Source organism: Chiroxiphia lanceolata, chromosome 24 (assembly GCF_009829145.1).
Source record: "Chiroxiphia lanceolata isolate bChiLan1 chromosome 24, bChiLan1.pri, whole genome shotgun sequence".
NCBI lineage: Eukaryota > Metazoa > Chordata > Aves > Passeriformes > Pipridae > Chiroxiphia > Chiroxiphia lanceolata.
In genome coordinates, this window is record NC_045660.1 from 5,434,297 (window position 1) to 5,492,874 (window position 58,578).

General features: G+C 66.3%; 3 protein-coding genes across 8 annotated transcripts in view; all 3 read left to right on the forward strand.

Moving 5' to 3' along the window:
* The first annotated feature begins 814 nt into the window (after positions 1 to 814).
* On the forward strand, positions 815 to 28,956 carry ADGRB2 (adhesion G protein-coupled receptor B2). 6 transcript variants are annotated; one of them, XM_032710200.1, is made up of 32 exons: positions 815 to 895; positions 7,914 to 8,718; positions 12,582 to 12,665; positions 13,730 to 13,894; positions 14,966 to 15,130; positions 16,194 to 16,358; positions 17,094 to 17,258; positions 17,337 to 17,438; positions 17,752 to 17,858; positions 18,517 to 18,711; positions 18,804 to 18,872; positions 18,976 to 19,084; positions 19,157 to 19,303; positions 20,016 to 20,091; positions 20,166 to 20,268; positions 20,749 to 20,792; positions 22,164 to 22,290; positions 22,843 to 22,946; positions 23,229 to 23,331; positions 23,578 to 23,728; positions 23,973 to 24,042; positions 24,137 to 24,203; positions 24,318 to 24,403; positions 24,982 to 25,080; positions 25,848 to 26,019; positions 26,091 to 26,186; positions 26,355 to 26,394; positions 26,545 to 27,203; positions 27,495 to 27,530; positions 27,831 to 27,935; positions 28,089 to 28,142; positions 28,262 to 28,956. In XM_032710200.1, the coding sequence occupies exons 2-32, from the start codon at positions 7,929 to 7,931 to the stop codon at positions 28,454 to 28,456; spliced, it is 4,650 nt and encodes a 1,549-aa protein (XP_032566091.1). In that variant the 5' UTR covers positions 815 to 895; positions 7,914 to 7,928; the 3' UTR covers positions 28,457 to 28,956. The 6 variants fall into 6 exon arrangements, with proteins under 6 accessions (XP_032566091.1, XP_032566086.1, XP_032566087.1 ...); XM_032710195.1 differs by lacking the exon at positions 14,966 to 15,130; XM_032710196.1 differs by lacking the exon at positions 14,966 to 15,130 and having other exon boundaries at positions 17,097 to 17,258.
* Positions 28,957 to 33,822: 4,866 nt separating this feature from the next.
* On the forward strand, positions 33,823 to 54,416 carry COL16A1 (collagen type XVI alpha 1 chain). The gene is made up of 70 exons (XM_032710314.1): positions 33,823 to 33,898; positions 35,805 to 35,867; positions 35,992 to 36,109; positions 37,534 to 37,657; positions 37,744 to 38,019; positions 38,109 to 38,189; positions 38,452 to 38,583; positions 38,994 to 39,047; positions 39,891 to 39,926; positions 40,357 to 40,383; positions 40,542 to 40,604; positions 40,770 to 40,811; positions 40,890 to 40,934; positions 41,164 to 41,199; positions 41,363 to 41,425; positions 41,554 to 41,598; positions 41,683 to 41,778; positions 41,881 to 41,919; positions 42,178 to 42,222; positions 42,491 to 42,526; positions 42,652 to 42,768; positions 42,860 to 42,895; positions 42,999 to 43,034; positions 43,112 to 43,201; positions 43,304 to 43,351; positions 43,484 to 43,519; positions 43,645 to 43,698; positions 43,861 to 43,977; positions 44,053 to 44,088; positions 44,195 to 44,302; positions 44,389 to 44,511; positions 44,584 to 44,637; positions 44,705 to 44,746; positions 44,830 to 44,865; positions 45,079 to 45,132; positions 45,200 to 45,268; positions 45,384 to 45,428; positions 45,562 to 45,588; positions 45,689 to 45,754; positions 45,882 to 45,935; positions 46,014 to 46,067; positions 46,148 to 46,201; positions 46,468 to 46,512; positions 46,599 to 46,715; positions 47,125 to 47,160; positions 47,386 to 47,466; positions 47,610 to 47,654; positions 47,944 to 47,988; positions 49,149 to 49,202; positions 49,310 to 49,363; positions 49,705 to 49,758; positions 49,887 to 49,931; positions 50,035 to 50,088; positions 50,180 to 50,215; positions 50,485 to 50,547; positions 50,653 to 50,724; positions 50,948 to 51,001; positions 51,094 to 51,138; positions 51,353 to 51,397; positions 51,500 to 51,553; positions 51,690 to 51,743; positions 51,878 to 51,928; positions 52,073 to 52,162; positions 52,280 to 52,315; positions 52,433 to 52,477; positions 52,829 to 53,017; positions 53,122 to 53,188; positions 53,278 to 53,454; positions 53,870 to 53,947; positions 54,048 to 54,416. Exons 1-70 carry the CDS (start codon positions 33,823 to 33,825, stop codon positions 54,248 to 54,250), a joined length of 4,842 nt encoding a protein of 1,613 aa, XP_032566205.1. The 3' UTR covers positions 54,251 to 54,416.
* An 874-nt stretch (positions 54,417 to 55,290) lies between these two features.
* Positions 55,291 to 58,578, forward strand: part of PEF1 (penta-EF-hand domain containing 1) — a 3,963-nt gene continuing 675 nt past the window's right edge. The window contains exons 1-5 of the mRNA XM_032710193.1: positions 55,291 to 55,336; positions 55,668 to 55,890; positions 56,513 to 56,668; positions 57,172 to 57,315; positions 58,120 to 58,578. The exon at positions 58,120 to 58,578 is cut by the window's right edge and continues 675 nt beyond it. Coding sequence (XP_032566084.1) covers positions 55,319 to 55,336; positions 55,668 to 55,890; positions 56,513 to 56,668; positions 57,172 to 57,315; positions 58,120 to 58,349 — 771 coding nt within the window. The 5' untranslated portion in view covers positions 55,291 to 55,318 and the 3' untranslated portion in view covers positions 58,350 to 58,578. The remainder of the gene's footprint in view (positions 55,337 to 55,667; positions 55,891 to 56,512; positions 56,669 to 57,171; positions 57,316 to 58,119) is intronic.

Sequence of the window (58,578 nt, forward strand, 5' to 3'; positions counted from 1 at the left end):
GGGGTGCCCCACAAAGACCCGGGGTGCCCCACACAGCCCTGGGGTGCCCCCCACAGCTCTGGGGTGCCCCACACAGACTCGGGGTGCCCCACACAGCCCGGGGTGCCACGCACGTGCACGCCTGCACCCCCACGCCTCACCGAGCACGCACAGACACCCCCCGTGTGCACCCCTCAGCTGCGCACACACGGCCACAACCCCCCCCCCCCCCGTGCCCGCACCGACCCCCCTCACGCGTGTGCAGCGGGCACACGCCAAACCACACGCGTTGCACCCCGCACGCCCTCCCCCCTCCAGCCGGAGCACAGCACCGTGTGCGTGTTCCCACCACATCCACGCGTGTCCATGTGCATCACACATGTACATATCCCCCCCCCCCCTTCCCCGTGAACATCACCACCCCCCCAGCGCTGCAGCATCCCGGGGGTCACCTCCCTGCACCCTCCCCTCCATCCACGCTCCGGGGGGGGAGACGGGGGGGGCGGCGAAGGGAGGGGAGGCGAGGCGGGGTGGGGTGTATCGGGGAGGTGGGGGGTGTCCCCGCCGTGCCCGGTGCTGTCACACCGCCCCGCTCCCGGCGCATGCAGCAAGTGCCCGAGCGGCGCGCGCCGCCGCCGCCCCCGCGCCCCCCGCTCCCCTCCTTCCCCTCCCTTCCCCTCCCCTCCCCTCCCCACCGCATCCGCCGCCGCCGCCGCCGCCACCGGGGCCCGGCGCTCTGCGCGCCCGCTCCCGGCCCCGCGCCCGCTCCCGGCCCCGGCCCCGCGCGCCGCCGCCGCCACCGCGCTCCCCCGGGCGCGCCCGGGCACCGGCTGCTGCCGCCGCCGCCGCTCGGGGATGGCCAGCCCGCTGCTCGCCGCGCCGCGCCGGGGCTACACGCGCTGCTAACGGAGCGCAGGTAAGGGCGCACGGTGACCCCCCCCCAACCTCCTTCGCCGGTGCACCGGAACCCCCCCTCCCCGGTGCACCGACGCCCCCCCTCCTCCCCCGGTGTGCACCGACAGCCCCCCCTGCTCCCCGGTGTGCACCCCCCCCCCCGCACCTCTCTCCCGGCGCGGCGCAGCGGGGGCGGCAGCTCGCCGCGGATGCGGGATGCGGCGGCCGGTGCTGCCGGTTGGCAGAGCCCCGGTTCCGCCGTGCTCCCCCCCTCTTCCCCCCTCGCACTCCCGGCTCCAGCTCCAACCCCGGCCAACTTTCCTGCCCCGGCGGCGGGGCTGCGGGAACGGGAGTTGCAGCCGCGCCGCGGTACCGGGGGTGCCCCGTGCCCGGTGCCCGCGGCGGGTAGCGGCATCCCCGGGGCGGCCCCGGCCCTGCCGGGAAGTTGCGCGGGGCTGCGGCGGCGCGGAGGGCTCGGCACCGGGGCTGGCTGTGAGCGGCGGCGTGCCCGGAGCTGCCGGTCCCCCCTTCCCGGGGCTGCCGGTCCCCCCTTCCCGGGGCTGCCGGTCCCCCCTTCCCGGGGCTGCCGGTTCCCCTTCCTGCGGCTGCCGGTTCCCCCTCCTGGGGATGCCGCTTTCCCCTCTCCCGCGGTTGCCGGTCCCCCCTTCCCGGAGAGCAGCCGGTCTCCCCTCCGGGGCTGCCGGTCCTCCTCGCCCCGGTAGCTGCCGGTTCCTCCCCGGTCTGCCGATCCCCTCCCTGGGGCTGCCAGTTCCCCCCGGGGTATCCACCCCCCCCAGCATGCTTGTGCCCCCCGCGGTGTCCTGTTTCTCCCCCCAGGGTGCCGGTCCCTCCCCACAAGCAGTGCCAGGGCCCCCGGCAGCCCCGCGGTGGAGGGGCTGCACGCGTGTCGGTGGGCACATGTGTGTTGCCGGGCACACGTGTGGCACCGCGGTGCTGTGGTGTGTCATCCAGCAAGGCCACGGGTGGGTGCTGGGCTGCCTGCTGGCACCTCTGCCAGCCCTGGCGTGGGCACACGTGTGCTGCCAGCCTGGCACGCGTGGGCGCTCGGCGGGGTGGTCACCCCACGTTGTCACCCCTGGGCAGGGCCCCGGGGATTCGGCGCGTACCGGGGCGCGTGGGCAGGAGCGCTGGCGGGGCCCCGGCAGCGGGTGGGTGGGTTTGCAGCTCTCCCCTGCGTGGGGGCTTTGTTCAGTGCCAGCGTGGGGGGGCCGCGGGGAGCCTCCGTGCCACGGCACCCGGGGACCGTGGGCGCGCAGGAGGGCACACGTGGGCGCCCGGCGTGTGCCGCCGCGGGCACGTGCGGAATGCAGGTGTCAGCCGGGTCTGGGGGGGAGCTGGGGAGCCGCATCCCTTCCCCGGGGGGCCTGCGAGCCCCTGGGGTCCACGGCACGAGCGGTGCCACGTGTGCCCACTCGTGTGCCCACGCGGGTCACTTGTTGAGGACGGGCAGATTTTCCGCACCGCGGCTGCACGGCCGCGCCGGGGGCTCACGGCAGCGGCGTGTGAACAACCCTTTGCTTTTCTAGGTCATGTCACTGCTGGCTGTGCTGGCTGGCGCCTGGCAGCCGGGGCCGACGGTGACGCGGGGAGGTGGCCCCGGGGTGGCCCGGCTGGGCTGTGACAGAGCGGCCGGTCGGGGGTTCAGGCCGGGCGCTGCCGGTGGCCGGGGTGCACGTGGAGCTGGTGGCGCGGGGCTGGCGCTGAGCTGTGGCACTGGGATTGCTCCCGGTGGGCTGGGGCAGTTGTTGAGGACTGACCTCTCCCTGCCTTGAAGGCTGAGTGAGGGGGGCTCGTGAGGGGGCACCCGGCTCTGTGAGCTGGCATCCGTGGGGAGGAGCGGGGTGGCGTGGCTGTTGTCACCATCACCACCACTCTGGCCACTCTCACCAGGGAGGGTCAGTGCCCCGTTTCGCAGCGGGGTTCCTTAGTGGATGGCATGGATGGCAGCAGATGCTGGAGTTGGCTGTAGGGCAGTGCCAGCCCCGCTGTGCCGGAGCCCCGAGCCTGGCAGCAGCTCCTCTTCAAGGCCTGCCCAGTTGCTTGTCAAGCCTTGCCACAAGACCCTGCTTTGATCCATGGAGTCTGCAAGGAGCCAGGATCCTACAAATTTGGTCTTTGCTGGAGGGAAAATGGACACGGAGCCGGCCCAGCGGGCGGTTTGCTCTCCGACTGGCAGCCCCATGGCAGAGGTGCTCCAGCACCATCTGGGACACACTGCTGGCTCTTCCCAGCTCTCTCTGGCTTTGCTGAACACCTCTAAGGACCTCTGGCAGTGCAGCTCTTCTGCCCAGAGTGACACCTCTGCCGTGTTGGAGCTGGGGCTGGGGGTGCTGGGCTCTTCCCGGTGGGCTCATGGCCGGCAGAGAGCTCTGCCCTGGCACCAACCTCCTCCTCAGAGCCACAGGAATAGATGGGACTTCCTTCACCCGGGCTGTTCCCATCACTGCCAAGTCCCCACGCCCCGGACTGGGCACTCTCCAGGCTGGGTGGGGGCTGCAGGATGACCCCCTGCCTGGAGGAAGATGATGCTTGGACGGATGGATGGATGGATGGATGGATGCATGAACCATGGGATGAGCCACCAGCTGCCGTCCTGTGATGCCTCAACACTCCTCCATGGGAATTTGGACTGAGGCCCTGCAAACTCGTTTCCTACCACGGATCTGTCCTCTGATGGGGACGGGGCTGGCTTGGGGCCACCCAGCTCTGTTGCCAAGTGTCAGAAGCTTTGTAGCTCCTCGGTGCTTACGAGGGCCATCGCATCCCCCCTGCTCTCATCCTGTCTGTTCCTTCTTGATGTCCTCCAAGAGCAGGATGGAACCAGGCCTCTTGTCCTCCCCGGGGCACCTTGGAAGCTCCCAGCAGGGCTGGGTCTGGATGAGAGAGCGCGTTACAAAAAAATCCCCCTCTGGGATGAGCACACATCCTGCTGCCACCACGGTGACTTGGACCCCCGTTTGGAGTCTCCCGGGGCTCCCAGCCCTCCACCCCTTTGCAGGATGGAGCTGATGGAAAAGAGGGAGCCACATCCCAGTGACATGGAAACTACTTGGAAGAGGCTGCAGGAGAGCAGCAGGAACAGCCGTGGCTGCTGCAGCCCCTGCAGGTGCCCTGCAGCAGAGGGGGGGCTTTGCCCCCCAGGGACCCCCACAGCCGTGGAGGGAGAGCAGCACACGTTGTTTCCTGGCAGAGCGTAATCCCCAATCCCAGTGGAGATTTCTCTGTGCTGTCTCTCGGCCTTGCTTTTGGAGTGGAGTTTTACCAACAGCAGTTAAGTAAAATAAATAAAGAGGCCTGTGCGTGCCAGTGCTCGCGAGGCCGCGCCAGGGATTGGCAAAGCAGCACCATTAATTACAGCTCGGCACCGCTGCCAGCCTGCCGGCTCCAGGAGAGGCCGTGGCAGCGCGCCGGGGAGCCAGAGGGACACGGGAGACGTGGGGGCACCGAGGGGGGGCAAGCGTGGTCCTGGGTGCCCGGGGGGGTTGTGCCGCAGCGGGTGGGAGCGGCACGGACACCCCTCTCCCTGCGTGTGCGGGCACGCGCCTTGCAGGGAGCCGTGGATTTTGGGAGGCGAGGCTGGAGGCTGGGGTGGCAGTGGAGTTCTTCCCAGCGATGCTCAGGGAGTGAATTCCTTGGTGGAGGGGCTGTGCTGGTGCTGTGGAGGGCCCAGGACACCCTGGCTTGGTGCCGGGAGGGCTGAGCGTGGAGGTGGCAACGGCAGCTTTGGAGTTCCTGGGTGCCTTTGAACCGCTAGGGAAGGTCCTGGAAATTGGAGGGTCGGGGGTTCTCACAGTGGGAAGAGCTCATTATGGTGCTGTGTTTGCTGGTGTCACCTCTGGGCAGGCAGGGATGTATTCCCATGGGATGGAGCCACGTGGCCGTGCCATCAGCCAGTCTGCTCCTCTCCAGATGCCGTTGCCTTTTGGCAGGGAGTGAGGCTGTTCCCGCTGTGGATAAACACCCAGGACTCCTCTGCCCTTCCTTCCCCTCGTGTCTTTGTCCCGAGCATCCTCCTGTTAGGAATTCTCATGGATCATGTAATTTTTTCATGGACTGTGTATTTGCCACAGCCTATTAAGAGAACAGTCGGGTTAAAAACCGTGTCCCTCAAACCCCAAATCTCCTTTACTCTGCCATTAATCGTGTCTCAGATTATTAATGCCGGGGGTTTAGTGCTGCCCGTTTATCACTTTTTGGGGCTGGTTGGCTTATTCCTGGCTTTGCCTGGCTGGAGTGGCACAATGGTCAGGAACTGGCCTGAGCTGTGTTAGGAGGATGGAGCTGGACCAGGACCCGGACAAAATCCCTGTTTAGGCGAAACGTCCTTAGGGAAACAACCTGTTCGTGCCTGAGGAGCAGGGCTGGGCTGGAGCAGTGCCGTGCCGCGGCGAGGGAGAGCCGAGCCCCGGCTGGATCCTGCCGCTGCCGGAGCCGGGAGGGATGCGATGGCAGTGAGGGAGAGGGACCCTGCTCCGAGGACGTGGAGCCCGGGATGTCGCTTCCGCCCGGCCTCTTCCCGGCTCTGTGATGGCTCTTTAAAAGCTTTAATTAAAAACCCACCCCCTTCCCAGCGCCCGGGCGGGAACAAAGGCAGATGGAAGGGGCTGGAGCAGGCGCCTGCGGCGGGCGAGCGTGCCAGGCTGTGCCCGCCGTGCTCCGGGAGCCATCGCCGTCCCCGGCGAGCAGCGTCTGCTCCCCAGCCGGGCTGTGGGTGCAGCAGGTCCCTGGGGCACTGCCAGCTGCCCCCAGGGACCCCCCCCCCGAGCGGTGTCAGGATGCGGTCACCGGCGCCGGGTGGTTCATTCCTCATTGGACCGAGGTCGCTTTGGAGGCAGAGAGGTGATGCCAGCCCACTCAGCTGGGCTCGCCCGTCCCGGAGCACATGGACAGTGATGCTGCAGGGTGCGTGGTCCCCCCCGTGGTGCCGGGTAGGGGTGACAGTGACCCCTCCTCGTGCTGCTCAGCAGCTCCCGCCGGGTGACTCGGTACCCCAGATGTTAAATATCTCCTCAGCCCAGCGTGCAGCTCAATGAAATATTTTCACTGCAGCAGCAGCAGCAGCTCGAGCGCTGCAGGGAGCGGGGCTGGTGCCGAGAGAGCTCTCTCAGCTTTGCTTCAGCCCTGGCTGCCCGTAGATGCTCGACCTGGTGTGCTGGCCTCGGGGCAGCTGCAGCCCCGGCAGGTTTTTTGGGTTGAGAGGAGGCTCCTTGTAACCCAGAACACCTGGATTCATGGGGGGAGCCCAGGGAGGTGAGGCAGGGGCTGCCCGGCTGTGTTCATCCCTGCCGAGCCTTCCAGCGGCCGGCTGAGCACCGGGAGGGATGGATGGATGGATGGATGGATGGATGGATGGTGGTGCGGAGCATCCCTGCTCGCTGCTCCAAGGCGAGGGAAGCAAGCTCCATCTTGTGTCCCTGCCAGGCTGCGGGAGCCCCAGGAACTCGCTGCAGAGCAGCAGCGTGTCCCTGCCTGACCTCCTCCTCCTCCTTTTCCTCTTCCTCCTCCTCCTCCTCCTCCTCCCCACCCCCCCCCCATCCCCAGCTCTCCCAGAGCAATGGAGGGCTGGGACTCTTTGGGGCACTTGGTGGCTGCTTGTTGGGAAGCATCAATGGGGAGTGCCCATGGGGCTCCCCGCTCCAGCTGCCCCTCAGCTCCCTGCTGCTGCTACCGTTGGAGTTCATTGCTCTTGGGTCTCCTGTTGAATTCCCTGGGGTCTCTCAGGGGGGTGGAAGTGACCACGGGAAAATGGGGTTTTCTTTGGCCCCAGATCTCCCTGCTTGCACTGGGGTGCCTCCAGCCTGGGCTGCTCCCCCTGGCCCCGTTCCCAGCCCCTCTCTCCCCATGCCCACGTGGCGCTGGCAGGGGCCGGATGCCGGCACGGAGCCCCCGCGCTGCCGGGGCGGCAGGAGCCAGTGCCAGCCTGTTGCATGAGAGCTGGGATATTTTTAGCTCTCTGATGTGCCCATCGTGGCTCCAGCGCAGGCTCAGCCAGGGCTCCGTCTCCCCGATGAGCTGGGGGATGCCCTGGTACCACAGCCTCGGCCAGGGGTGATTTAGGAGCGGGAGATGTTGGTTGAGGATGGATCAGAGCATCCCCGTGCCGTGCCAAGCGCTCGGCATCCCCAACACATGGCTGGGCGGAGGGGAGCGGGGATTTGGGTGGTTTTGGAATCAACCTCTGCTGTGGCATCCGTGCCTGTGCCCACCTCCTGAATGTCCCCTGCTGTCCCCAGGGCTGGCCCCGTGCCCCTGCTGCCCCGGGCACAGGCTGACCTGGCTGAGTGGTGCCGACACGTGCGCGGCGGCCTCGGCCTCTGAAGAGCCGTGCTCCAGTCTCACTTAATAAGGCCACACGTGCATTATTTTATTAATGAGGTATTAAAAAGCTATTCCCGGCGATGCTCTGCACACCCGGCGTGGTGTCCAAGAAATACTTGCTTGTGCAGTGATGGCTCACCCTGTGCCAGGCTCTCAGGGCAGCTGGGGGGACACTGCACTGTTGGGGTGCCTGTGCACCCCCAGCACATCACCTCGAGCTGCCCCCTGTCCCCGTGTTGCTCCGGGGCTCCAGAAATAGCTCCAAGGGCTTTTGTAGCCCTGTCTGTGCAGAAGCTGTTTGGTGGCTCCTTGCCCAGGTTGTGCTTGGCTGGCTCTGGTGGGCAAGCCTAGGGCAGGGGGTCTGTGGGGGTGGGAGCTGGGTCTCTGCTCTGGTGGATTTGGGATGAAGTCCCCCGTCCGTGCTGCACAGTCCCCAGCCCAGGGACTCCTTGGCACAGCCTGGGAGATGGAACAATGGTCTCCCATGGCTGTCCCCAGCCTGTAAGGTGGCAGCTGGGGACATGGACCAGCTGGGGCCATGGAGTAGCCGGGATGCTGCCCCCACACCCCACAGTGGCTGGGTTTGGTGCAGGGTGCTGACCCCCCAGACCAGCTCCCCACCCCCCTGGCACGGCAGGGAGCCTGCAACAGCCATACCTCTTGCTAAACCTCAGTCTGTCTGTCTGTCTGTCTCCCCTCAGGGCAAATGCCATAGGATGACCGCTGCTGGTCCCCTCTTACTGGCTGTGATATCGTCTCTCCTGTGGCTCACGCGGGGCTTCGACCCGGCTCCCAGCGCCTGCTCCGCTCTGGCCTCCGGCGTCCTCTACGGCTCCTTCTCCCTCAAGGACCTCTTCCCCACCATCTCCTCCGGCTGCTCCTGGACCCTGGAGAACCCCGACCCCACCAAGTACTCGCTCTACCTCCGCTTCAACCGGGAGGAGCAGGTCTGCACCCACTTCTCTCCCATGGTGCTGCCACTCGACCACTACCTGGCCAACTACACGTGCGACCCCCGGGGCGAGGCCGCCAGCCCCCCGCCCTCCCGCCAGCGGCCCGAGGAGGAGGAGGAGGAGGAGGAGGAGGACGCCGAGCTGGAGCTGTGCGAGGACGCGGGGCCCTTCACCTTCCTCCACTTCGACAAGAACTTTGTGCAGCTGTGCCTGGCGGCCGAGCCCGAGGCGGCCCCTCGCCTGCTGGCCCCCCAGGCCCTGGAATTCCGCTTCGTGGAGGTGCTGCTCATCAACAACAACAACTCCAGCCAGTTCACCTGCAGCGTGCTGTGCCGCTGGCTCGAGGAGTGCCTGCAGGCGCCCGGCGCCCGCCGCTGTGGCTTCACCCACGCCGGCTGCAGCTGCCAGGCCGAGAGCCCGCCGGCGCCGCGGCGCAACGGCACCCGGCACGCGGCCAGAGCGCCCACCCCGCCGCCCGCCGACCCCGACTGCTGCCCCACCGACCTGCATTCTGCGAATGCCAACGACCTCGACCTGCCCGAGGTGCCACACGGTGAGTGGGGGGCAAGGAGGAGCCCCGGGGGTGGAGCCCCTGCTCCAGGGCTGTTGTGCGTGGAGCAGGGTTGTGGAATGGGGGAATTCTGCCCATGCATGTTCCCCGGGGCAAGAGAGTGCCAGTCAGGCACGGGGCATGGAGCAGGGAAGCCAGGCAGTGGGTGAATCCTGCCCACACATGCTCCACGGGACAGGGGGGTGTCAGTCGGGCACAGGGAATTTGTGCAATGGATGAATCCTACTTGTACACGCTCCCTGGGGCTGGAAGGTGTCAGTGGGGCACTGCATGGGGAGCAGGGAATCCGTGCAGTGGGTGAATGCTGCCTGAGCACACTCCTGGGGCTGGATGGTGCCAGCTGGGTGCTGGGCATGGAGCAGGGAAGTCTGCAATGGATGAATCCTGCCCGTTAACCGTCCATGGGGATGGAGGGAACCCTACATGCATGGAGCAGGGAAGCCATTGCATGGAGCAGGGAAGCTGTGCAATGGATGAATCTTGCCTGTCAACACTATCCAAGGCTGGAGGATTAGAGTTGGGCACGTGCATGGAGCATGGACACCGTGCAATGGATGAATCCTGTGCCCCGCCCCAGCTCCATGGGCACCTCTCCAGAGCAGTGCCCAGGCTCGGCAGAGCTGCAGCTTGTTTTGCCCTTGCCATGGTCCCACTGACCCTTGGTGCCACTTGCCACCACGGTGACCCCGGGTGATGCCACGGCTGCTCTGGCACAGCCCGTGTGGCTCCCCGGCCTCGCTTGGCGCCTTCCCAGCACAGGGCTGCGAGCCCGGAGCGGGAGCTGACCCGCTCTGCTTTGGTGGAGACGTGGAAAACAATTTGCAGGTAAAATGACCCTTTCCCCGTGGCAAATTACCCTTGACTGCTGCAGCCCGGGCGCTTGTTATTCCAGGCAGGATGTCACGGCACGGCGGCCGGGCTATTAACCAGGCGGAATGAGGCCATTTGCTCGTTATGGGATTGTGGGAACGTCGGGTGAGGATAAAGCAGCTGCGCTCACCCATGTGCTGGGCACCGGGATCGGGCTGCCCGGGGCAGGGGCCGCCTCTCCTGGGTGCTCCCAGTGCCCGAGGTGCCAAGCCCGGGGGGGTGACGCGGGGATTTCGGGACACGTCTGGCCAGATGTTTCCGCGCAGCTGCCCCGGGGTGATGCGCGGGCAGGAGCAATCCCCGACTGGGCTGCGTGGGGTCTTTATCTGGCAGATTAGGTGGCGGGGCTGGGCTGTGGGTGTACATATAATTTCATTGGGCTTTAGCATTTATTTCAGGAGCTAAATGTCATTACGGGCAGATCCCCCGACTAAATCCCCGGTCCGTTACAGCTGCAGGGCTCTAAATCGCCTCATCCCGAGGGGAGCTGCTTGAGCCGATTTCATTTTATAGGTTTTTCCCTTTTTTTCCCCCCTTTAAACGCGACTCCACATGGATGACTAAGAGCTCGGTGCCGGGTTCAGGTGCCATCCCCAAGGTCAGGCTACCCCTTTAACCAGGGACTGCCTGGGGAGCAGCGGGATGCAGGATGGGCTGGAGCAGCTGGATGCTTCTCCAGGGGGTTTGGCACATCCCCACGGGTGGTTTGGTGGTGTTGGTCACGCCGGAGAGGGGGGGCGGTCCCTGCAGACCTGGCAGGGCACCACATGCCGCCTGTCCAGCTGCGACAGCAGCAGCGCAAACTCCCACTCCTCCTCCAAATTACGTTTGACATTCAATTAAAGGCTGGAGCGCCCGGAGGTTCGATGTTATTGCGGTGCCGGAGCCGCAGGGGTGACGCTCTGCCTCGGCCGCCCCTTGTGCCACGGCCGCTGCCACCGTCCCCCCCGGGCGCCCGCCGGCGTCACCGCGGGGCCGGAGCACAGAGCGCCCTTCATGCGGCGAGGGGGTCCCACCTGGCGTCCCCCCGGGGGGGGAGAATGGCCGCCTTTCAGGGGGCCGGTGGCAGGCAGGGCCGGGGGGCTGAATGGCGCCTGTGAGCCGAGGCTTGGCGGGCGCCCAGCGCTGATCTCACCGGTTCTGCTCCGCCGCAGCGACGTGGGGGGCTGGCGCCCGCCCAGACCCTCCCCACGGCGCTGACCCCGGGGTCCCCGGCCCCCGCGTCATCCCCGGCAGGGAGCGGCTCTCCCATAGGCGGGGGGGGGATGTGGTTGGAGGCACGTGGGTGGAAGGAATGGATGGATGGGTGTGGGAACGGGGATGGAACTTTGGGCGCGCTCAACCACTCGACCCTGGGGCTGCAGGCCCTGGGAGGGTGTACCCCCACCAGAGAACCCCAAAGGGTGACCCCTCTCTCTGTGGGTCTTTGGAGGGGGTACGCTTCCCCCAGGACTTGCCACATCGAGGCCAAGCAGTTCCAAGTTTTGGGTTCCTAACCCATCACCCTTCAGAAACCAACCCCCAGGGAGGCGATGCTGGGACAAGGACACAACTGGCCTTGGGATTAATCCCGAGGTCCCCGAAAGAACAGCCCTGCCCTTGCACCCGGCGGCTGTGCCCTGGTGTGGGGTGCTGGGCACCCCCGGGACAGGGGTGCTGGGGTGAGCTGCAGCTTCCCCGCGGTGACAGCCGAGGATTTAGTGCTCTCTGAAGGAAATTGAATTTGGTGTCTCTGTTGAACACAGCCAGGGAGAACGCTCTCGTATATCCTCGGGATTTATGGTTCTCCCGGGGCGCTCGCCGTGCCGGGTGTAATTCTGCCGCGTCGCTCCCGGGGGTGGGCGGCCCCATGGGGAGCTCGGCCCGGTGGCCAGACAGACCCCCCTGGGCAGCCCCTCAGCCTCTCCAGGTCCCCCTGTGTCTCTCATGCCATTGGGAACCCCAAGCCACGGGGTGGGATGTCCCCAGGGAGGATCCGAGTGTCCCTGGCTGCACTGGTGGTGCCGGTGAGGAGCCTCGCAGGGTTGCCATTGGTTAAGGCAAAACTTGGTAAATTTGGGTCTGTTTTACAGCACAATCGGTGTCACAGTAGCCTGTGCTCCCTGCTGGGGCTGGGCTGTCCCCGTCCTGTGTTCCACCCTTGTGCCCGGAGTATGGCTGGGGGCTCCCTGCCAGTGCCAGGTGTCCCCATGTCACCTCCTCTCTATCCCCTGGGGACATTGCCACGCTTGGCTGGCAGTGCCAGGCAGCTCAGTGAGTACCATACCTGGCTGCTCTCCTGCCTGTCACAGCAGCGGGGTCCCCATGGTTTTTTTTGGGGGTCATATCATCGATGGTGCCCAGGGGATCCCCTGCTGTCTCCCACGGCACATCCGCTGGCAGCAGTGGCTGTGCCGTGCCTGGAGTGAATCTGTGGGAACTCACCAGCATCCTGCACCCGGGTTTGGGGACAAGGGACCCCGCTGGAGGACAGGAGATGGCCTGGGGGCTGTAGGGGAGGCCAGGGAAGGCGTCCCCCTGCGCCTGCAGCCGCGTCCCCCGCCGAGCTCTCCACATGCCAGTTAATTTCACGCCAAGTGCTCTTGATGGATCACTTGTTATTTTTGGTGAGCCGAGCCATAAATTTGTGCCACCTCACTGCAGCAAGCTGATAAGCGGGGATGGGAGAGCACCTCTGCCTGGCACGGTGGGGGTACAGGCACCCCGGCAGCACCAGGGACGTGCCACTCAGGGCTGTGCTCCAGCTGCAGCCCCTGCGACTGGGGGTGACGCTTCTGGGGGAGCTGTGACACGTGTTTGGGGGTCTGTGAACATGCTCAGCTGTGCTCAACCATCTCTTACCCTCAGGGATGCCATGCAGTGCTCAGCATGGGGCCAGGCGTCCCTGTATCCTCCTGCAATGTCCCTTGACCCAGAGTGGCCTGTCCCCATCCCTGTCCCCTGCCTGCTCTCACTGGAGCGCTTCCCTCTTCCAGGCAATGCGGTCGAGGAGAACCAGAAGGTGAAGACCCAGTGGCCACGGTCAGCAGATGAACCAGGTGTCTACATGGCCCAGACAGGTACCAGCACTGCCCCAGCGTGGGGACGGGCAGGGGGCACTGGTGACACTGGGCTCAGGTGCCTGGGCAGGGGTGATGGAGATGGAGCGGCTCCCTTTAACTTCCTGCCCACGGACTGACTTAATTTGCTCCATTTATAAATTTTTTCCCTTTGCACCTTCCTCTGAGGGTTGTAAAGCAAACAAAAATCCATTAATTGTTTCGTTCAAATGTGTTTATTTGGCAAATCCATCTGGGTGGTTTGAGTGCGCTGCTCCCCCCTCCTCAGCCCCCCTGATTTATGGTCAGAGGGCCCGGAGGTGAGTGGGAGATGGATGGGCCCCGGCTCTGCTCCGTGTGCCTGGCATGCAGATCTCCTCCCGGCTGCTCACGGGGGTCCTGCCCCCCTGGGAGCTCCTGGGCACAGCGTGGGTTGACCCCAGTGGTGACTCAGTCCAGGCTTGGGGTCCCCGTGTGACACGGAGCAGCCACAGCACGTTGTCACCACCGTGGGCGACACGGAGCCTGCGTCCTGCCTGTCTGCAGGACAAATGGTCCCCTTTGGAGCCCTCCTCCATATATCCCCGTTTAATTTAAACGGATGGGCTCTGCTGTTGGCCTGTCCAAGAGCCTCAGAGACATCATCAACCTTAATAAGAGCTGGTTGTTGTAAATGTCAATGTGTGATGGGGTGGGGAGGGGGAGCCGTGGCGGGCTGCCCACTCTGCCTGCCCTGCCTGTGCTGCCTGTGCTGCCCACATTGCCAGCCCTGCCCTTGCTCTCTGCACTGCCAGTGCTGCCTGCCCTGCCCGCCCTGCCTGCACCACCTGGGGTGGATGCTCTCCCTCACACAGAGTGTGATCCCACGCCCCAGTCCCATCTGCAGACGCAGCTGGTGCTGTGCCCAGAGGGCAGGGTGGGCTCCTTCACCCCGCTGACATCCTCAGTGTCACCCCTGTCACCCACAACACCTTCCCCTTATCCCTGTGCTCCCCAGCGCTGCCCAACCTCCTTCCCCAGTCCCCCGTGGCACCTTCCCCGTGCCCCCCCCGGGGGCTCTCAGTCTCCCTGTCTCCCTCCCGCAGGGGACCCGGCGGCGGAGGAGTGGTCTCAGTGGAGCGTGTGCTCGCTGACGTGCGGGCAGGGCTCCCAGGTGCGGACGCGCTCCTGCGTGTCCTCCCCGTACGGGACGCTGTGCTCCGGGCTGCTCCGGGAGACGCGCGCCTGCAACAACACCGCCACCTGCCCAGGTACGGGGGACGCGGCGGGCACCGGGGGGGCTCCGCTGCTGCCTCGGGCTGCCCAGAGGGGATGTTGTGTTGCTGGAGCGTCTCCGGGGCTCTCGGAGGTGTGGGGTGGATGAGGAGGGCGGCTCGGCGTGGTCGCGGTGCCCACTCATGTGGCTGAGCTGCTCGGAGCTCTGTTGGCGTCCCTCCATCCTCTGGCCTTCCCACCTGCTCTTGGGAGGTGTCTGGAATGGGTGCCCTGCACCCTTGTGCCTTCTCACTGGTGCTGCTTTCGTGGATTTGCCTTTGGAGCAGGTTGGCTGGTGGCCCCTCTCCGCCCTCCCTCCTGGCTAACTCAGGGCTTTCCCCTGGATGTCCCCGAGGCTTTGTGCTGGGGAGAAAGGAAAGGCTGGAGCCTGCGCCTGGGGGACTCGAGGTCTGGCCTGGTCTGCTGGGGGGTCCCCATTTGCTTGGGGCAGGAGGGGGCTGAGCTGCTCAGTGCATCGAGGCAGGTCACAGGCAGGATGCTGAGGGTCTTACATTGGTCCGTGGTGGTGTCTGTGCGTCTCGTGTGGGATGCTGGGAACCTGAGGGACCTCAGGGTGCTGCAGTGGCAGCCAGACTGCCCTGACCAAACCGGGGATGTTTCAAGGGATCTGCATCTCCAACACACCCAGTACCCAGTTCCCCTCCGTCCCAGAGAGTTCAGCCCTGTCCTGGCATCAGAAGTCATGGAAAAGCATCCTTTAGGATGCTCCTGTGCCACACTGGTCCCTGCTCCTTTCCTGGGTGTGCTCAGCTCCCGTAGGTGCGAGGGGCAGGTCGTGCTCAGTGTGTTGAACGTGGTTGGGGGTCAGGTGGGCTGTGCACCACAGGTGCCAGGACCCCAGAAGGGAGGCTGGAGCAGGGCAGGGAGTGGCAGCGGCACCGCTGCCAGCTCAGGGACTTGAGGTGATGACAGGACAGGCGGTGCCAGGGACCGTGCCCGACTGCACCGCGGGACACGAGGAGTTTGCCATGGCCAGGACCCCTCCGTGGCAGGAGGCAGAGGGGGAGGCTGGAGCCCGGCAGAGGTGGTGCTGTGCTGTGTTGCAGTTCCCAGCGCGTGGCAGGAGTGGTCCCCGTGGAGCCTGTGCTCGGTGACCTGCGGGCGAGGGGCCAGGACCAGGACGCGGCCGTGCGTGGCCTCACGGCGCGGAGGGAAGGCCTGCGAGGGCCCCGAGCTGCAGGCCAAGCCCTGCTATATCGCGATCTGCCGGGGTCAGTACCTCCCTCCCTCTCCCCACGCTCCTTCTTCCCACCGGGAATGCCAGGACACGGCACCGGCCGAGTGCCAGGGCCGCGCTCCCGGCACAGGGCTGCGGCGCTGTGAGGGATGGGTGGCACCGCCGTGGGGAGCTGGGACAGCCCAGGGGCACAGGGATGCTGTGGCGTGGGGTGCACCCTCCTGGCCCTGCTGGAAATCGGGAGGGAGAGATGGCACCGTCAGCCGTGCCAGGGTCTCAAGCCCCTGGCATGGGCAGGGGTCCAGCCTGGGGGCCGTGGAGGAGCCGGCTCCTTCCCTGCCTATCTGCTGTGGGTGGCACAGCACTGGCACCATGGCGGCACAGGGACATTTTTGGGGCACTGGGTAACGGTGAAGGGGGTTGGCTGTGGGGTCTGTTCGTGCGCGAGTGGCATCGCCACCCATCCCTTCCTCCCGTGTGCCAGGAGGGGCCGTGTTGGTGGCCGTGGGGTTTGTGTGGTGATGGTCAGGGGTGCCATGTCAGGGCCAGCATCCCCGTGGGGACCCCACGTGTGTTGCAGGGAGGTCAGCAGGTAGTTTGGAGCAGGAAGGAGCGCGGGAGCTGAGGGGGAGCACAAGGGGCATCTCCTCTGCAACAGCTCCATTGGGGACATGCCACACATGGCACATGGCTTTGGCCACAGCAGCCCCATGGAGATACTGCTGGTGTTCACGGGCTTGGCAGGGAACAATGCCAGGAATGCTGGGTTTGGTGGAGAGCGATGCCAGGAATGCTGGGTTTGGCAGGAGCGACGCTGAGGCTGCTGGGTCTGGCAGGAGCGATGCCAGGGGTGCTGTGTTAGATGGGAGCAGTGCCGGGCTCCCCGGCGTGAGTGTGGCCATGGTGGTGAAGCTGATGTGGGGGTTCAGCCCCAGTGACAGTCCCCCAGTGTGGGGCAGGATTCAGCGCTGGCTGAGCTCGGCTTGGGGCGAGCCGGCACATCCATAGGTTGGACCCGTTGCACGGAGATCCCGGTGTGCATCCCGGTGGCCGCCGGCCAGTGGGAGCTGACGCCACCGCCCTCCTTGTCCCCGCAGTGGAAGGGCAGTGGCTGGAATGGGGCGCCTGGAGCCGCTGCTCCGTCACCTGCGCCAACGGCACCCAGCAGCGCACGCGCAAGTGCAGCGTCTCGGCCCACGGCTGGGCCGAGTGCCGGGGGGCCCACGCCGACGCCCGGGAGTGCTCCAACCCCACCTGTCCCAGTAAGGCCCCGCGCGCTGAGGGGGGAGCGGGGGGATGGCCACGCCGGCGCGGCGCGCCCGGGGCACGGCGCGTTCGGCACCCAGCGCGCGGCCCGGCCGTCCCGCCCTGCGGTGTCACCGCCGGTGACACGAGGGTGCCACCAGCCCCCTCCGCTGCGGGGGAGCAGGAGCCAAGGGGCGATGCCAGGGAGCAGCAGCCGCCCCCCCCCCCCCGTTGTGCTGGTTGCTCCCACCGGGCACGCCTCGGCTGGGGGTTCGCCCCCTGGTCGCGCCGGGGGAGCCGTCGGTGCCGGGTGGCCGCGGGTCCCGCCGTGCTTTGGGCGGACAAGCACGTGTGAGCTCCGGCGTGTGCCCACGGGGCGGCCGGTGGGGCCGGGGACGGCTCTGGGGGCGGGGCAGGGGGGCAGGCAGGCCGAAGGATGGACCGCAGGGTCCTCGTCCAGTCCTTTGAGCCCCTCCTTGTCTCGTGGGGGAAGGGGGTGGCATCGGTGGCTGGCGCGAAGGGAGGTGGGCACGCCACGGGTGCCCGTGGATGCCGGCAAGGAACGGTGGGCATCTGCGCCAGGATGCCAGTCTTGTCTGAAAGAGACTTAAATCGCTGATCCATGGATTTCACGCCCCGCGGGGTTTCGATCCATGGCACGTGCGGCAGCGTCGGAGGTGCCCTGTCCCCGTCCCCGCGGGTGCCGCTCGCCGTGCAGAGCCGGGTGTCCCACAGTGTCCCCATCCCCACAGCAGACAGCAAGTGGGGTCCCTGGAACCACTGGAGCCTCTGCTCCAAGACCTGTGACACCGGCTGGCAGCGCCGCTTCCGCATGTGCGAGGGCACGGGCGTGCAGGGCTACCCCTGCGAGGGCACCGGCGAGGAGGTGAAGCCCTGCAACGAGAAGAAGTGCCCAGGTATGGGGTACCCCACACCCTGGTGCCCATCACCCCCATGTCTGGGCTGCTCCTGACCCCCCCCTCTTCAACGCCCAGCCTACCACGAGATGTGCAAGGACGAGTACGTCATGCTGATGACCTGGAAGAAAACGGCTGCCGGGGAGATCATCTACAACAAATGCCCCCCCGATGCCACAGGTGAGGGGGGCGTGTGCCCCCAGACACTCCCATGCTGGTGCAGGGAGAGGGGTGGTGGGTGGCATCGGGGTCGAGCCACCTGGAGCAGAGCAGGGGCCAGCAGGTGGTTTTGGGGCTCAGCATCCCCAAACCTCCTCAGCCTGGAGAAGGGCAGGGTGTGGGAGGTGACATCGGGTTTGAGCACCCCGAAGCCCCAGGAGTGGTAGGTGGCGTTAGGATTGAGCACTCCCAAGCCCCCCTGGCCCTGGAGCAGGACAGGGGGTGCCAGGAAGGTGGTTCCCATGCCAGCCCCAAACCCAAATCTCCTGTGCAGGGACTGCCAGCCGCCGGTGCCTGCTGAGCCCCCACGGGGTGGCCTACTGGGGTGTGCCCAGCTTCGCCCGCTGCATCTCCCACGAGTACCGATACTTGCATCTCTCAGTAGGTGCCCGCTCTGGCGCGGCCCCCCTGCCCTCCCCTCCCTGTTCCCGGGGCTCTGCCCCATCCCTGGCATCCCAGCAGCTGCCTCCTTTCAACAGCTGGGCACTGTGTGGGGAAACTGAGGCAGGGGCTGGGGTGGGTCGCTCTCCTGTGTCCTTGGGAAATGGCTCTCGGGAGGGGAAGGGCCCCCCAGACCCCTGTGGAATCCCCCAGACCACCATGGGTTGGGAATAGGAACCCTATCCTGGAGCTGGGGAGGGACACCCTGATCTGAGCTGTGTTCCCGTGTCCTTAGAAAATGGCTCTCTGGATGAGAAGGATGCCCCCAGACCCCTGTGGGTCCCTCACACCCCTGTGAACACTCCCAGACCCCCGTGGGCTTGGAATAGGGCTCCAACCCTAGAGCTGGAACGGGGACCACCATCCAAGCTGTGCTCCCATATCCTCGGGAAATGGCTTTTGGGACGGGAAGGACACCCCCAGACCCCCATAATGGCCCCAGACCCCCGTGGAACCCCCCAGACCCCCGTGTCCCGCTGCTGCCCCAGTCAGTGCATTTATCAGTGTCCCCACTGCCTGGGCTTTGGGCACGAGGAGGGTCCTGGGGACACAGAGCACTGCCGGGGTGAGTGACACGGGTGTCCCCACCCCGCCCAAGCTGCGGGAGCACCTGGCCAAGGGGCAGCGGGTGCTGGCAGGGGAGGGGATGTCGCAGGTGGTGCGGAGCCTCCTGGAGCTCATGGCCCGCAAGACCTACTACAGCGGGGACCTGCTCTTCTCCGTGGAGATCCTGCGCAACGTCACCGACACCTTCAAGAGGGCCACCTACACCCCGTCCTCCGAGGACGTGCAGGTAGCGGGGCGGGGGGACAGCAAGGGGACGCCCCGGGGAGGCGGCGGCGCTCGGTCCCCGCAGCCCAGCCCCGCTGAGCCCCGTCCCCGCAGCGCTTCTTCCAGGTGGTGAGCTACATGGTGGACGCCGAGAACCGGGACAAGTGGGAGGATGCCCAGCAGGTGAGTGGCACGGGGGGGGCGGGCGCAGCCGGGATGTCCCCACCGCCGGGATGTCTCCCATCGTCCCGTCCCGGTGGCTCTGGAGCTGTTCCACCTCCCGCAGGTCTCTCCTGGCTCCGTGCACCTGATGAAGGTGGTGGAGGACTTCATCCACCTGGTGGGGGACGCGCTGAAGGCTTTCCAGAGCTCCCTCATTGTCACGGACAACCTGGGTGAGCGGCGGGGTGGGCGCGGGGTCCTGAGGGGTGCAGGGAGCCGGTGGTGACCCCGCTGTGCCCCGCCAGTGACCAGCATCCAGCGGGAGCCCGTCTCTGCCGTGTCCAGCGACATCAACTTCCCCATGAAGGGGCGGCGGGGCATGAAGGACTGGGCCCGCAGCTCCGAGGACAAGCTCTTCATCCCCAGGGAGGTGCTGAGCCTCGCCTCTGCCGGTGAGAGGGCATGCGTGCGTGCACGTGTGTTAATGTGTGTGTGCAGGGGGCTGAGCCTGGGGCTGGGTGGGAGCGGGCACAGGTGTGAACACACATGTGGAAGTGCATGTCTGGTGCTGTGCACGTGTGTGTGAGCGTGCACACCTGGGACAGGGCATGTGTGTGAATATGTGTGAGCCTGCACATACGTGTGCACATTTGGGAGTGGGCACTGGTATGAACATGCGCATCTGGGAGCGTGCATGTGTGTGTACACGTGTGAGCCTGCACGTGGGAATGCCCATCTGGGAATGCACACACGTGTGAACGTGCACATCTGGGAGCACGCATGTGTGTACACGTGTGAACATGTATGTGGGAGTGCACATCTGGTGCTGTGCACGTGTGTTATGCATTTGTGGCACAGCACACATTCAGACACAGGTGTGGGCTGCATACCCAGGCGTGGCGTGCACGTGTGTGCAGGTTAACACGTGTGCGTTGGCACGTCTGGGGCTGTGCATGAGTGAGAGCACATCTGGAAGGATGAACACATCTGGGAGCCCACGTGTGTGAGTGTGTGGGTGGTGTGTCTGTGTGTGTCACATGTGTGGCGGGGGGCCGCATGTTCCTTCACACGCGTGTTCTCTCACACGTGTGGTGCTGAGCACACGCATGTGGTGCTGAGCACACGCGTGTGGTGCTGAGCACACGCGTGTGCCTCTCTCTGCAGAAGCGGACGAGTCGTCCCACTTTGTCATCGGGGCGGTGCTGTACCGCACGCTGGGGCTCATCCTGCCCCCGCCCAGGTGAGTGGGGCTGCCCGCTGTGTCCCCCGCTGTCCCCCCAACTGTCACAGCCCGTGTCCCCCCCCCCCCCGCAGGGCCCCCCTGGCCGTCACCTCCAAGGTGCTGACGGTGACAGTGCGCCCGCCGACCAGGCCCACGGAGCCCCTCGTGCTGGTGGAGCTCTCCCACATCGTCAATGTGAGTGTCCCCCTCCCATGTTGTGAACAAAAGGGTCCCTCTTTCCACGTCCACCTGAGTGTCCCTGTCCCTCTTCATCCGTGTGAGCGTCCCCTCCACGTCATCCATATGAGTGTCCCCCTCCCACACCATCAGCGATGTGAGTGTTACCCTTCCTCATCATCAGCCCTCCTGCGTCACCAGCATGAGTGTCCTTCGTCACCAGCATGAGTGTCTCTTTCCCCTCCCACGACATCAGTGTGAGTGTCACCCTCCTGTCCCATCACTGTATCACCTCTCAGTCCCTTGTGGGTCCTGCCAGGCATTGAGAGCCGGGTAGGGGCCACCAGCTCCCAGCTCACGGCCACAGCACTGGTCTCCGTGCCCACGGTGGGGATGTGCCAGTGCTGGGGCACCTGGGCAGGTCCCCAAGGGCCACGTCCCCTCGTGGGCTGGGAGCGGGGCTGGGGGTGAAGCACTGACCTGTCCCTGTGTCCGCAGGGAACGTCCCACCCGCAGTGCGTCACCTGGGACTACTCGAGGACGTGAGTGAGGGACGGGGGGACAGGGACACCCTGGCTGGGTGGTGGAGCTGGGCCGGGGGCCTGGTGGGAGGAGTGGGGAGCAGGGATGGGAGCAAGGATGGGAGCAGGGAGTGGGAGTAGGATGAGGAATAGGGATGGAGAGTAGGGATGGGAGCAAGGATGGGAGTAGGGAGTGGGAGCAGGATGAGGAATAGGGATGGAGAGCAGGGATGGGAGCAAGGATGGGAGCAGGGAGTGGGAGTGGGATGAGGAATAGGGATGGGGAGCAGGGATGGGAGCAAGGATGGGAGCAGGGAGTGGGAGCAGGGATGGGGAATAGGGATGGGGAACAGGGGAGGTCCCTTCCCACATCCAAGCACCACTGACACGGGTGAATTGAGCTCCCACGGGATCAATGTGGCCCTGGAGCCCAGGAATGCCCATGCCAGCCTGCCAGATGTGATTTGTTAGTGCTGGCAGGAGCAAGGGAAAGTAGGGCATGGCGGGGGAGGGGTCAGCACTGCGGGAGGGGGGGTGGCAGTGCCAGCCCCCCTGCCCAGGTACCCGCGGGTGCTCTGCGTTTCGGGGTCACTGGTTCCAGTACCCCCGTGCTGGTGGGGAGGTGTTGGTTGTGGTGGGTGTGGCAGGTCTCAGCCTGGCCCCGGGGATAGTCCCCAGCTGTCCCACAGACCCAGTTCCTGGTTTTCCCACCCTGCTGGGAGCTGTGGCTGCTCTCCCTGTGCGTGGGCAGTGTCACCGTGGGGCACCCCCTCCCTGCTCCCTCATGAGGGGACCTCGTGGCAGGAGGGGTCCCTACAGCAGGAAGGATCACTGTGGCAGGAGGGGTCCTCGTGGCCAGAGGGTCCCCAAGCTGGGAGGGTCCCCATGGAGGGAGGGGTCCCTATAACCAGAGGGGTCACCACGGTGGAGGGATCCCCATGATGGGAGGGGTCCTCATAGACTGAGGGGTCCCCATGGAGGGAGGGAAGCATCACCCACCTGGGAGGGGACACGGGTGCCAGGGAGCTCCTGGGGCTGTCCCTGCCTGCCCCTCTCTACCCCCTCCATCCTTACCACCCCTCCTCCCAGGCCTGGCCCCCGCTCCATGGTTTGTGTGTGTCCCCCCCCCCAGACCTGTGTGGGATGATTAAAACCCAAGCCTTTGTGTTGCACCACTCCCAGGAGGATCAGCCCAGGGCAGGTGGGGGCAGCGGGCAGGGATGGCTTCACCCTCCTCCAGGGGTCTGGGGGGATCCCCTGGCAGTGCCCCCCTCACCTGCCTCCCCTCCAGGAAGGGGCCAGCAAGGGGTTAACTCGGGAGAGTTTAACACGAGGGGCTGCGTGTGTTTGATTAGTTCAAATTGCTCTCCCTCTCTCTCCCCCATTAATCAGGGATGCTGGCTTGGGAAACTGGGACACGGAGAGCTGCCAAACCCTGGAGACCCTCCCGGCACACACCAAATGCCAGTGCCGCCAGCTCGCCACCTTCGCCGTCCTCGCCCAGCTGCCCAGAGACCTGGTAGGGGACAGGGTGGGGACAGGGACGAGCCTGCCGGGGACACGGGATGGGGATGGGGGGAGATCCCCGGGCTGGGGGGGCCTGGCTGAGGTGGGGGTCCTGAAGGAGGGTGGGGATGGGCAGGGAGCATTTCCTGCACCCTGCTAGGATGGGGTTGGGGCTGGAGGGTGGGGGGGTGTCTCCCACCAGCCCAGGGGAAGGGTCCCTGCACCCCCCCAGCACCTTCCAGCCCCCTGAGGGTGGGTCTGTGGGGGCAGGGGGCTGCTGTGCTTGATAGAGCTCGATATGGGGCACTGCTGTGAGCCAGCAGGGGAGGGGCAGCCCCAGCCCCTGGCATCCCCCCACCCCATTGCTATTCCACCCGCGTCCCCCGTCGGCATGGAGATGGGCACGGGTCCCCTGGAAGGCACCTTGGCTGTGCCACCACTGTCACCGACCCCCTCTGGCACCCAGGGGTCCCCACTGGGGGAGTGGAGGGCACAGCTGGGGGTAGGGAGCAGCTGAAGGGGGGTGGGCTGGGCTCAGCCTTTCCCCCACCCCGGCTCCCCCCAGGCCATGGACCCCTCGGGCACCCCGTCGGTGCCACTGATGATCGGCTGTGCCGTGTCCTGCATGGCCCTGCTGACCCTGCTGGTGATCTACGCTGCCTTCTGGAGGTGACCCGGGGGCACCTGGGGACCTGGGGGGCACCTGGGGCTCAAGGCCGTGTGGGGAGGGGGCAACACAGGGGGGGCACGGCGCCAGCGAAGGCTCAGCATCGGTGAGATTGAATGCAACGTGGTGGGAAGGGAATAACCCAGATGAGAGAAGGTGCCCGGGCTGCCTGGCACTGTCCCTGCCCCAGGACAGCTCCTGCCCACCCTCTGGCAGCTTGGGGGGACAAGGGACAGGGACAGGGGACAGGCTGGCACCCCGGCCCCACGCTGGTCCTGCCACAGGTTCATCAAGTCTGAGCGCTCCATCATCCTGCTCAACTTCTGTGTCTCCATCCTGGCTTCCAACATCCTCATCCTCGTGGGCCAGTCCCAGATGCTCAGCAAGGTGGGTGCCACCCCCCTGCCACCCTCCCGGGGTCCTCAGGTGGGCGCGGGGGCTGCCGTGGGGTCCAAGGCCGGTCACCTCCTCCCTGCTGGCTCCCAGCAGCAGATTGGATTTGGATTAACACGATCCTGGGATTAAATCCTCAGCGCTGGTGGCTTTGACACAAACCTCGCCGGGCGTGGGGGTTTAACCGCCGCGGTGCCGGGCACAGGGCCGTGTCCCCCTGATGTCCCCGTGTCCCCGCAGGGCGTGTGCACCATGACAGCCGCCTTCCTCCACTTCTTCTTCCTCTCGTCCTTCTGCTGGGTGCTGACGGAGGCCTGGCAGTCCTACCTGGCGGTGATCGGCCGGATCCGGACACGCCTGGTCAGGAAGCGCTTCCTGTGCTTGGGATGGGGTAAGAGCCTGGGATGGGGTGGTGGGAGGCACCACTCTGGTACCCCCCGGGGTGATCTGGGGGAAGCTGAGGCACAGGGGAGGAAAGCAGACCCAGGAGTCTTGGTGAGGCACCCTCAGGCCACGGGGAGTGCCACAAGGGCCCCATCGCTGTCCCCATCCCCGGGGGCTGGCACAGGGGTGATGCTGGGGGGGGACACAGCAGTGTCACCCCCTGCAGCTCCAGCCTCGTGTCACCTTTCCAGGGTTGCCAGCCCTCGTGGTCGCGGTCTCCGTCGGCTTCACACGGACCAAAGGCTACGGGACGGCGACCTAGTACGTGGGGCTGGGGGGACAGGGGGCTGGGCACAACGCCGGGAGCAGGGGGTGGGCACAGGGGTGTCCCCTGACACGCCACGGTCCCCTGCAGCTGCTGGCTCTCGCTGGAGGGCGGTTTGCTCTACGCCTTCGTGGGACCCGCTGCCGTCATCGTACTGGTGAGCTGCCCCCCGAGCCTCTTGGAGCCCCCCAAAAAAACCCACCCGGGTGGGCGCATGGCTGCTCGTGGAGGGCTCCGTGCCCGCCCTGACCCTGCGCTGCTCTCGCCCAAGGTGAACATGCTGGTTGGCATCATCGTGTTCAACAAGCTCATGTCCCGCGACGGCATTTCAGATAAGTCCAAAAAGCAGCGAGCTGGGTAAGTGCCCTGCGCCCCACGGGGGTGTCCCTGGGGCCTGTGCCCCCTCACCCTGCACCCTGCCCTGCCGCGCCGGGGGCATGGCATGGGGGTCCTCCAGCAGCGGGCTGAGGACGGGGCAGACTTCATCACATCAGTGGGTGGTGGGGGCCAAGCCCGGGGTGCCCGCAGCCCCTTGTTGGGGGCAGCTGGAGGGGCAGCTGGGGGGCAGCCACCCCCACGCTTTCCTTTGGGGAAGGGGGTCTGCACACTGCAGACCCCCCTCCCTGCCCGCCCCACCCCCTGCCGCTTGGCCACCCCCTCATCATTAACAACTGCTGCTGCCCTCGACTAACCCGGCACTCTCTCTCTCTCCCTCTCTCTCTCTCTCTCTCTCTCTCTTTTCCTTCTCCCATTCGCTTTTTGCCTGTGTCCATCCATCCATCCGTCCATCCGTCCACCCTCCCCGACCCCATCCCCGCCATCCTGCCTTGCTCTCCCCACCTCCCCTCCCCGCCTTCCCCGCGCCTGCATCCCCCCCGCGTGGCCCGGTCCTGGCCGCGGGGGCGCCGGGGGTGGGGTGTGTGTGGTGGGCACAGCTCGGAGCCCCCCCCGTGCGGGAGCCTGCTGCTGAAATGCACCAAGTGCGGCGTGGTGTCCAGCGCGGCCATGACCTCCGCCACCGCCAGCAGTGCCATGTTAGTGCCCGCCACGCGCCCGCCGCGTCCCCCCACCCCCGCCCCGAGCACAGCCTGGGCACCCCACGGGGGTGGGCGGTGGGTGGGCAGTGGGTCGGGGTGGGTTCGGGGCCAGGCTGTGCGCTCGGGGCGGCGCGGGCACGGGGCGCGCGCGTGTCCCATCCCGTCTGCATGGCATGGCTTCCGCAGGTCACGTCATCGCCGGGCTCGGGGGGATCCTGTTCCCTTGGGAGCGGGGAGGGCGTGAGGGGCATGGAGCCGGGAGTGTCCCCAGGATCCCTCATCCTGGCACATCAGCCCCCCACGGGTGCTGGCTGGGCTGTGCCCACTGCCACACTGGTCCCCATTCCCGGGGGTTTAGTCGCAGTAGAGGCAGCCCTGCGGGATAAGAAAGAAATCCCCTTTCTGCTGTTCTGGTGGCTGTGGGACAGCGATGGTGGCCCCACTCACCCCCAGCCCCCTCGCTGTGGCTGCACTGCCTGTGTAGGGACAGGGACACATGTGGTGATGCCAATGGCTCAGCCTGGGGGGCTGGAGCCCACAGGTCCCCTCAGCCCTCGGTGCCCTGAGCACCCAGCCAGTGCTGGCTCGGGGACACCGAGGAAGAGGGGACAGCTGGGTGGCACAGCCAGCCCTGGCCATGCTTGTGGGGCGTGGGGCGAAGCTCAGGGGGCTGCTGCGGGGCAGGGGGGGCAACGCTTGGTGGGGGCTGTCACAGGGCAGCCCAGCCCGGCGGGCTCACCCCGGCCCCTCTCTCCCTGCCCCAGGGCATCGCTGTGGAGCTCCTGCGTGGTCCTGCCTCTGCTGGCGCTGACCTGGATGTCGGCCGTGCTCGCCATGACCGACCGGCGCTCCATCCTCTTCCAGGTCCTCTTCGCCGTCTTCAACTCCGTCCAGGGCTTCGTCATCATCACCGTGCACGGGTTCCTGCGCCGAGAGGTGGGGCGGCCCCGGAGGGGTGCCGGGGGACAGCCCTGGCCACGGGGCCGTGACCGGCTCTGTCCCTGCAGGTCCAGGACGTGGTGAAGTGTCAGATGGGGGTGTGCAGGAGCGAGGAGAATGAAAACTCGCCCGACTCCTGCAAAAACGGGCAGGTGCAGATCCTGGTGAGTGCAGCTGTGCCGGCACCGGCAGGGCCGTCACCCCACTGGGGCAGGGACCCCTTGAGGCCCCGCCAGTCCCTGTGCTGGCCAAGGTGCTTCATTTCCTCTTCTTTCTCCCTCTCTTTCTCTCCTCTCTCTCTCGCTCTTTCCCCTCTTTCTGTATTTTTATAGACAGATTTTGAAAAGGACGTTGACCTGGCGTGTCAGACAGGTGAGGTCTCCCCTGCGCCCTGCGCTGGGGACAGGGATGTCACTGTGCCACAGCTGGGAGGGACAGGCAGCATGTGCCAGGGGTCACTCCTGCCTCCTCACCCTCCCCTGGGACCCCCGGAGCTGATGCTGACCCCCTCCCTGCCCACAGTGCTGTTCAAGGAGGTGAACACCTGCAACCCTGCCACCATCACGGGCACGTTGTCCCGCATCTCCCTGGACGGGGACGAAGACCCCAAGCTCAACACCACATCGGAGGGTGGCCTGGGCTTCTCCAGCCTGCCAGGGAACATCCCTCCCACCAGCATCCTGGTCCAGGTCCCCAAGATGACGCCCAACGTGGTGGCGGGCTTGGGCGAGCTCGGCGACCCGCCGGCGCAGCAGCTCAGCCTGGATGCACCGGGTCCCGTCTACCTGTGCACGGAGAGCAGCCTGCGGCCCCTGGAATACGGCTGGATCCGGGCCCCCGAGCCCCCCCGGGAGAGCGACTACATGATGCTGCCCCGCCGCACCGGCAGCCTCAAGCCCTTCCCGCGGGATGAGGGGACCCTCGGTCCCGGCGCCGACGAGGGGGTGCCCGGCGGGACGGGGCGCCCGGCGGCCGAAGGTGACACCTACCCCGGCTTTGTGGCGGTGGACCACGTCAACGTGAACTTGAACCAGCCCTACGGGACGGTGAAGGCTCCCTACGGCCTCCAGTTCAAGCAGCATCCCACGGTGCGGCAGATCCTGGCCTCGGAGCTGTCGGAGCGCAGCCGCACCATGCCCCGCACCGTCCCCGGCTCCGCCATGAAAGTGGGGTCCCTGGAGGTGAGCGGGGGGGCTGGCGTGGCCCGTGGGCACGTGTGTGGGGAGGGGCACGTGTGCAGGAGCACGTGTGCATGTGCATGAGTTACCCCTGTGCCCACCCTTGGAACCCCTCCCTCGGCTCAGTGGGTGAGCTCCGTGTCCCCCTTGGCTGGGAGCGTTGTGTCCCCAAGCTGGTCGTGGCTTGGGGCTGGCATGAGCCCCCCCACCTTGCTCCCCCTCATCCTGGACCCGCAAAGACCTTTCCCTTTTCTTCTCCGTCTCCTCTCCCTGCTCCTGCCTGTCCCCTGCCAGAGGAAGAGGTTGCGGTACTCTGACCTGGACTTTGAGGTAAGTCCCACCGTGGCAACAGGGGTCACAGGGTCGGGTACCGTCAGAGGGGACTGAACCACCTTGTCCCCACTCCCTTTGCCCCACTGGCAGCACCCAGGCTCAGAGGGGATTTATACCGGACAGTAATGAACGTTAGCTCTTGACTAAAACCCCAGTGATGAGCGTGGAGTGGGCTCCTGCTCGTCCACGATGCCCCAGGAGGGCAGGGCAGGGTGTCAGGAGAGGGACAGGGACAGGGGCTGTGCCAAGGGCTGCAGGGCCGTGCCGATGGCCGCAGGCTCTGCTCTCCCCCCGCAGAAGGTGATGCACACACGGAAGCGCCACTCTGAGCTCTACCACGAGCTCAACCAGAAGTTCCACACGCTGGACAGGTACCGGGCTCCGTCTGCCGGCTCCTCCAAGGTGAGGTCCTGGGGGTCCTGTCCTGCCCTGATCTGCCCCTCTGCAACCCTTCACCTTCTCCTCTTGCATGGGCTGGGGCATCCCAGGGAGGGTGGGGGGGGACAGACCATCCAGGAATGATGCAGGAGCTGAGCTCTGTGGGATTTTCCGCAGCGAGAAAAGCGGTGGAGCGTCTCGTCGGGCGGCGGGGAGAAGAGCACGGCCAACGTAAGTGCCTGAGCCCCCTCCAGGGTGTTACCCCACCCCATCCTGGATAGAGCCAGAGGGTGGAGGGGGTGGCTGTGCACATCCCCAGCCACTTCCCGCAGCTCCCCCTGTCCCCGCAGGACGTGACCAGCCCTGAGGAGCAGCGGCCGCAGGCCCCGGCTGCGCCGCCCAAGCCATGGAGCACGTTCAAGGCGATGACACTGGGCGCCCTGCCCAGCGCCCAGCGGGACCGGCTGGAGCTGTGCCGGGCAGACTGGGAGAGCCCCTGCGCCGGCCTGGACGCGGCCGACGGCGACTTCCAGACAGAGGTGTGAGCCCCGCGCCCATCGCTGCCCCCGGCCCGCGCGGGGCTGCAACGAGCCGAGAACGCTGGGTTTGCTCCGTCCTCCTCGGCGGCCGGGGGGGTCCCTGCCTGGCCGGAGCCGTGTCCCCCCCCGGGCAGAGCCCGCGCTCCCCCCGGCGCAGCCGCCTCCCGCCCGTCCTCGCGCGGTTCCTCCTCCCGCCGCCCCCCGGACGCGGGTGCGGAGGGGACCCGCGCACCCCCCCCAATGCTCACCCACGATCACGCCTGCACCCCCCCCGGGGCAGGACCGGCCCTCGAGGCCCTTCAGACCTTCGTTCTTTTCTACCGGGATGTTTCTTCACGCCGTGCACCGTGTGCACGCGAGCGGCCGCCCCACTCCCCCACCCCGGGACCCCCCGTTTCCCCGGGGCCCCGTGGCCGTCCCCTCCCAGCCCTCCCCACCGTCCCCACCCCACGGGGCAGGTGCTGTCGTTGTTGGAAATAAAAGTTCACTCTCTGTGGTGCCGTGGGGGCCGCGGCCGTCGCCTCGTGCTTCGTGTCGGGGTCCGGCCGGGGAGGGGGTGGCTGTCGCCCCGTGGGGTCCCCTGGCCTGCCTGCACCCCCCTGGCCCCCTCCCTGCCTGCAGGATCCCACTGGTCAGGGCTGATCTCTCACCCAGGCACTGCCGTGCAAATGAGCATCTTATCGCAGGAGCCGGGAGCACTTAATTACACGGTAATTAATCTGTGAGCAAATTAGGAACTTCGGAGGCAATTGCCGTGCAGAGGTGAGTCAGGTGGGCTGCCTGGCACTGCTGGAGCATCCCGGCATCCGGAGCAGGAGTCTCCAGGGATGGGTGCTGGGTCAGCAGGAGCGGCAGCCGTGGCCAGGAATGCCAGGCTCCAGACCAGGAGCTGTGCTGGGATAACAGTGCTGGAGGAGAGGACATCCCTGCCTCGTGGCTCTCAGCACATCAGGGACTAGAGATTTGGGCTGAGCGATCCATGGTGTGGATCAGGTGCCCGGGCAGCTCGGCTGGGCCGTGGCACTGAAGCCCTGCTGCCGTGGTGTGCCATAAGGTGCCAGGGAGGAGTGTGTGATTGCGGTGATATTGGGAAGCAGGTCCTGGTCTTGGCTGTTGCTTCTGTCTGGGAAAGGCCACCTGAGCTTCCCGAGGGCTTCGAAGAGGACAGGCTTGGCACAGGCAAAGGAGGCTGCCCAGTTTGGGCTGGTGGCCAGTGCCCAGTTCAGATCGTGTGTCCCTGTGAGCCAGGCCAGGAGATGCTGCTCCCTGTCCCACCCGTGCTGGGACACTGGGGCAGGATGTGGCCCTCGCACAGGGGCTGCCTTGGGGCTCAGCTGTGGCTCCCAGCCCTGTGGAGGGCGTGGGGTGAGGGTGACACCGTGGGTCAGGGGCACTGTTCCCTCGTGGGGCTGTTCTCCCACTGGTTTGCCACTAATGGCAGCCACATCCTCTCGCTCTGGTTTCTGGGAGCTGCCACGCTCTGGGATCCCCCCTCCCCCTGCTTTGGGGGATCCAGGGCCTGCTCCAGCTCCCCTCCTCTCCTTCCCAGCCAAACACAGCCGCAAGAGGCGGCCTCAGGGTTTCCTGGGGCATCTGTTGGCAATTAGCAGCTCTTATTACTCACGGAGACGCCATATGTGGTGAGGGAACAGAGCCCGGGAGAGAGGCACGGGCTCGTGGTGTGTCCCAGCGCAGGGGACACGGGGACAGCCCCCAGTCCTGCGGGTCTGGGCAGTGATGGGGGATTCTGGGGGGAATCGGAGCAGGATGGAGAGCTCTGGAGCCATTTTCCATCTGCAGCTTCCATCTGAGCCAGGCTGTGTCCCCCCAGTGCCAAAAATGTGCAGTTTGGGGGGCGGAAATGATGGAGAAGGAGCTCTGGGGCTGTGCAGCCGCGGGGGCGGGGTGGGACAGGAGCTCTCCGGCGCTTCACCCTTCACTTTTTGGGAAGGAAACCCCTCCAAAAGAGGCAAAACTGCAGTTTTAGCGCCACAGAAACAAACGGCCCTGTGAAGAAGCTGGAAAGAATTCCCGCAGGCGCTTTCCTTCCTGACTGGAACTGGGGAGCGGGGGGGGGGGGGGGGAGGTTGTGGCTGGATTGGTGCAGAAATTAATGCTGAACCGCTGAAATCCTCGCCGCAGGAATTTCCTGCTCTGCCTTGTCCGGGCCGGCAGCCACCCGGGGTCCGGCCGGCGTCACTCCAACGCTCAGCCCCCGGATTTGGGGGGGCCTTTCGGGGGCTGAGCTCGGCCTGGGAAGCGGGGGAGCCCCACGGTAACACCAGCGCCGCGGCTGCCGCGTGACGCTCGGGGTCGGAGGCAAATTGTCTCCAGCCCGAAAATTGTCGGGCTCTGCTCCGGCTCGTGTTTCTTGGCAGCCGGCGCGGCAGTTTCTTGGAAGCGCAGCGTGCCTCTGCTTTTTCCATGCTGGGCTGGTGGGCAGGGGCTGCAGGATCCTGCCTTCCATCCCCCAGCTCGGCACGGCTCCAAGGGATGCCGGCGCAGAATGCTGGGGAGGCGGGATCCAGCCTCCTTCCCTCTGGAGATGCCGATCCCGTGCGCTGGAACAGCCCTGGGAAGCGGGAGCTGCACGGAGCAGTTTTCCACGCTGCTGCCACCCCTGTGCCTTTTGGGGCTTTTGAGGTGCCTTCGTGCCACTGGATTGGGGACAACCAACCCAGGGAAGCAGCCTGGGAAGTGAGGGAAACTGAGGCACGGGATGGGCAGCGGGAGGGATGGGTGTGACTCCCCTCAAATTCATTCACAGCTGAATTGAGGGTTCTGGAAGCTGCTGGTCGTGTGAGGGGTCTGGCTGGAGAAGAAGGGACAAGGCTGCCCTCCATCCCTACTCTGCTGTGGGGCGAGATGTGGCTTTGGGGTGGACTGTGGGGCCACTTTTGGGGCCATACCCCCCGCCCACAAGACATACCAACCCCACCAGTGCTCCTGCACCGGGTTCGTTGCTGCTGGGTGGCCCCAAACAAGGAACAGCTCGAGGTGAATAATCATCCAAAAAACAGGAATTATAAAAGTTTCGTTGTGTTTCGTTCCCACTTGCTTTAATTACCCTTAATTACCTCAGTAGGCATCTCGGAGGAGCGTCAAGTGCTCTGTCACCACGTCTGGGGCTGGCGGGTGAGTGACTGGCAGAGTGGAGCTGCTGGGTTTGCCCACGACAGCTTATTTACTGTCTCTGACTAAACAGCAGTTGTTAATTAGCTCCTTTATGGAGATACATGCGTCCCTCACGCGTTTGTAAAGCTGCAGCCTAAATAGATTCATCACAATTTGGGAGGAAAGCAGCTGAGCCAGGGCCCGGTGCCATGCTGGGCATCACTGGGAGCAGGGATGCAGGGATGGGGGTGCCAGTGGATGCTTGGAGTCCCCCAGACCCAAACTTTGCGTGAGGTGAGGTGGGCTTGTGCCCTGCCTCCTCCCTGCCTGTGGGGGATCAGGGTGCCCCGGCACGTGTGGGCAGGGGATGATGGAGCAGAGCTGGGCAGCCAGGCCCTGGGGCAGCGTTCCAGGCTGGCACGTCCCAGCTGGGAGCTGGGCGCAGAGCTGGGAGCTGGGATGGGTGCCGAATCCCTGCAGGGCTTGGCGAGGCTCTGGGAAGTCAGCAGCTCTGCCGCTGGGGACTTGGGAGCAGCACAGTGCCAGCGGGAGGGATGGTGGCAGGGATCCCGTCTCGGGGCTCTGACCCCAGGCGCCCTGTTCTGAGCCAGGCTGTCCCCAAGCCACCCCAGGGCACAGGGGGTGGGACAGCAGCTCCATGTCACAGCGGGGTCTGGCTGCCGCGATGCCTCGGGGTCTGCCCGGAGCTGCTCCGGAGCCTGTGGAGGAGCATCCCTGAGAACCATCCTCCGAGGGACACCCTCCTCCCGGAGGGACAGGCGTTCCAGCCAGCGGTGCCACCACCGGTCCCCGTGGGGAGGAAGAGCTGCTCCACAGGGATGCCGGCCAAGGAACGGGCTTCACTCCCACCCCCGGGATCGGGGTTCCCCTCCTCCGGGCGGGGATCCAGCCCCCCGAGGGGGGGAAGGCGGGTGGGGAGGGGAAGGAGGGCGCTGCCGGGGGAGGCACCCGGGGCGGAGGAGGATGAGGAGGAGGGCGGGGATGTGAAGGCGGGCGGCGGCGCAGGCCCCCCCGGGTTGGGGGGGGGGGGGGGCGGAGGGCGGGCAGCGCTGGGGGGCGGCTCGGGCCCCCCCGGAGGGAGGCGGGGAAGGCGGCGGGGGCGGCGCGGCGGCTCCCGGTGTCCCGCGGCGGAGTTCCCGGTGTCCCGCACCGTCCGGGCAGCCCCGTCCCCGCCGAGCCCCGCGCAGGTGAGCCCCGCACGGCCCCGCACCGGGAGCGGGCAGAGCCCGGCGGAGCCCGGCCCCGCGGCGGGGAGGGACGGGACAGGGCGAGCCGGGGATTCCCCGCTAATAACCGGAGTTAATCACCGCCCCGGGGCCGTGGGGACCCGCCGGTGCGGAGGGTGCGGGGTAGGGAAGGCGGGGAGCGGGCGGGGAGTACCGGGGGGGGGGGTCAGGAGTGGGTGCAGGGGTGGGCAGAGGGTGCAAGGGTGGGAGCAGGGGTGGGTGCAGGCAGTGGCAGACCAGAGGAGCCGGGAGGCAGCAGAGGGGAGCCGGGAGGTGGAGGGGTTGTATCTTGGGATAGGGGGGCTGGGTCGCAGGCAGGGAAGAGCAGGGGGTGCGGGAGAGCCCAGTGCATGCAGTGCAGAGGTGGGTCCCCGCTCACGGGGGTCCCCGGGTGCTGTGCGTGGGATGAAGGCTCAGGGATTCACGTCCCGCTCTGGCAGCAGCCAGTGGAGCCGGAGCGTGTCCGGTCTGTCCCGACTCTGTCTCCCTCCGTGCAGCCCGGCCTTGCCTCGTGGCAGGAAGCAGGAGGGAGGCCAGGTCGGGGTGACCTGCAGGGCCTGAGACACCCCGGGATCCACTCGGGACCGGGAGATAAAACAGGAGGGAGGGAGACCTTCCTGGGGGGTTCATACAGTAGGTGCCCAGTTCCACTCTGGGGAACCTCAGTCTTCACGTTTCCGGATGTTTGGAGCGAATCCAGGTGCTGTGATTGGACTGAACCCACGGGATGCTGGGGCTTGCCCTGTGTGCTTGGGGTGGGTGTGGAGCAGATGGTGATCCAGCAGCGGATGGGGGGAGGCCACACTGAACCCCAAAATTTGACGGAGCCATGGCCAAGAGGGTCAGGACCAACTCCATGCTGGTGGCTTTGCTGGAAGTATCCCAGTGTTGGCAACCACATGGGCTGGTGCCCACCATGGACTGGTGCCCACCACTTGCCTGTCCTGCTGCTGCCCAATGTCTCTCCCTTGCAGGCAGCTGTGTTGGCCCTGAGCTGCTGCCACGGGCACCATGAGAGGTCTCTGGGCCCTTGTGCTCATGGGGCTCGTCAGTGCCTGCGAGGGGAAGGAGCTGCCGCCAGCAGAAGGTAAGGGACACCAGGAGCGAGGGCTCGGGGTCTGCATGGCAGCAGCCCCCTCCTTACCTGTCCCTGGGGAGGGTTTGGTCAGACCTAGGGATGGCAGGGTGGCTGGAGACACCGTGGTCCCCACGTGCCGGGACTGGAGCGGTGGCTGTGGGCGGACGTCAGCTCCCTGCTGAGCGCCGGCTGCTCCAGGCTGTGGGGCTTTGCTCAGCATCCCGTGTGGGCAGGGGGCCAGGGAGAGCTGAGTGAGCCCAGCCGTGGGGAGCCAGCCCAGGGACACCCCGGCATCGCCCCCGCAGCCCTGGCCGTGCTCGGGGAGGGACTGGGCTTGGCCGCGCTCCAGCCGCGGGACGCTCGGTGCCAGCTGGCAGCGCCGGCGGCGCGTCCGGCAGCACGTGTGGGGTAGGTGAGCCAGGACCTCTCAGGGCTGTGGCAGGGATGCACAGAGCTCCCAAGGGAGTTTTGGCCTCCAGCTGCCAGCTGGGAAGAGGTTTGGCCACGGTCCACGCCATGGTGGGGGCTGCCCACGTGCAGCAGGGGACAGGGGGACGATGGCTGAGCCCACGGGGGTCTCTGCTGGGGTGTCCCTGGCCACGGGGTCGCTGTGCCTGGGTCCCGGTGTGGGAAGAGCTCGAGGCGGATGCCGGGGAGGAGCCGCTGGCAGCGACGCTGTGGTTGCATCAGGCTTTGTGGGGGTGGAGCAGTGGCTCGTCCGGGGGGCCCGGGTTTGCCCTTGGAAGGGACCCGTAGCCGGCACCAGCTCCCGCTGCCCGGCACAGCGTGGCCTCCCATCTCCTGGCCTTTTCTTAGGGCTATGAGGCTTGGACAGATGAGATTTTCCCTTAGGATCTGCACCAGGGCTGGGAGAGGCTTCAAAGGGATCGGGCCGGGGTGATTTATGCTCTACTGTCCATCCCCTGGCCTGCTGAGGATGATCTCAGTGCCAGCAGGAGGGAGCTCTGCCCCTGGTTGTGACACCCGCAGCCCTCCCTGCTGCTGCTGTGTCGGGGGTCCCGAGGGTGAGGACACCCCCCCCACCACCACTGCTGACCCCATGTGAGTGGTCAGCCTGGGGGAGAAGCACTGTGGTGGTGCCTGAGGGCCCTCTCTGAGGGCAGAGATGGAGGTGGGCAGTGGGGCTGAGGGGGGGTCAGACATCCCCCCAAGAACAGCCAAGGAAGAGGCGAGTGAATTGTTGGTGGCCATCCCTGCTCCAGGGCTGGTGTGCGTGGAGACAAAACAAATTCCTCTTTCACTATCCTCTTGTTTACTCCTTTATCTCACACCTCCCAACATCTGGTGTGTTCAGTGGAGGTGGATTGATGCTGCTGAAGCAGTAATTTATCAGTGCAAACAGCAGCAACATCCCCGTGATCATGGCTCACATGGCATTTCCAGCCTCTTGCTGTCCCCTGGCTGGACCCTAAAGCCTGTCCCCTGGGCCACCAGGTCTGAGGTGTCACCAGGATGGGACAGGAAGGCCAGAGGGCAGCCCTGGGTGCCATCTCCCCACTGTGGGTGTCCGTGGCACCCGTCCGAGTCTCCTGATGCTGATTCCAGCTGCGGAAATGTTTTGAGGCAAAACGCACAGGAACTGGGAAAAGCGTTTCACCTGGTGAACTGGCTGTAGGAGATGAAGGGGTTGGCTCTGAGCTCACTGCCTGTCCCCTCCAAACTGCTCCTGGAGGGCTCCAGCTTCTCTCCTCCAGGCTCCCAGGAGCCAGTGCTGCTGTGGGAGCAGATCCCTGCTGGATCTGTGCTGCCAGCAGCTTTGGGGGGCCGGGGTGAGCTCCTGGCAGCACCCCGAGACCCTCCTAGGCTTGGGGAGCCCTGTGTGTTGCCACCCTGCTTGTCCCACTGTGCCCCTGGCCATGCTGCAGTGATGGTCATGTGCTGATTTGCCTTGCAGAGGAGCTGTGCCCGCAGCTCTGGGACGAGGACCTGGCTGGGGATAAGTATGAGAACATAACGGGTAAGGAAAGCCTCTCTCACCCTGCAAACGGGGTCCCTGGGCAGCCCTGGCACCCCGGGGGTGGGCTCTGTGCCCTGCCTGGGGAGGCAGGGCCAGGTCTCACCTGCTCTGCTCTGCCCTGCAGGTTTTAACCTGATTAAAAGGTTCGAGCTGCTGAGGATCTCGTCCGTCAAGAAGATCCGCAGCCCCCGGGGGCCAACAGTGCTGAGACTGGGGGCTGTGCCCCTGGTGCAGCCCACCCAGTGAGTGGGGGGGGGCTCAGGGGGTGGCTCTGGGTGACCCACGGGGGTGGCCCTGGTTGACCAAAGCTCCCCTGGGCACCATCCCCGTGTGTTGTAAGGATGGAACCCAAGGGGAGCTGGGTGGGCTTTGCCCTGAGCTCGTGCTGGGGGCACCAGGCAGCTCCACGGCACCCTGGGGGACGCAGGGGACCCCGGGGCTGCCCAGACACCTTCCTCCTAGAAAGTAAATCAGGGGCTGTCGCTGCTCAGCTGGGTGGTGGCCAAACCTTACGCAACCAGGGCTCTGTGGCTGCTCTGTGGTTGCTCTTGGCAGGCGCCCGCGGGGTCCAGACGAGCTCAGGACGCTGCACAGCTCTGAGCAGGCACTGTGGGGCCTGGGGGGGTCTACTGGGGGAGGCCCACAGAGCCTGGGCCTCGTCCTCCCTGTCTCTGGGGCGTCCTGCCCGGCTGTGCCCGTGGCTGTGCCACCCCACAGTGCCAGGGCTGGCAGGGCTGATGCAGCGTGGCAAGGCGGGAGCAGATCCACGTCCTCGGGAGCTGTTCCTGCAGGAAACCGCTGTGGTTTGCACGGCTGCCTCCTCCAGCCTGTCCCCACATCGCCCCAGGGCTGGCACGCAGCTGCAGCGGGCATGGGGCTCTCCTAGGGGTGAGGAAACCCGGCCTTGGCTCCTGACCTGGGCAGCCAAATCCTGGGGTGGCTTCAGGATGGCTCCAGACTGGTGTTGCTCTTGGCTGGGTGCCTGTGGCATCCCGGATCCAGCCGTGGGGAGTGCTGAGCGGGGGGATGACTGCCCTACCCAGGTTCTTAGCTCCAGGTGGGCACCTCTGGGTGCCCATCCACCTCGGTGCCCAGCGAGGATGTCCCCGTGTCCCATGGAGAGCAGAGGGGACCACCAGCTCTGTCCTGCTCCCCATCACTTGGTCCTGCTCCAGAGGGGTGGTTTGGAAAATCACTGGCGTGGAGCTGAGGCGGGAGCAGAGCAGAACCCAGAGCAAATATTTCCAGTGGTTTAGTGGGCTGTGGGTGAGCTGGGCACAGCCCCACTGGGGAACTGCCACGGCTGCCATCCAGCCCATGGAGCCTTGGGGGTTGTGGCTGTATTTCCTGGCTTCCCAGGGGAAAATTGGATGCTGTGGGGATAAGTGCGTGGCCTTGGGTGCTGCAGCCACTCCAGGAGGGCTGTGTTTGGGGTGCAGGGGGTGGGGCAGGGATGGGGAAGGTGCAGCTGGGGCTGAATCCACCACAGTGGCATCTGGGATGCCACTGGTGGGGACAGAGCCTGGCAGGATTCACGGGGGGCTCTTGGGGTGATACTGCCACAGGAGTGGGTGCCACAGGGGTGGGTGCTGCCACCAGCCTTGGTGCCAACTCCAGCACCAGAGCCCAGTGCAGGGTCTGGTGCCCCTGACACCCATCCCTACAGGCAGGTGTTTCCTCGTGGGCTGACCCCCACCTTCACCCTCATCTTCACCCTGCTGCTGAAGAAAAACAGCACCGGGGAGCACTGGTACCTCTTCCAGGTCACCGACCGGCAGGGATACCCCCAGGTACCGCCCCGGGAAGGCGGGGGGATGCACCAGCAGCGCGGGCACAGCCAGAAGCCGTCCCTGAGTATTGTCCCCTCTGTGCTCAGCTCTCCCTGTCCGTGCACGGCCCCGAGAAGAGCCTGGAGTTCCAGGCCAGGGCAGCAGGGGCCGCGTTCGTCAGCGCCGTGTTCTCGGGGAAGGCTGTGGCGTCCCTGTTCGACGGGCGGTGGCACAAGGTGGTGGTGGCCGTGCAGGACCACGCCGTCTCCGTCCACCTGGACTGCTCCTCCATCTCCTCCAAGCCGCTGGCGCCGCGGCGGTCGCTGGCCCTGGAGGGAAACACCTTCCTAGGGCTGGACGCCGTGCGTGGCACCCCGGTCCGGGTGAGTGCCCGTGGGGTGAGGGCACCCCTGCCACCCCTGGAGCCACCCCTGATCTGCCACCCCTGACCTGCCACCCCCACCCACTGCAGTTTGACATCCAGCAAGCCCAGATCTACTGTGATGCCGAGCTGGCCCGGCAGGAGGGGTGCTGTGAGATCTCGGCCAGCGGGGTGAGTGCCCCTGAACCCTCCACCCCAATCCCAGCTGGACCCTGGAGTTGCCCTGTGCACGGTCAGGGTTTCCCCAGAGGGGAAACTGAGGCTCGGTGAGGGCCGGTCTCTCTCCTGTGGGTCACCTCCTGCTCGTGGTGGCCTCGTGGTGCCTGTCCCCATGGGTACATCCCTCTCCTGAGTCACACTGGGTGCTCGGGCGGTGCTGGGGTTCCCGGCTCTCCCCTCGGCAGCCCCCCACAGCAGCTCTCTCTCCCCGAAGTGCCAGACGGAAGCTCCCAAGACCCGTCGGCAGGCGGAGCTGATGCAGAGCAGCAACCTCATCGAGATGGTGCCACAGCCCGAGGGCCGGGTGTACACCCGCTGCTTCTGCCTGGAGGAGCCGCTGGGCACCGTGAGCTCCGGCGTCCCCATCCCGGTCCCCATCCTCGTCCCCATCCCCATCCCGGTCCCCATCCCCATCTCGGTCCCCATCCCAGCACGGGGAGCGGTCCCAGCCCCGCGGGATGGGCAGTGGCTCAGCTGCCGTGCCGAGTGCTGCTGAGCCCGCAGCCACACGGATCCAGCCCCTGGAAAATCCCTGCCTCGCTCTTTCCACCGCACCAGGCGAGGGAGGGAGCTGGCGGTGACCGGGGGCCTGGGAATGAGGGAGGGGAGGGCTCCTGTGGTCCCACCACTCTCTACACTGGCCGAGGCGGGTCTCATCCATGGATGCCTCAGGCAGGATAACCCGGGATTCGTGGAGATGGAGCGCCCAGGAGAGCCCAGCTGGGATAACCCGGGGATGCTCCTTTCTCTCCACAGGAGCCGGTGAGAACCTCGGGGAGGAGCAGCCTGAAGGAGGATCCCAAGGAGAAGGTGAGGGAGGTGCAGAGCGTGTCCCAGCCCGGCTGTCCTGGTCCTGCCATTCCCAGCTCCACTCCCTCCATCAGTGCCATCCCAGGGGCCCACCCACCCCCTGGGCTGGATCTGCCCCACGGCATTTGGGACTTTCCGCTGCTGCCAGAGCTGCAGGTCTGGAAGAGCAGGGCAGAAGCGGCTGCTCTGCTCCCCCGAGCAGGAACTGAGGCCCCACTTGCTCTCTGCTGCTGCTGGAGTGATCCCAGCTATGGCCAAGGGCCTCTTTGTTCCCTCCGAGCGTCTCCGGAGCGCTGCCAGAGCTGGGAAGCGTCTCCAGTGCTCCTGTTCCTCATCCCTGCCTGTCTGTGTGATCCCTGTCCCGCCACGGGGATTCAGGGCTGCTCTGTCCCAGTGGTGGGATCCTGCTGGGGATCCCAGGGGTGTAGATCAGGTCCAACAGTGTGGGCTGGGGCCCGTGGGAGCACGGGGTCCATCCTGCAGCCCCATCCTGCCTGTCCCCGATCCCATGGGAGCAGACTGGAGTGGCTGGTTTGGCTGGAGGAGCCATGGTCAAGCCACAAAGCCGCAGGGAGAGCCGGGTGCCAGGCTCTTCATGTCCCCAGGGAGCAAACACAGTGGGTTTTCCCTTCTCCATCCAGGGCATTCCCCGTGCCCACCCACGGGCACCCCTGAGCTGGTGGGGAGATGCTGCAGGGGCAGCCCCACGGGGTTGGGGTGCCCAGGGGAACGGGGCAGTGCCCACAAGGGTGGGGGTGCCACAGAGGGGTGGGTGCTGTAGGGTTTGGGGTGCCATGGGCAGTGAGTGGAGCTGGTCCAAGTCCCCATCCCTGTCTCTTCCAGTGCCCGCCCTGCTCGGCACAGATGGCATCGGCAAACGTGAGTGTGGCACCGGGCTGTGCTGGCAGGACAGGGGAAACCTGGCCCAGCCTGGCTGGGCTGGGAGCTGAGGACAGCAAAAGCCACCAAAGTGTTGGCTCAGGGGTGTTCCCCACCCCTCTGTCATTGCCACCAGCCCCCACGACCCATAGCTCCTCCTGGCCCGGGGCTCTGCAACATCTGGCTGTGGGGAAGGTCTCTGATCCCTTCCAGATGTGGCCCCATTGCTGCAGCAATCGCTGGCTGGAGGTGGGGGGGGATGATGGGGGGATAGTGGGTGTTTGGGAGCCCTCATGGAGCTCTGCAGGTAGCACTTGGGGACAGGGTGTGGGGAGGATGGGGACCACAGCGGGATTGGGGCTCTCCTGCTGCCATTTGGAGCCACCATGACCTTGGGGGGCTCCGGGACACCTCCCTCCTCTCTCCCCAGGTCACACTTGGTCCCTCAGGTCCGAAGGTAGGTTTGTCACCCCCCAGGACACCCAGGGCCCAGCCCCGGCAGGGATGTGGCCACGCTGTGCCTGGAGCATCCCTGCCTGGAGCCGTGGGCCCTCTGTGGGCACACATGGGGACACCTGAGCCCGTTTTGTGCCCCACGCCTCCCCTCTCTTGCAGGGCACCAAGGGTGAGCGTGGCCTGCCCGGCACCGCCGGCACCAAGGGGGAGAAGGGCGAGCGTGTGAGTGTCCCTGGCCACGTCCCGGGTGGGGACCCTTCTGTGGGACTGATCCCTGTGGGGTCCTTGCCATATGGGTGTCTTGCTGCCCTGGGGGTGTTTCTGGTCCCCCACCCTTGGCCGTGGTGGTTTGGGCAGAGCCCCTGAGCTGCCTCCCCCCCTCCGCAGGGCATCGACTGTGTGCGCACCCACCCCGGCGGCCCCGTGCAGGTGAGACCCCCCCCGAGCATCCCTGAGCCCCCCTCCCCACCTCTGCCACCCCCCTCACCTCCTTCTCCTCCTCCCCAGTGCGCTGAGGGGCCGCAGGGCGAGAAGGGGCAGCGTGGAGAGGTGGTGAGTGACACTCGGCCGTGGGAACATGGGGTGGGGACACTGGGGTGGCCCCCCCTGCGTGGCTGGTGTGCCCGGGGTCCAGCCCTGAGGGTCCAGCTCTGTGGGTGGGTGGTGGGAGGACAAAAGGAGCAGAGGTGAGAGCAGAGGGGAAACCCTGCACAAACCCACCCGTGGGTGCCTGCACCAGCCCACCCGTGGGCACCCACTTCTTCCTGCTGTTCCCACGCAGGGTGTTCCCGGGGCCGCCGGTGCTGACGGGCAGAAGGTGAGTCCAGCCCCGCTGTGGGTCCTGGCACTGCAGCAGGGACACCTGAGCTGTGTCCCCTGGGGTGGCAGCAGCGGTACCAGGACCTGCCAGGGCCAGCCTGGATGGCAGGCATGGGTGATGCCATGAGTGACAGCACAGGTGACATTCATCTGTCCCACAGGGCCAGAAGGGCCAGAAGGGCGATGGGGGACTGCAGGGCAAGCCGGGGCGCCCAGGGCGTGATGTGAGTAGTGCCAGGGGGTCCCTGCCCCTTCCCCCGGGCACCCCCTGGGCAGTGGGGTCCAGCTGCAGGACCAGCCTGCCCGTGGGGTGCACACACAGAGCCTTCACACCCTGCTCCCCTCCCGGCAGGGCCGGCCCGGAGAGATCTGCGTGGTGGGCCCCAAGGGCCAGAAGGTGGGTGGGGGTCCGGGGGGGGAGGAGGTGGGAGATGAGGCACCCGGTGCCAGCACTGGCATTGACACCTCCCTTGTCTTCCAGGGTGACCCTGGCCTTGTGGGACCTGAGGGGCTGGCTGGCGAGCCAGGACCCCCAGGGAAGCCAGGATCTCCAGGGATTGGCTTTCCAGGGAAGCCGGTAAGGACCCCTGTGCCTGTGCCCGGATGACATGCCCAGCGGGCATTGCCATGGGAAGGGATGAGGTGTTCCAGAGCTAACACCACCCTCTGTCCCTTCCAGGGTGACCCTGGTGGCCCCCCGGGTCCGAAGGGAGAGAAGGTGAGTGGAGGGAAGGGGGTCCCAGCTGCCCCTCCCTGCCCAGGGCGGCTGGTGGGGACTGGGATTAGGAGCTGGATCTGGCACTGCTGAGCCAGTGCTGGCTGGTGGAGCTGCCACCTGCTCAAGCCCCAGCTGGGTGGCCCAAGGAGCTGGCTTGGGGGGCAGGAACTCCCCTGGGGGGACAAGGGTATCCTGGGGGTGCCAAGGGCTGTGGTGTTTTCCTCTGCTGGGCTCAGGCTTTCCCATCTCTGGCTCCAGGGCAGCTCGGGAGCTCCTGGACCCGGAGGATCGCCTGGGACACCCGTGAGTACCAGGAGCCTGGAGCCAAGGCCCGGGGTCAGGGACGGGTTTCTTGGCTTAGGGTTGGGGCTGTTTGGCCAGAGCAGTGGCGGGATCCAAGCCCAGGAGCTGAGAGGATTTGGGATCACCCAGTGATCCGACGGCCTCACTCGGGGCTGGGATTATCCAGTGCCACAGCTGGTGGAGAATCGGGGAGCTGGGTGGCACTGCCAGGGCACACCTTCTCCTTGGCGCTCCCTGAAGCAGCCCCCTGCCCACCTTCCTCCCACAGGGTCCTCCCGGTGCCCTGGGGCCAAAAGGAGACAAGGTAGGTGCCATGGGCTGGTGCTGGCACAGCCCCACCACGGTGCCCGTCCCTCACCTCGGGGCTGCTCAGGGGCCACTCCAAGGACCCCCTGACCTGGGCTGTGTCTCACTGTCCCCACTGGGCAGGGTGAGCCATGTGAGGTGTGTCCCACTGTCACCGAGGGGACACTCGGTGCCATCGGGGTGCCCGGCAAACCAGGACCCAGGGGAGAGCCCGGAGCGCCCGGCAGGGACGGGGTCTCGGTGAGTCTGAACCTGGGGGCTTGTGGGGTGGAGGGCAAGGCAGGGGCTCATCTCAGCATCCCTGATGCTCCTTCTGATTCCCCCTTCCCAGGACAGACCCGGCCCTGCAGGACCCAAAGGGGACAGGGTAGGTGACATGGGGTCGACCGGCTTGTCCCCCTCTGGGGACACCAAGCACCGTCCAGCCCGTGCTGGCAGCACCCAGCCCAGCTCCTGTGTTTCCTTTCCAGGGAGATCGTGGCATCCAGGGGATGAAGGGGGAGAAGGTGAGTGTCCAACCCTCTGTCCCACCCTCCCCCTGAGCCCCTGCAGCCCCCTGAGCTGTCCCCTGTCCCACCCCCAGGGGGACTCGTGCCTGTCCTGCGATGCCCGTGTCCTCGCCGCGCTGCGCCGGGGCCCTGCCGAGGGGTTTGAGGGTGAGCCGGGGCTGCCGGTGAGTCCTGGGGCTGAGCCCCCCCGTCCCGTGCTGGGGGGACACCCCGGTCACCCCAGGGCTGCCGGGGGTGCCGGGGGTGTGACCATGGGGGGTGTTCAGCAGGGTGACCTGGGGCTCCCCGGGCTGGCTGGGATCAAGGGTGAGAAGGTGAGTAACCCCCACAGCCACCCCCATTCCCGCATTGCTGGAGTCAGTGGGAATGGCTGGATCACCCCATGGGGTTGGGGCAGCCTTGTCTGACCCTGACTGTTCCCTGTCCCTGACCCTGCTCCGTTTCAGGGGGACGGTGGCCAGCTGGGACCCACGGGCAGACCGGTGAGTGGGGGCACAGGTGGGCAGGGGGGATGTGGGGGCTCAGGGTGGGTGCTGGCAGCCCAGGGTGGGCAGGAGCCGGGTATTGGGGGCCGTGGTCTCACCTGTGCCGTGGCTTCTCGGTGCAGGGGCTCCCGGGAGAGAAGGGTGACCCGGGTGTGCGGGGGCTCAAAGGAGAGAAGGTGAGTCCTGCCATGGGGACCCCCGGCACCCCTCTCCCTGCCCTGTCCATGCCACCTCCCCAGCTGAGACCTGTGCAGCTCATTGCATGGGATGGCCCTGAGGTGGGCACAGCAGCGCTCCGGTCCCCAGAGCCACATTCCAAGCGGGATGTCCCTGCGCAGGGGGAGCCGTGCGGGCAGTGCCCTCCCACCCCACAGGCCCTCCAAGGGGCAGCGACAGTGGTGGCTGTGCCAGGACCACCGGGAGAAAGGGGCCAGAGTGGCCCCCCGGGCAGAGCGGTGAGTGCCCCCCGTGCCCACAGTGCCCAGTTTGGGGGGGATGCTCCAGCCTGACCCATTCCTCTGTTTCCCCAGGGCAGACCGGGCGATGCTGGGCAGAAGGGGCAGAAGGTGAGAGGGCCTGGGAAGGGGTCCCAGCGGGGCTGGTGATGGCAGAGTTGACTGTGACCCCTGCGTGCCATGTCCCTTCCCTCCCCACGTGCCCTCTCTTTGCCAGGGGGACGCTGGCAGCCCCGGGGACCCGGGCACGCCGGGCATGGCCGGTGTCCCAGGGCTGTCGGGTGAGCCTGGAATCAGGGGTCCGGCCGGCCCCAAAGGAGAGAAGGTGAGAGCCCCATATTTTGGGGACCTGTTCCCTGTCACTGTGGTGTCCCCCACCCCTCCATCCCTCTCCCATCCCCTCCTCCACAGGGAGACCCCTGCGAGCCCGGTGCTGCTCCGCTCGGGGACCTCTCGGGCGTGGTTGGCATCCCAGGAAAACCTGGAGCCAAAGGGGACCAGGGCCCTCCTGGCATCGGCCAACCAGGCAGACCCGTGAGTGCCCCCTCCCCATGGCCATGGTGCCCAGTGGCATCGTGCCCTCGGGGTGACCCTGCTGTGTTTTAGGGGAAGCCGGGGCTGCCGGGGGTCCGGGGCCCTCCCGGGCTGAAGGGGCTGCAGGTGAGCAGGGTGCAGGGGCTGGGTTTGGGGGTCCTGAGGGCACCTCACTGCCCCTCCATCTCCCCAGGGTGAGCCAGGACCACGGGGGATCGGCCAGCCGGGACCACAGGTGGGTTTTGGGGTGCCCATGCCGTGCCATGCTGTGCCATGCCAGGTTGCTCTGCTGGATCTCACACTCTCTGCTTTTCTCAGGGAGACCCTGGGAGCACTGGACCCCCCGGGACACCCGTGAGTAGCATTTTAGGGTGCCCAGTCCTGGGAGGTGGGGCAGCCACGAGTCCCCCCCAATTCCTGCAAGTGGGGGGATCATCCCCCTGCAGCGTCAGCCCTCCCTGTGGGCAGTGGCAGGGGGGTCCTGGCCAGCCCACCCTGGGGACAGTGCTGTCCTCTCGGCTCACTGGGGGGATGTCTGGGACAACTAACACCCTCTCCTGCCCCCAGGGCCCCCCTGGACCCCAGGGACCCCCGGGGATGGCAGCAGAGAAAGGTGCCAAGGTAAGGCAGCATCCCCCAGCCCTCCGTGCCCCCCCTGCCCCCTACTCCTGCTGTCCTTCCTCTGCAGGGATCTCCGGGGCCCAAAGGTGCCGTGGGACCTCCTGGACCACCAGGGACCAGTGTCACAGGGCCACCGGTATGTCCTGCCCTCTGGGATGGGCACTGCCACCCCCCAGCCCCTCAACCCTGGCTAAAAGCCACCGTGCCAGGGGTCAAGCCAGGGAGCCTCCTCACCCTCCTCTTCCTCGCAGGGCCCCGAAGGGCAGCGGGGGCTCCCCGGGTCCGGTGGGCAGCCGGTATGTGCGGGGGGTGCCAGGGGGGCCGTGCCCAGAGCGTGGGCTGAGCTGGTGCCCCCCATGCTCACTGTGGGTGGGGGGCACTGGGGGCACCAGGGGCCACCCGCTCATGCTCCACCTTTCCTCCTGGCAGGGGGAGAAGGGTGCCCAGGGAGAGAAGGTGAGTTGGGGTCTGGGTGGGGCCGTACCCCGTGTTCCACCTCCTGTACCCCCTGTTCCACCTCCTTCCCTCCCTGCCCTCACCTCCTCTCTCTCCACAGGGAGACCCCGGGGAGTGCTCCTGCCCCCCCAGCCCCCGCCAGGACCCCAACTACACCGGGATGCCAGTAAGTGCCACGAAGTGCCCATGGGCACCCCTGGCTCTGCTTCACCCCCACGGGTACACCCTGATCCCCCTCAGCCCTCCCTCTCCATCAAATTCTCTCCCCCCTCTTCCCCTTCTCTCGTCCCCAGGGAGCCCCAGGGCTGTGGACTGGGATGTCCTGGCAGCCACAGCCAGGCCCGCAGGTGGGTACTGTGCTGCACCCCCCACCCACCCCCACCTCACCCCCTGCCTCTCTCTGAATGTGTTTTGGGGTCTTACAGGGTCCCCCCGGAGCCCCCGGGCCCCCCGGCCCCCCCGGTGCCCCCGGTCGCCAGGTGAGGGACAGGAGATGGGAGCAGGACTGGTCCTGCCCAGCTTTTAGCACGGGGTTTAAACACTCTCTCCTTGGATTTAGGGAATGCCAGGACACAACGGTTTGCCAGGACTGCCTGGGCCTGCTGGAGACCTGGTAGGTGGTGCCCATGCCCATGGCAGTGTCCCCCGTGCCCCACGTTCTGCTCCCCCATTGTGGGACAGTCCCTCCCTCCCTCTATCCCTCCATCCCTTCTTCCATCCCTCCATCCCTCCCTCCATCCCTCCCTCCATCTCTTCTTCCATCCCTCCATCCCTTCTTCCATCCCTCCATCCCTTCTTCCATCCCTCCATCCCTCCCTCCATCCCTCCCTCCATCCCTCCCTCCATCCCTTCTTCCATCCCTCCCTCCATCCCTCCCAGGGGCCGCTGGCCGTCATGGCTGAGAGGAACATCGAGGTGCTGAAGGTGAGAGTGTGGGGATGTGTCACCTTTTCCTGCCCTGCGGACCCCAAACGCCTCGGGGCACCCCTGACTCCCCCTTTTCCTCCCAGACTCTCTGTGGGGACTGTGCCCAGCTCCAGGCAGCCTTGGAAGCCCCCAGGGGTGTCGAGGGAGAGAAGGGGGATGGGGGCATGCCAGGCGCCCCTGGCAGCGAGAGTTGTGCCCGCGTGAGTATTTCCACACCTCCTGGTGGGAATCTGGGTGCCCAAAATCCCCTGGTCTTGGGGGAGGTGAGGTGAAGAGACATTCCCAACTCCCTGGGCCTCGGGTGGTGTGGCAGCTGTGGGAAGCAACATGCTTTGGACACACTCTGAGCACGCTCTGAACACACTCAGGGCACACTCTGGACACGCTCTGGGCATGCTGGTCCTGCTGGGAATGCAGGCAGGACACACATACAATCCCTGCCTGCCCCAGGGGGGTTCCTGGGAGGATGATGGGATTGTCCCATTCCAGTGCAGGCTGGAGCAGTGGGTGCTGAGCCCCTGAGGGATGTGGGGTGAGGGGCTCTGAGCCCTGCTGTGCCCCACGGCTCCTCCGGGCTGATCCCTGGGTGACTCCTGGGTTTTCTTCCAGTGCTTTGCCCAGTTCCCGAGAGAGGAGGCGGCTCGGGTGAGTGAGGAGTGTCCCCCCCTGGCCTCTCCCTGCCCCTGGGGATGAGCTGATATCCCAGTCTGACTCCCTGGTTCCCAGGGTGCTGCAGAGGCTGTAACCCCATCGCGGGAGCAGACGGGGCTTCGGGGGGATAGAGGCTGCTTTGGGGGGGCTTGGCAGGGCTCAGTGGTGGGCAGTGGGCAGTGCCAGCCTGGGGTTCTGACACATCCCCACTCCCTGCAGGGTGACAGCCCTGACACCGACTGTCCTGGCCATCCTGGGTTGCCGGGTGCCCCGGGCATCCCTGGAGAGAGAGGCGAGCAGGTGGGTGAGCTCCAACCCCTCCTCAGACCCCCCGCCATGCCAGCCCTTCCCAGGGGCCATGGCTGGTCCCTCGGTGCCCCTCAGAGCTGGTCCCTGTCCCCCCCCTCCCTGTGGTCACACCTGACACCTCAATCCCTCCCCAGGGCTCACCAGGACTGCGGGGACCCCCCGGACCACCCGGGCCCATTGTAAGTACCCGTGCCTGGGGTGAGGGGCTGCCAGGCTGTGTGGCCATCACGGTGTGGTCCTGCGGGGCTTGGAGGCCCTAAAAGCAAGTTGCCAAGGGGGCTGCCCCGTGCCCTGAGGCCGTGGTGATGGGCAGAGGGGCACGGCATGGCCTGGACGTCCCAGCCTGGAGATGGAGGTGAAGGTGCTGCCAGCCTGGAGATGGAGCAGGAGCTCCGTGGCACCCCGAGGGATCAGCCCAGGCTCCCCCCTGCCTTTTCCGGGCCGTGACCTCCCTGTTTTTCCCCTCAGGGCCCCCCAGGCTTTCCTGGAACGCCGGGTGCACCCGGACTGCCCGTAAGGACCCAGCACGGCTCTGCTCTGTGCCCTGTGTCATTGCTGCTTGGTTTGGCTGTGTCCCTTGTCCCTGTCCCCCCTGGGAGCAGCCTCAGCACAGCTGCCCCATTTCTCTTCCACACCATCTCCATCCTCCCATTTCCTCCTCCTCCATCCCAAAGCAGGGGGTCGGTCTCGGTGGACCAGGATCTGGGAATGACCTTCCTGAGCTCAGGGATCTGGCGCTGGCACTCGCCAGCCCTGGTGCCACATGTTGGGTCCCTTCATCATCAGGGCACCTGGTTCAGCTCAGCGGCTCCTGGTGTGCCAGGGACCTGTCACCCCAGGGGATGGGCTGGGTGGCACCTGGTGGCAGCTGCCCTCAGGGAAGCCCCTCGTGGAGTCCCGGAGGATCCTCTGTGCAGCCAGCGCTGCCCGGGCTCATCCTCCTCCTCCTTTGCTCTCTCCTCTGTGGTCATTCAGCCTCCACCACCATCTCCATTTTGATCTCCATCTCCATCTCCATCCTCATCTCCATCTCCATCCTTCTGCTCCCGCCCGTGCTCGCTCCCGGCAGGAGCTGGTGGTGGGGCTGTGCCGGCGGCTCTCGGAGGATCCGGCCCTCCTGCTCGTGTCCCCTCGTCCTCTAATGTCACCGTAACACCACGGTCTGTGTGGGGCTCTGTGGGGCTCTGGGGGTCGTTGCTCTGCCGTGTGCCAGCGTGTCCTGTCCAGCCCGTGTCACCTTGGCACCACGTCACCCCACTAACCCACCCCAGAGTTCCCGTGGCACAGAGCCCAGGGGCTCCCAGCTGTCCCCTGGGAGGATGGGAGGCTCCAGGCTGGGGCACGTGCTGGGTGCCAGGAGCTGGGCACCCCACGCAGTCCCCCCCAGGGCTGAGCTGTGGGTCCTGCCCGCAGGTCACAGCGCGTGGGGGGCACAGGCAGCAGTGCCAGTGTCTGGGTCTGAGCACTCGGGCTCAGGCTGAACCAGGTGCCCATGGCTGTGCTGTGGGTGGAGGGAGCCCAGCCAGTGCCAAACGGGTCCTCCCTGGTGCCCAGGGAGGCTGGTGGAGATCACAGACCCCATGGGCTGCGCCCAGGTCCTGCTGCCAGGCGGGCACAGCCCTGGGCAGGGGTTGTAGGAGACCCCCTGCAGCTCCTCTCTTCTCCCCCCAAAGGGTCTCCAAGGGGAACGTGGCCCTGCTGGGCTCGCCGGAGCCAAAGGGGAGCCGGTGAGTGGGGTGGGAGGAGGGGACAGAGGGGACACTGGTGCCCTGTGGGCTTTGGGCACCTGGCTGGGGCATTGCAGGTGGCTCATCCTCCTCCTCCTCCTGCACAGGGACCTCCAGGACAGCCCGGCTACCCCGGTGCAATGGGCCCCCCTGGCCTGCCCGTGAGTACTGTGGGGAGCCAGGCAGGCTCTGTCAGCCCCCACCCCCTTGGGGGTCCCCATGTCCCTCCTGGTGTTCACTGGGACCCCCCTATGTTGCAGTTGGGGGACCCCCAGTGGGCACCGAGCACTGCATCCCTGCAGGGCTCATCCCTGTCCCACCCATCCAGTCCCATCCCACACATTCCCAGTGCCCTATCCACTGCCCTGCTCCTCCATGCCGGGTCCATCTGTGCCCTGTGCATGCCCTGCCTGTGCCCCCATCCTTCCTCTTCCATGTCCCATCAGTGTCCCCTCCCTGCCCAGTGCCCCACTCTGTGCCCTCCATCTCCTTCCTTCCCCAGGGCATCAAAGGCGAGCGAGGCTACGTGGGCCCTCCCGGGGAGAAAGGGGAGCTGGTGAGTCCCTTGGGGCCATGCTCTGGGGGCAGAGGGGCTGGGGGCTCTCCCAGATGCCCCCTCACCGTGGGCACCAGGGCTGAGGCCCTTCCAGTCTCATCCCTCTGACCCCATTCCTGCCTTCCCAGGGACCCCCTGGCATGGACGGGCCCCCTGGTCCCGCAGGACCCGCGGTAGGTGCCCACCCTGATGGTCCCCGGGGGGCTGTGGGGAGGGAGGGGGGAGGCTGTGGGTGCAGTGGGGTGCTCCCCACCACCTCATCCCCTCATTCCACAGGGACCAAGGGGAGAGCGGGGGCTCCCGGGCAGCGCTGGTGAGAAGGGGGATCAGGTGAGCACCGCCAGGGGCACAGGGACCCCCGGGATCCCCAGCGGGCAGGGTGTGGCTGTCGGGGTCTGGCTCAGCTCTCACCTCTCCACAGGGTTTCCAGGGCCAGCCTGGCTTCCCGGGACCACCGGTGAGTCCATCCCGCTGGGAGTGATGCTCCAGCACAGCAGGGTGTCCCCGGGAGGTGATGCCCATCCCTGGCTGTGTCTCCCCATGTCCCCACGGGGCCAGGGAGGGGGATGGGAGGGTTCTACAAGGGGAACACGGGCACATCTCGTGGGATAAGATGCAGGGAGCAGCCCCAGAGCAATCCCACTAAAATGAGTTTGGAGGCAGCGGGATGTGTGGGTTGGGCTCTGCTGCTGGGACCCCCCTCACTCATCACCCCCTTCTCTTTAGGGACCCCCTGGCTTCCCAGGGAAAGTCGGTCCAGCTGGGCCACCAGGGCCCATGGCTGAGAAGGTGAGTGCCACGGGCCAGTGCCCCCGGGACATGGCTGTGTGATGGCACCGCTCGTCCCTGGTTTGGTGCCCCGGCTGTGCCCGTGACCTCCTGTGGCTCTTACAGGGCAGTGAGGGCATGCGAGGCCCCACGGGGATGCCAGGACCCCCTGGACCCCCAGGACCTCCGGGCATCCAGGTAAGACCCTCCCCATGTGTCACCCTCGGGGCCAAAGGGGGCAGGACCACCCACGTCATGGTGCTCCCGGGAGTGCCACTGGCTATTCCCATTCCCCAGGGACCAGTTCCCATTCCCCAGGGACCTGTTGCCATGGCCTGGGGTGCCCAGAGCAGGTCCCTCGGGGACCCCCAGAGCCCCTCAGTGCAAACCACCCTCTGACATCCTCACCTTGTCCCTGCAGGGCCCTGCTGGCTTGGAAGGACTGGATGGCAAGGATGGCAAGCCAGGGCTACGGGTGAGGCTCAGGGGCTCTCTGGGGTGCTGGTGGGGGGCAGCCACCCTGCAACTCCCCCAGGACACTCCCAACCCGTGTCTCTTTCTCTCCAGGGTGATCCAGGCCCCCCTGGGCCACCAGGGATGATGGGTCCTCCGGTGAGTGACAGCTTTCCTTGTCACCCCTCCCTGGCGCTCAGTGCCTGGCACGTCCCTGCAGCCAGGCCTGGGGGTCCCCTGAGCCAGGACTGTCCCACTGTGTGTTCCTGGGGACACTGAGACCCAGAGGGAGGATGGGGTCCCTGGTCAGGGTCATCTGCCTTGCTCTGCTGGTGGGAGCTGGGACCCCCACCCAGCTCTTTTCTCTCTCCAGGGCTTCAAGGGGAAGACGGGACACCCGGGTCTCCCAGGACCAAAGGTGAGCGATGGGGACACTTGGTGGTGACATCCCCAGGGACCTGAGTCCTGAGCCAGGGTATCCATGCATTGCTCTGCTCACCATGTCCCTTCCTCCTTTTAGGGTGACTGTGGCAAACCTGGTCCCCCGGGGAGCCCAGGCCGGCCGGGAGCTGAGGTGAGCGAGGGGTGGGTGGGCGTGGGACCCCTGAGCTGCTTGGGCACCGTGCAGCCTCTCCTCACCCTGCCTTCCTCCTCACCACCCTGCCTTCCTCCTCACCACCCTGCCTTCCTCATCACCCCATCTTCCCCAGGGTGACCCCGGGCCCATGGGACCCCAAGGCCGGCAGGGACCCCCAGGGCTCATTGTAAGTTGGACCTGCCCCCTCATGGTGCACCAGGAGGGTGCCCGTGGGCGGATCACAGCGGGGACTCCCTCCGGTGCCAGGAGTGGGGTCATCACCCACAGCCCCCCCGCTGACACCCCTGTCTCTGCCCCCAGGGACCCCCTGGCAGCCCGGGACAGCCGGGTCCCGCTGGCCTCGCTGGAGTGGTGAGTCCTGGAGCCCCCACCACAGCCCCAGCCGTGGGATGTGGGGTCGGGATGGGGCTGGGTGGGTGCCATGGACAGTGGGTTTGGGGGTCCCCATCCCCATCCTGTGCTGATTCTGGTGCTCCTGCTCCTTCCTCCATGCAGGGGCTGAAGGGTGAGCGTGGCTCCGTGGGGGAGCGAGGTCTGCCAGGGATACCAGGGCAGCCGGGACCCCCGGGACACCCTGGACCACCGGTGAGTGCAGCACAGCCCCCAGTACCCCAGTGCAGTGGGGACCTCGAGGACTGGTGACCGGTGGTCACTCTGTGGTCACCACTGTGGTGGTCACTGTCTCACACTTTGGTCTCACAGGGGGAGCAAGGACCAGATGGACCTGTTGGGAAAGAGGTAGGAATGTGGGCTCTGGAGCTCTCCTGCCCAGTTGGATCCTGATATCCTCACAGTGTCCCCAGGGTGCCCGTGGTGGGGACATCCCTGCCACCCTGCTCCTTTGTGTGTCCTCAGGGTCCTCCGGGAAAGCCGGGCATTGCGGGACCGGCGGGACAGAAGGTGAGGGGAGTCTGGCTGTGCCACTGCAGCCATCCTGTGCCACAGCCATCCCACAGCCATCCCAGCATCCTACAGCCATCCCAGCATCCCACAGCCATCCCAGCACCCCACAGCTATCCCAGCACCCCACAGCCATCCCAGCACCCCACAGCCATCCCAGCACCCCACAGCCATCCCACCACCCCACAGTCATCCCAGCACCCCACAGCTACCCCAGCATCCCACAGCCATCCCAGTATCCCACAGCCATCCCAGTATCCCACAGCCATCCCAGAACCCCCTAGCCGTCCCAGAACCCCACCGCCCCTCTCAGGATGCCGGGGCTGAGCCCCGCCTCTCCCATCCCCGCAGGGTGAAGCCGGATCCCCCGGTGAAAGAGGGTACCCCGGGGAGAAGGGCAGAGCTGGAATGCCCGGGGGGCCAGGGAAGAGCGGCTCCATGGGCCTCGTGGGGCCACGGGGACCCGCGGGAGAGAGGGGCCCCCCCGGCACTCCGGGACCCGCGGGCAGCCCCGGGCTGCCGGGACCCCCGGGGATGATGGTAAGGAGGGGTGGCCGTGGAGGGGGGGGGGGATGCGGGACCCCGTTTCCCCGCGCGGCGCGGTGGCCGTGTCCCCTCGCGTGTGTCCCCTCGTGTCCCCCCAGGGAGACGTGGTGAACTACGACGAGATCAAGAGGTTCATCCGGCAGGAGCTGAACAAGATGTTTGACGGTAACAACGGGGTGGTGGCGACGAGGTGACCCCCCCCCCCCATCAACGCCCCGTTCCCGCCGGCACTGAGCTCGTCCCTGTCCCCGCAGAGCGGATGGCGTACTACACCTCCCGGCTGCACTTCCCGGTGGAGATGGTGGCGTCCCCGGGCAGACCCGGTCCCCCCGGGAAGGACGGGCTGCCCGGCCGGCCGGGACCCCCCGGCTCCCCGGGGATGCCAGGGCAGATCGGCAGAGAGGGGCGGCAGGGCATGCCGGGCATGCGGGGTAGGTGCTGCTCCCGGGGGCAATCCCAGTGTCCCCAGGGAATTCCCAGTGTCACTGGCATGTTCCCAGTGTCCCTGGGGTGTTCTTGGTGTTCCCGGTGCCTCTGGGATGTTCCCAGTGTCTCTGGGGCGTTCCCAGTGTCACTGGCATGTTCCCAGTGTCCCTGGGGTGTTCCCCGTGTCCCCAGGGTATTCCCGATGTTCCCAGTGTCCCTGGGATGTTCCCAGTGTCCCCAGGGTGTTCCCAGTGTCCCTGGGATGTTCCCAGTGTCCCCAGGGTATTCCAGTTGTCCCTGGGGTGTTCCCAGTGTCCCCAGGGTGTTCCCAGCATTCCCAAGGTGCTCCCAGTGTCCCTGGGTACTGGGATGTTGCGGTTGTGCCAGGGTCTCACCCCTCTCCATCCACGTCCCTTCCAGGTGAGCCAGGGGCCAAAGGAGAGAAAGGCGAGAAGGGCATTGGGGTGATGGGGGACAGCGGCCCCCCAGGACCCCCAGGTGAGCCCCCTCCCTCCACATGGCCACCAGCCCCACGCCGGGCTTGCTGCCACCCCAGCACTTCGTGTCACCTCCCTCTCTGTCTCTCCATCTCTTCCAGGTCCCCAAGGACCGCCAGGCTATGGGAAGATGGGCCCCCCGGGCCCCGTGGGGCAGCAGGGGATCCCTGGCATTCCCGGCCCCCCCGGTGCCACGGGGCAGCCGGGCAAGGCGGGGCACTGCAGCCCGGCAGAGTGCCTGGGCGCCGTGCCCATGGAGCAGCCCCTCTTCCAGCCCAAGAACGTCAAGGGCCCCTTCGGCTGAGGGTCCCTGTGCCCCCCCGGCTTTGCTGTTAATATTGTTGTTTCCCCGCTGTGCCGGGGCCGTGCCTGTCCCGGGGGGGTGGGATCTGGGATCGGGGGTTGTACAGCTCCGTCGGGATGGCGAGGGCGGGTGGATCCTGCCCCGCAAATACACCTGTGCTGGTGCCCCCGCGCCTCCCGCTCCGTCATCGGCACAGAGGGATCTCTGGCACAGAGGGATCTCTGCGCGTCCTCGTCCCTGTTCCCCTGGGATGCTGCTCTGGCTGGTCATGAGGCCACCCCAGCTGGGGTGTGGGTGAGCTCCCCATGACCCTGGGACTGATGGATGAGGGGATCTGGGAGGAATCCCAGCCCTGATCTCAGGGGATCCCAGCCCTGCTTCAGGAGAAATCCCAGCTCAGCTTCCGGGCAATCCCAGGTGTGATCTTGGGGGATCCCAGTCCAGTTCCTGGGGAGATCCCAGCCCTGATCCCAGCAGATCCCAGCCCTGATCCCAGGAGATGCCAGCGATGATCTGGGGGTATCCCAGCCCTGATCCCAGGAGATGCCAGCCATGATCTGTGGGGATCCCAGCCCAGCTCCTGGGGAGATCTGAGCTCTCATCTTGGGATTCTTGCCTTGCTCTCAGGCTCATCACAGCCCTGCTCTTGGTCTGATCCTGACCATGCTTGGAATCTCTGGGAATCCCAGACGATCTCCCACGGTGATCCCAGCCCTGCTTCTAGGCAGGGTGTCAGTCCCACTCCCAGGGGAATCCCAACCCTGATCTTAGGGGATTGCCAGCCCCACTCCCAGGTGGATCCGGGCTCCACTCTCAGGCTGATCCCGGCGTTGCTCCCGGGGAACTCCAGCCTTGCTCCCGGGCAGCTCCTGACGCGACTCCTGCGGGACTCGGTGGGGCCCACCCGCCTGGTCGGCGTTGCCGCTTTAAGGACTCTCCGGTCCCGTCGCTCTCGCGCGTTCCCGCCTTTCCCGGGGGCGGAGTCTCCGGGCGGACGCGTTTCTCAGCCAATGGGTGAGGGTTCTGCCAGTGACGTCACCGGGCCGGGGCCGGGGCGGAGGGCACGCTATGGCGTACCCGGGACAGGTGGGACCGGGAACCGGGACCGGGATCGGGATCGAGACAGGGCACCGGGACCGAGGGTCGCAGCGGGAACCCGGGACCACGGACTGGGATTGGGATCGGGACGGGGACAGGAGGCGGCGGCGGGGACTTAGGTCCGGGACCAGGGACCAGGATGGGCATCGGGACCGGGACCAGGACCAGCGGCAGGGACCGGGGCTCGGGACCAGGGTCGGGAGTGGGACCGGAGGCTGTTCCGCGAGAGGGGGCCGGGGCGGGGGATGCGGGGCGAGTTGTCGCGGTGTCCGTCCCGATGCCCGGTGCCCGCCTCACCCCGGTTTTGTGCCCTCCCCAGGGCTTCCCCGGCGCAGGACAGGGCCCCCCGGGCGGCCCCTACCCCGGGGCTCCCTACGGCGGGGGGCCACCCCCGGGGCCCTACGGACAGCCCCCCCCACCCGGGGGTCCCTACGGACCGCCCCCGCCTGGGGGTCCCTACGGGCAGCCCCCACCTGGGGGTCCCTACGGCGGCCCCTATGGTGGCCCCCAGCCCGGGCCCTACGGAGGGGCGGGCCCAGGAGGTGAGTGCGAGGGTCTCTGCGTGGCGGTCCTGGGGCAGAGGGGGGGTCGGGGGGGTCCTCAGGTCGGGGGTCCCCAGCCCCGTCCCCACCGTGTGCCAGCCCCACTCCGTGCCAGGAGGGGTGGTCTCGGCTGCCCCTCGCCCAGCTCAGCAGAATTCAATGGGTGAGTGAAAGTCCCAGTTTATTATTTTAAAGTCCTGGAGGAGGAGAAAGAGGAGGAGAAGGAAGAAGAGGAGGAGGGAAAGGAGGAGGAGGAGAAAAAGGAGAAGGAAGAGGAGGAGGAGGAAGTGCCAGGAGGCCACAGCCCTGAGCACCACCAATAAAACTTTACACCCCACATCCGTCCCCTGGCACTGCCAGGTTTATGGGGCAGCACTGTAGTTCCTTGTCCGTCCTGGATCTCCGGTGATTTACAGCCCCTTCTCAGCCCCCACACACCATGTGCCAATCCCAGCCCTCCCAGACCTGTTTTCCCAGGATCCCAGAGCTGTAAAACCCGCTTGGAGCAGAAGCGCTGACTGGCCCTGGGTGTTGGCCGCGTCTCTGTGAAGCCACCCCCGGGACAGACCAGCCCGTGGCCTCTCTGAGGGGGTGACACCACTGATGGCCTCTCCCCACGCAGGCAATGCCCCCCCAGGTGTGGACCCCGAGGCCTTCTCCTGGTTCCAGACGGTGGATGTGGATCACAGCGGGTTCATCTCCGTGAAGGAGCTGAAGCAGGCGCTGGTCAACAACAACTGGTCGTCGTTCAACGATGAGACCTGCCTGCTGATGATCAGTGAGTCTGGGGTCTCCCTCCCCTCTTCCTGCTTTTAAACTGGTTCATTTGGGGTCAACCTGTGCCGGGGGGAAGCCCATCCCTGCAGCATTCCCCTGTTCCCTGGGCATCGCTCCCCTGAGCAGCTGGAGCCAGGGCTGGGCAAACCGAGCAGCTCCCGGCGCCCTTTTGGTGGAGGAAACGAATCAGGGGCCCAAAATCCTGCTTGGAAAAGGGAACCCCGGCTCTGCTCGAGGCCAAGTGAGCCCCAGGTCCCAGAGAGCCAGGGAAGAAAGAGAAGGAGAACCCCAGTGATGTGGAGACTGACCCAGAGCTTGCCCCGACATGAGGCTTTGGTGCCGTTTCTTACCAGCCTCGGGGATGGAATGGTCCCAGTTGATCTCAGTCGTGGTGAGGGGGGGATTTTGGGGCTGGGGGAAGCCATGGCACAGACCCTGGGCTGCCTGGGAGTTCCTGCAGCGTTTCCACTCCTCACTGCCCTGCTCCTGCTCCCTCCTGCCCAGACATGTTCGACAAGACGCGGTCGGGGCGCATCGACGTGTACGGATTCTCCGCCCTGCTCCGCTTCATCCAGCAGTGGAAGAGCCTCTTCCAGCAGTATGACAGGGACCAGTCAGGCTCCATCAGCTTCACTGAGCTCCAGCAAGGTGGGTGAGGGTCAGGGACAGCAGCCTGGCCCATCCCGAGCATCCTGGCTCTGCTCCAGGTTTGTTTCCAGCCGGGCTCGGTGACTCCTCCCGGTGTGGTCCCTGCATCCAGGCTGGGGGGTCTCTGAGCTCCTGAGGTGCCTCCTGTGCATCCTGGGAATGCTGGGCTGGCTAATCCGGCCGTAGCAGAGCTGGCACTGAGCCTCCCACGGGACAGGAGGTGATGAGCTGCAGCAGGGCTGCGGCACAAACTTCCTTCCTTAAGGAAGCCCAGAATTCCCCCCCTAAGTGGTATGTAGCTCCAGCCTGTTTTTCTGGGAGGAGCCCTTGGGCGTGTGTGAAGGGGGGAAAAATGTCTGGAATTTGTGCCATGGTTTGATTCCTCCCTCTGGGGAGCCCTGCCCGTGCACACCCTTGGTGGGAAGTGTGGGAAGGGAACACCGTGGTGGTGGGAGGTGGGCTCACAGGCCTATAGGCCCCATATACCCCACAGGTCCTATAGGCCAGATAGGCCACATATGGGCCACATATGCCCCATAGGCTTAAAGGCTGCACAGGTCCTGTAGACTCCATAGGCCCTATAGGATATACAGGCCCCACAGGCCCCATAAACCCTATAGACCCCACAAGTCCCATGGGCTCCACAGGCCCCATAGACCCCATATATGTGGGACGTGAGGTGGACACGGGGAATGTGGGGCATTGGGAATGTGGGACATGGGGGGTGTGTGCCAGCGGGGGAGGAGGACACAGCCGCTGTTTCTCCCTCCGGGAAGGCTTAACCCCGATGTTTCTTGCTCCCAGCTTTCTCCCAGATGGGCTACAACCTGAGCCCCCAGTTCAGCCAGCTGCTGCTGGCCCGCTACGGCCAGCGCTGCCCCAATCCCAGCATCCAGCTGGACCGGTTCATCCACATCTGCATGCAGCTGCAGAGCCTCACCGACGCCTTCCGGGAGAAGGACACGGCGCTGGCGGGGAACGTGCGGCTCAGCTACGAGGATTTCCTCGCCATGGTGGTGACCCGCATGCTGTGACACCCCTTCCCGGGGCTGGCAGCTCTCCGGGAGCCACAGCCATCCCCATCCTCCCTCTGGGATGTGGTGGAGCCCCCCCTGAGAGTTCCCCCGGGGCCAAATTTCCACCGGAGGAGCCCCGAGCGCTGCTGGGGCTCTCCTGGCTTTGATTCCTTGTCCCCATTCCATGGGGTCTCCACGCCAAGCTGGACGTGGTGGGACAGCCAAACCAGTAGCCCGTGCCATGGTG

Excerpts from the sequence above, each read along its gene's own strand:
- COL16A1 (XM_032710314.1), top strand. The coding sequence starts at position 33,823 with ATGAGAGGTCTCTGGGCCCTTGTGCTCATGGGGCTCGTCAGTGCCTGC. Across the intron at positions 44,512-44,583 it reads TCGGCCAACCAGGCAGACCC|GGGAAGCCGGGGCTGCCGGG; the intron begins GTGAGTGCCCCC and ends GCTGTGTTTTAG. Across the intron at positions 44,866-45,078 it reads CTGGACCCCCCGGGACACCC|GGCCCCCCTGGACCCCAGGG; the intron begins GTGAGTAGCATT and ends TCCTGCCCCCAG.
- ADGRB2 (XM_032710200.1), top strand. The coding sequence starts at position 7,929 with ATGACCGCTGCTGGTCCCCTCTTACTGGCTGTGATATCGTCTCTCCTG. Across the intron at positions 18,873-18,975 it reads AGTGGGAGGATGCCCAGCAG|GTCTCTCCTGGCTCCGTGCA; the intron begins GTGAGTGGCACG and ends CACCTCCCGCAG. Across the intron at positions 20,793-22,163 it reads ACCTGGGACTACTCGAGGAC|GGATGCTGGCTTGGGAAACT; the intron begins GTGAGTGAGGGA and ends CCCATTAATCAG.